The sequence below is a fragment of the Lepus europaeus genome, chromosome 7, assembly GCF_033115175.1.
Source record: "Lepus europaeus isolate LE1 chromosome 7, mLepTim1.pri, whole genome shotgun sequence".
Classification (NCBI taxonomy): domain Eukaryota; kingdom Metazoa; phylum Chordata; class Mammalia; order Lagomorpha; family Leporidae; genus Lepus; species Lepus europaeus.
Window position 1 is genome coordinate 16466276 of NC_084833.1, and position 72089 is coordinate 16538364.

At 37.4% G+C, this 72089-nt stretch overlaps 3 protein-coding genes and 2 pseudogenes across 3 annotated transcripts; all 5 read right to left on the bottom strand.

Moving 5' to 3' along the window:
* Positions 1-6448: 6448 nt before the first annotated feature.
* On the bottom strand, positions 6449-7873 carry LOC133764311 (olfactory receptor 4A15-like). Its single transcript, XM_062197983.1, has 2 exons — positions 6973-7873; positions 6449-6462 (listed from the first exon to the last, which is right to left on the bottom strand). The coding sequence occupies exons 1-2, from the start codon at positions 7871-7873 to the stop codon at positions 6449-6451; spliced, it is 915 nt and encodes a 304-aa protein (XP_062053967.1).
* A 15962-nt stretch (positions 7874-23835) lies between these two features.
* Positions 23836-24823, bottom strand: LOC133764312 (olfactory receptor 4A16-like; annotated as a pseudogene).
* Positions 24824-35326: 10503 nt separating this feature from the next.
* On the bottom strand, positions 35327-36322 carry LOC133763679 (olfactory receptor 4A15-like). The gene has a single exon (XM_062197471.1). The coding sequence runs from the start codon at positions 36278-36280 to the stop codon at positions 35327-35329; it is 954 nt and encodes a 317-aa protein (XP_062053455.1). The 5' UTR covers positions 36281-36322.
* Positions 36323-48368: 12046 nt separating this feature from the next.
* On the bottom strand, positions 48369-56963 carry LOC133764313 (olfactory receptor 4A16-like; annotated as a pseudogene).
* Positions 56964-67940: 10977 nt separating this feature from the next.
* Positions 67941-68936, bottom strand: LOC133763680 (olfactory receptor 4A15-like). Its single transcript, XM_062197472.1, has one exon. The coding sequence runs from the start codon at positions 68892-68894 to the stop codon at positions 67941-67943; it is 954 nt and encodes a 317-aa protein (XP_062053456.1). The 5' UTR covers positions 68895-68936.
* Between the last annotated feature and the right edge of the window lie 3153 nt (positions 68937-72089).

Genomic DNA, 72089 nt, shown 5'->3' on the forward strand with positions numbered 1-72089 from the left:
AGAGGAGAGAGAGAGAGAGCAAGCGAGGGAGAGAACAATCTGGGTGAGTCACCTTTGGCACACCCTTAACCCTGAAGAATCAAACAGAGCTCTCTGGCCACACCCATCACAGCCTCTAAGGATCAATCAAAGCAGACAGCCCACTTAATCTAGAGGAATAATATAACGAGAAAAAAACACCACAGCAAAAACAAAACAAAACAAAAAAAAACAAAGATTATCGCCAATATGGCAAACAACAAACGCAAAAACCAAGGAAACAAGACAAGGAAGACACTATGATGTCCCCAACTGAACAAGACACCCCAATTCAAGATTATGAAGATGAAGAGATAGAGGAAATGCAAGAAGAGGATCTCAAAAAATTGATAAGAACATTAAGAAGTTCTCAAAACAAATTCTTGAACTACAGAAATCCTTAATGGACAAGATAGAAAATCTCTCTCGTGAAAATGAAATATTAAGGAGGAATCAAAATGAAATGAAACAACTTGTAGAACAAGAAACTGTGATATTGACAAGAAATCATAATGAAATGAAGAATTCAATAGATCAAATGACAAACACATTAGAGAGCCTTAAAAACAGAATGGGCGAAGCAGAAGAGAGAATATCAGACTTAGAAGACAGAGCACAGGAAAGTATACAGTCAAACCAAAGAAAAAAAGAGGAAATCAGAAATATAAAAAATATTGTTGGGAATCTACATGATACTATTTAAAAAACCCAACATTAGGTTTCCAGGAGTTCCTGAAGGCAAGGAGAGGGAGAAAGGATTAGAAGGCCTTTTTAGTGAGATACTAGCAGAAAATTTCCCAGGTTTGGAGAAGGACAGAGGCATCCTAGTACAGGAAGCTCATAGAACCCCTAATAAACATGACCAAAAGAGATCCTCACCAAGACACATTGTAATTAAACTCACCACAGTGAAACACAAAGAAAAGATTCTAAAATGTGCAAGAGAGAAATGCCAGATTACTCTCAGAGGATCTCCAATTAGACTCACAGCTGACTTCTCACCAGAAAAACTACAAGCTAGGAGGGAATGGCGAGATATAGCCCAGGTACTAAGAGAGAAAAACTGCCAGCCCAGAATATTATATCCTGCAAAGCTCTCATTTGTGAATGAAGGTGAAAGAAAGACCTTTCACAGCAAACAGAAATTGAAAGAATTTGTCGCCACTCGTCCAGCCCTGCAAAAGATGCTTAAAGATGTGTTACATACAGAAACACAGAAACACGGTCACCAATATGAAAGAAGATAAAGGAAGGAAACCTCACAGCAAAAGATCACAGGAGTCTCAAACCATATATTAGAAAAAATCTTTGGCAAATGACAAGGCAAAGTTACTCCTTCTAATAGTCACATTGAATGTTAATGGCCTGAACTGTCCAGTAAAAAGACACTGACTGGCTGATTGGGTTAAGGAACAAAACCCATCTTTTTGCTGCTTACAAGAAACTCATCTTTCCAACAATGATGCATACAGACTGAAAGTGAAAGGCTGGAAAAATATATACCATGCCAACAGAAATGAAAAAGGAGCAGGCGTAGCCATCTTAATATCGGACAACATAAACTTTACCACAAAAACTGTTAGGAGAGACAAAGAGGGGCAGTATATAAAGATTAAGGGATCCAATCAACGGGAAGATATAACAATTATCAATGTATATGCACCTAATTACAGGGCACCAGTTTATTTGAAAGACTTGTTAAGGGACTTAAAGGGAGACTTAGACCCCAGTACAATAGCATTGGGGGATTTCAATACTCCAATCTCAGAGATATACAGATCAACAGGACAGAAGATCAACAAGGAGACAGTATATTTAAATGACACTATACACCAAATGGATCTAACAGATATCTACAGAACTTTTCATCCTACACAGAAAGCATTTACATTCTTCTCAGCAGTACATGGAACCTTCTCTAGGATTGACCACATACTAGGCCATAAAGCAAGTCTCAGCAAATTCAAAAGAATTAGAATCATACCATGCAGCTTCTCAGACCACAAAGGAATGAAGTTGGAAATTAGCAACTCGGGAATCCCTAGAGTGTGCAAACATATGGAGATTGAACAACATGCTCCTGAATGAACAATGGGTCATAGAAGAAATTAAAAGAGAAATCAAAAATTTTCTGGAAGTTAATGAGGATAACAGCACAACATACCAAAACCTATGGGATACAACAAAAGCAGTGTTAAGAGGAAAGTTTATATCAATAGGTACCTACATCAAGAAATTGGAAAGGCACCAAATAAGTGAGCTTCAATGCATCTCAAGGATCTAGAAAATCGCAACAAACCAAACCCAAATCTAGTAGGAGAAGAGAAATATTTAAAATCAGAGAAGAAATTAACAGGAATCAAAAAAAAAAAACATTACAAAAAAATCAGCCATTCGAGGAGCTAGTTTTCTGAAAAAAAAAAAAAAACAAAATTGACACCCCATTGGCCCAACTAACTAAAAAAAGAAAAGACCCAAATCAATAAAATCAGGGATGAAAAAGGAAACATAACAACAGACACCACAGAAATAAAAAGAATCATCAGAGATTACTACAAGGACTTGTATGCCAGCAAACAGGGAAATCTATTCAGAAATGGACAGATTCCTGGACACATACAACCTTCCCAAATTGAGCCAGGAAGACATAGAAAACCTAAACAGACCCATAACTGAGTCAGAAATTGAAACAGTAATAAAGGTCCTCCCAACAAAGAAAAGCCCAGGACCAGATGTTTTCACCGCTGAATTCTACCAGACATTTAAAGAAGAACTAACTCCGATCCTTCTCAAACTATTCAGAACAATTGAAAAAGAGGGAATCCTCCCAAATTCTTTCTACGAAGCCAGCATCACCTTAATTCCTAAGCTGGAAAAAGATGCAGCATTGAAAGAGAATTACAGACCAATATCCCTGATGAACATAGATGCAAAAATCCTCAATAAAATGCTGGCCAATAGAATGCAACAACACATCAGAAAGATCATCCACCCAGACCAAGTGGGATTTATCCCTGGTATGCAGGGATGGCTCAATGTTCGCAAAACAATCAACGTGATACACCACATTAACAGACTGCAGAAGAAAAACCATATGATTCTCTCAATAGACGTAGAGAAAGTATTTGATAAAATACAACATCCTTTCATGACGAAAACTCTAAGCAAACTGGGTATGAAAGGAACATTCTTCAATACAATCAAAGCAATTTATGAAAAAACCACGGCCAACATCCTATTGAATGGGGAAAAGTTGGAAGCATTTCTGCTGAGATGTGGTACTAGACAGGGATGCCCACTCTCACCATTGCTATTCAATATAGTTCTGGAAGTTTTAGCCAGAGCCATCAGGCAAGGAAAAGAAATTAAAGGGATACAAATTGGGAAGGAAGAACTCAAACTATCCCTCTTTGCAGATGATATGATTCTTTATTTAGGGGACCCAAAGAACTCTACTAAGAGACTACTGGAACTCATCGAAGAGTTTGGCAAAGTAGCAGGATATAAAATCAATGCACAAAAATCAACAGCCTTTGTATACACAGGCAATGCCACGGCTGAGGAAGATCTTCTAAGATCAATCCCATTCACAATAGCTACAAAAATAATCAAATACCTTGGAATACACTTAACCAAGGACATTAAAGATCTCTATGATGAAAATTACAAAACCTTAAAAGAAAGAAATAGAAGAGGATACCAAAAAATGGAGAAATCTCCCATGCTCATGGATTGGAAGAATCAAGGCCAGTCTCTTCAAAAATTGGTGCTGCGACAACTGGATTTCCACATGAAGAAGTATGAAGCAAGATCTCTACTTTATACATTACACAAAAATCTACTAAAAATGGAATAAAGATCTAAATCTATGACCCAATTTCTTCGAATTATTAGAGAACATTGGAGATACCCTGCAATCGAAGGCACAGGCAAAGTGTTCTTCGAAAAGACCCCAGAGGCACAGGTACTCAAAGGCAAAATTAGCAAATGTGATTACAACAAATTGAGAAGTTTCCATACTGCAAAAGAAAACCTCAGGAAAGTAAAGAGGCATTTCACAGAATGGGAGAAATTATTTGAAAACAATGCAACTGATAAAGATTAAGAAACAGAATCTACAAAGAGATCAAGTACTCCACAACAACAAAACAAATAATCAAGTTAAGAGGTTGGCAAAGGCTTCCAGTCAGTGTGGTGTGCTGACCGCAGCGCACCAGCCGCGGCAGCCATTGGAAGGTGAACCAACAGCAAAGGAAGACCTTTCTCTCTGTCTCTCTCTCTCACTGTCCACTCTGCCTGTCAAAAAAAAGAGAGAGAGAGAGAGAGATGATTGGCAAGGGCTTAAACAAACATTTTTCAAAAGAGGAAATTCAAATGGCCAACAGGCACAAGAAAAAGTGCTCAGGATCACCAGCTGTTAGGGCAATACAAATCAAACCACAATGAGGATTCACCTCACCCTGGTTAGAATGCCTTATATACAGAAATCTACCAACAACAGATGCTGTCAAGGATGTGTGGAAAAAGGTACCTTAATGCACTGCTGGTGGAAATGCAACTGATAAAACCACCATGGAAGATAGTATGAGATACCTCTGAAATCTGGATAAAGACTTACAATATGAACCAGCCTTACCACTCTTGGGAATTTACCCTAGGGTAATGAAATCAGTAAATATAAAAGTTGTCTGCACCCCCGTTTTTATGGTAGTTCATTTCACATTAGCTAAGACATGGAATCAACCTAAAGGCCCATCAACTTTAGAGTTGATAAAGAAATTATGGGATATGTACATTATGGAATACTGCACAGTGGTAAAAAATGAAATCCAGTCATTTGCTACAAAATGGGTAAATCTGGAAAACATCATACTTAGTGAAATAAGCCAGCCCCAAAGGGACAAGTACCGTATCTTCTCCCTTGTCTGTGAGAACTATTGGAGTACGTAAAATAAAATCTGCAGAAGTGAAATTCACTTTGAGATGGGATGACTTGAGCTGTCCTTGTCTTCACTATTGTCAAGAAACAGCCTCTTTTCTCTCTCTGCATGTGTGTGTGTGTGTGTTTCATACTATTTGTTGAACTATTTAGAAAACATAGAGTCAGACCTTAAAAACATCCCGATCCGGCTGAAAAGCCCATGAGAGCATTTCAGGCATGAAAAGCCATGGCATGTGGCAAAAAATGTTCTACATGTAGGATCTCTGTGAGTGAGACCCCAGTGGAAAGAATTGGCTATCAAAGAAAGATGTATTTATCTCTAAAGGGAGGAGAGAATTTCCACTTTCCTTTTGCCCTTGTCTACATACAGATAAAGTTGGTGGATTCAAAATTTCCCATATCCTAGGCAGCTCATGTAAGAGCTTCGGGTGATCACTTACATCATACATAAGAATGTTGTTTGTTAACTTAACAACAGGAGTGACTGTGCACTAACTCCGCATGCAGTACTTCTGTCCTTAATGAGTTGTACTATGAGAGTTGACTTTAAAACTTGTTCTCAGGCCGGAGCCACAGCCTAATAGGCCAATCCTCCACCTGCGGCACTGGCACCCCAGATTCTAGGACTGGTTGAGGCACTGGATTCTATCCCAGTTGCTCCTCTTCCAGTCCAGCTCTCTGCTGTGGCCCAGGAGTGCAGTGAAGGATGGCCCACATGCTTGGGCCCTGCACCTGCATGGGAGACCAGGAGAAGCACCTGGCTCCTGGCTTCAGGTCAGCTGGCTGCAGCAAGCTGGCTGTGGCATTCATTGGGGTGTGAACCTATGGAAAAAGGAAGACCTTTCTCTCTCTCTCTCTCTCTCTCTCTCTCTCTCACTGTCCACTCTGCCTGAAAACAAAACAAAACAAAACAAAACAAAAAAACCTTGTTCTCTAAAAAAAAAAAAAAAAAAAAAAAAAAACAATTTTGTGTGTGTTTGTGTGTTTATCTGAAAATTATTGAAATCTTTACTTAGTACAGAGTTGGTCTTCTTTGTACAAACTTAATTGACAATGAATCTTAATGGAGAAATGAACATATAATTTACTAGATTACCTTTTAAAATTGTAAAATTTAAGATATCAATTTCTAGGACTATTTCTAATAGGTTATATTTTTTTCATATGCAGTGGGTCATAGCTCAAAACAGGAATAGATTTTGCACATCCTCACCAATAAAGAGACGATGAAAAGTTTACGGGTGTTGTGGCACAACAGATAAAGCCAAAACTTGCAATACCAGCACCCCATATCAACCATCAGGTGGAGTTGCATCTGCCTTCCTTCCAATTCAGCTCCCTGCTAATGCACTTGGGAAAACAGGGGGAGATGGCCCAAGTATTTAAGTCCTTGCCACCCACATATAATACTGAGATGGAGATCCAGAATCTGACTTCAACCTGGCCAAATCTTTGAGAAATGAGCCAGCAGATGGAAAATCTCTTTTTCTATCTGTCTCTACCTCTCTCTCTCTCTTTCACACTGCCTTTCAAATAAATAAAATAAAACTTTTTGAAAGATAGGTAAATCACTTGGGTTATGAATATCTTAATTAGCTTAATAGATTTTACTATATAATATACATGGATCAAAACATCAAACTGTATCACTTAAGTATTTAAAAGGATTATTTGTCAATTAAAAATAAATTAAAATTTTATAATGAAAGAAATTTAAAGAACTTGTTGAAAATAAACCAATTTTTTTTTAATCAAAGATTTTTAACACTAAAATTGGACTTAGAAGATATTGATTCCAAGAGGTTCTCTTGGGCTCTAAAGAAAATAACATATCCCATTTAGGAAAATATTAATTTATATGGCTGCTTCAGAATATTAGGCTATGTAAAGAAAGGAAATGCTAATACAGCTGTAGTCATGGATAGTGAGTCTTTTTTTGTTTCTGTGCAAGACTGAATATCATGTTCCATGAGTGAAATACAGCCTTCTTCCAGCTGTGGTTGCTTTTTTACTCCAAAGTTTCCTCATAGAATTTTTCATTTCTGCATTCCTCAGAGTATAGATGAAAGGGTTCAACATGGGAGTTATGAAAGTTAAAACCACAGTTATGTATTTATCAATGGGAAGGTTCAAACTGGGCCTAGCATATAGAAAGACACAAGGGACAAAAAATAAAATAACCACGGTGATGTGGGATGCACAGGTGTAGAGAGCTTTGCGTTTCCCTTCCAATCCATGAGTTTTAAGGGAGTGTAATATGATCCCATAGGAAACTAAGAGAATGAAGAAGGTGACAGTGCAAATTGCGCCTCCATTCGCTATCATGCAAAGTCCAATGAGGTAGGTATCAGTGCAGGCAAGTTTCAACAAGGGATACATATCACATATGAAGTTATCAATGACATTGGGGCCACAGTAAGGAAGCTGATAAACAAAGAGAAATTGAACCACTGAGTGGAAGAACCCTACAGTCCAGGCCACAAGCAGCATAAGCACACACACACGCCGATTCATGATGGTCAGGTAGTGAAGAGGTCTGCAGATGGCCACGTATCTGTCATAGGCCATCTCTACCAAAAGAATGACTTCAGCACCTGCAAATAAATGTTCTAGAAAAACCTGGGTCATACATGCCTGGAAGGAAATGGTCTTCTTCTCATAGAACAAGTCTACAATCATTTTGGGAGCAATGGCTGTAGAGTAGACAGTATCAATGAAGGATAAATTAGCCAGGAACAGGTACATGGGGGATCCCAGGGACTGACTGAACAGAATTGTCACCACGATGAGAAGATTCCCCATAACTGTCACAACATAGATGAGTAGAAACATAACAAATAGAACTTTCTGCCCCTCTGGGTTCTGCGTGAGCCCCAGAAGGATAAACTCAGTCACGTTGTTCCTATTTTCCATGTATTGTTCTGAAGGTGTTGAGCTCAGGTATCAAAGCTGCAAACAGAGACAACAATATTAAGCTTGGGAGGATCACAAGCTCTATGTCAAAAATGTAGTGCTTACCCAGTAACATTTCCACTCTGGAGCATCACAGAGAGTAGTTCTTTAGAATATTACAGCTTAGAGTCTCCTCCCATAACCATTCTATTCATTTTCACAGATTTCTTATTTCTATCAAAGTGATGAGACTTTGGTATTCTAGCTGGGAGGTGTAAGTCGGTAGTCTAGATCTGAGAAAAGATCTACACTCATCCAGAAAATAGCCTTCTCATTTTTTTATTTTTTAAATTTTTTACTGGATAGGTAGAGTTATAGACAGTGAGAGATAGAGAGAAAGGTCTTCCTTCCGTTGGTTCACCCCCCAAATGGCTGCTACAGCCAGCATGCTGCGCCGATTTGAAGCCAGGAGCCAGGTGCTTCCTCCTAGTCTCCCATGCGGGTGCAGGGCCCAAGCACTTGGACCATCCTCCACTGCCCTCCCGGGCCACAGTAGAGAGCTGGACGGGAAGAGGAGCAACCGGGACAGAATCTAGCGCCATGACCGGAACTAGAACCCGGGTTGCCAGCGCCACAGACAGAGGAAAAGCAAATGAGCCATGACTCTGGTCGAGTAGCTTTCTCAAATGTCATGATTTCCAATAAAAAAGGATGAAACTAAATATCATTATTTTATGTGGTATAAGCCACACAGAGAATGATAAAAATCACATGTACTTTCTTGTACTCGGATGTCTGAAAAAAAAAAAAGTGAATATTTTAAAATTAAAAATGTGGTTTCTAGATATCTAGAAGGGTTTGGGGGGGATATAAATAGAGATTGAATACCAGATACCAAAATACTATCAAATGGAAACAACTTCTATTGCTCCACAGTACAGTGCAGTAACAACTGATATAAACTGCATAAAAAGATGAAAAATATTTGGTAGGCTCCAAAGAAAAAGAATGCATAAAGGCTAGGGTACTGGTTTACTAGTTTATGCAATATATTTCCATATATTTATGTAAATATGTATATTAAATATATATTAAGGACTGCACTGTAATTCCTAAAATGTACAAGAATAACATGTGGATTAATTTTTAAAAATAAACATTTTAAATGATGGTGATGATGTTGCTGATATTTTTTAGTTCTTTACATATGAACAGCTCTAAGCAAAATCAATGAGCTACATTTTCCAATTTAAAAAAAAATAGAAAGCTCTTTTCTCCAGAATATCTCTTGCCAAGATGGCCTTTTCGGCATCATACATCATTTTGTTTCTTGAACGCTTTTGGGGGCCTTTGGAATCTTCCATGAAAACAACCTGATGGGCAATATCTTTATTTACACAGTAATATAAAGTAATATCTGATATATGGAACAAAAATTATAGGCTAATGTACAGATACTTGCCATTCTGAGATACTTCACTATGAGATCCTAGACTCTAAAAACAACTCAGTCACATCAGTTAAAGAACCAGGCCTGCAGTGAGTGTTCATTAAATGCTCACTAAACTTTATTACATTAAATTCAATTTCAAAGCTCACTGAGAGTAACTGAGAAAATATAACCTACTAAATTATCCTCAGCTGACAGTCAGTATAAGCCTTATCGGTTTTTTGACAGCACACATACACACACACACACACACAAGCAAGCCAACACTGAATCACACCTAGGTTACTAGAGACAAAATGCATAAATCAATGTAGATAAGCATTGCATAGACATTTTTTCCTATTTTTCAAATTTGCTTATAATTGATTATGACTTACCATGGGTTAATTAAGAAGGTGAAATTAAAACTTTTCATAGCAAACAGAAACTGAAAGAATTTGTTGCCACTCATCCTGCCCTGCAAAAGATGCTTAAAGATGTCTTACACACAGAAACACAGAAACATGGTCACCAATATGAAAGAAGGTAAAGGAAGGAAACCTCACAGCAAAAGATCACAGGAAGCTCAATTTCTCTTTGACATAGAATTAAACTCTGATGCTCTGTTAAAGCAATGTGTTAAAGTAATCTATTATGTTCTCTTGATCTCTGTTAAATTCTAATTGTTCAAAAACAGCTGAATTTTTAATTAAGAGCTATGGGTTATTTAAATACGTGCTTTTTTCAAAAATTTGAATAATCACCTTGTAACAATGATCAAATTTGGTCTATGTTATGTCATGATTTTAAGAAATCTTATTTCAACCAGATATTTTGGATTTTGAGCCTTCTTGGCACTCTTGACAGGCATTCAAAAAATCAAAGTTTCAAACAATCTGGTCTCTAAAATTTCCAGTAAATCCTGGACTTTGGTTTTTCCAGTTTGGGCCCAACTGAAAAAATCGAAGGACCTATGTCTCTCATCTTATAGAGACACCAACTAATCAGTCTATTTGGAGTATATTAGAAGGACTGTCAAGATGTGATGTGGTACCAGACTTTAAGTTTCTATAATGGAAAATGCTATTAATACAAATGTTTGAGAATTAAAAAGTCTAATGATCTTGTGGTACTAGACATGATAGTTATCTTAATGAGAAAGCCCCAGAGGCCTAAAGGGTTAAATACTTGTAAAATCCTACAGGTGCTTTCAAAAATACTGTGAAGTAAGCAAGTGCCTCTTGTTGGTTGATGAGTTTATAATTTTAAACATGGCGACTTAAAGTCTTTTGTCATCCACAGTTATATATGATGTGCTGCTCATAAAACTAAAGCGTTGTTGGTTCTGTGTTTAGCTGTCCTCCTATAGGTTCCTATGGGCTTTTTCCAGCCACTTTTATTGTATTCAGTACTTTGGGATGGCTCTATAAACAGATGAAGCCAATAATGTACTAACAGTACCAACTGAGAGAAAGTATGGTTAACTGAGGTTACTAAAAAGAAAAAGCAATTCAAATCAATTGGCAATCTACAAAAAGAGTTAAAGATTTTAAAAGCTATTATTAAAATTGCTATATTGGTCTATTATGCTATATTATATGTGTGTACATATTGTATGTCCACATGGGGAAATTTTATTAAGAGTTTTATTTTAAATGGCTTATAGATAAGATTGTCCATAAATTTAAGCTGCTAAAATCAATCAAAGATACATTTTAATTTGTGGGACCTGAATCTGTGTATCATATGTTTTAGACTTGTTGGTAGAAAGAAACTAAAAACATTTTAGATGGTTGTGCTTAAGTTTACTGGCTAAACAAACTACACCATGTTAGATATTTAAGAGGTGTTTTCAAATACATGATTCTTAAAATTTATAGAAGGCATTGGACCTTCTGGTAAATGTTTTCTTAAGTTGTTATCTAATGGTTGAAACGGTTTGCTAAGTATTCATGTGATATTGCTATTGTCAGCAAGCGATCTAGGACTTGCTCCCTCATTTCTCTATTCTAAGCCCAACTTGTTCTTTCATTTCTCTATTCTCTTCAAGGTAGGAAACTAATTCTATTATGAAGGAATCTGTAGGATGCACAATTCAATCTTTAGACCTTATAAAAGAGATGGCTAACATTTTTCTGCAATAGCATAGCCAAAATAAGAACTCAAATAATAATCTCATAGCTAGATTCACTTCGCCATCAGCGAAGTATACAGTAAGTAGAAAAAACCTCCCTTTCAGACCAAAGGGAAAGAAAGTTTTAAAGTGAGAATATAATTTTCCTCATGGGCATTGTCTACCTTAGAAAAACTACTACAGAACATGCCTGTGACTATAGACTTGTAGTTCAGGCCACCGAAGATTAGAGATGGGAAACGGGCACTCCCTTGACTTGCATCCTCTGGTCAGCTTTAACACAAACCAGGAGGAAAGGAAAGCTCGGCATCAGAAGCAATGGGTGGCAGGCCTATTAATGGCTGATCTGTACAGTGATCTGCCCTCAAGCAGACCCAACAGGCCAGTCCACTGCAGTGGCTTTCAATGTGGTAAGCCTGGGCTTCAGCAGAAGTCAGCTTGTGAAGAGCCCTGGCAGCTCTGCCAAGAGTTGGATCACTGGAAATGGACCTGCCCTGGAGTCGAAGGATGCCCAGGTCAGAGCCACAGATCTTATTGGCTCTAAGCTGAAAAGCCCTTCACTCAGCCCAACTTCCAAAGTGACCACTGCAGCTGAGGGGATGGTCAAGTAGGGTCAGCAACATTGCAGGCAGAACTGTAAATTTCTTGTTAGAGATGCCCCCTGCCTTTACCTGGCCAGCTCTCCTCCCAGGCCAGCCAAGTAATGAAAGTCAACAGAGTGCCTTCCCCTAGGAGGTTCACACCTCCCTTAGGATATACCCCATGTGAAGAGATAGATAGGTCTGGGCCTCTGAATTTACAAGGCCTAAAGCCCACCAGATTATTATCAAGCCGCTTCTGTCAGGTTCTATTTGCCTCTCAATCAGAAAACTTAATTGTAGCTTAGACAGCACCTTTCTTAGCTCCTCTAATAATGACTCTGTCCTTTGTTCTAGGCCCTGTCTAGTGCACTTGGGCCTCATTCCTTTGTAATCATAACCTCTACTCTACCACCAATGGCTCTACTCCCAACATGTGTGTACTGATGGTCCTCTTCCCCACTTAATGCTGTGTAATTGTTCAAACCTGGTAAATGCCACTCTTGGGATCATTGGTTGCTGTCCTCACTCTGTCTTTTGTGACCTTGTCTGAATATGATCAGAGTCGGAAAACTTGGAGGGCTTCCATAGCCTTGGCAACTCATGACGACAGCCTAAGATGGTTACTGGCGCCATAAACTAGAGTGTCAATTTGTTGGGTCAACAACAGGAGCCACTGTGCACTTGCTCCTCATGTGGGATCTCTGTCCTTAATGTGCTGTACATTTTGATTTAATGCTATAACTAGTACTCAAACAGTATGTTTCACTTTGTGTTTCTATGTGGGTGCAAACTGTTGAAATCTTTATACTAAATTGATCTTCTGTATATAAAGAGAATTGAAAATGAATCTTGATGCAAATGGAAGGGGAGAGGGAGCGGGAGGGGGGAGGGTTGCGGGTGGGAGGGAAGTTATGGGGGGGGGAAGCCATTGTAATCCATAAGCTGTACACTGGAAATTTATATTCATTAAATAAAAGTAAAAAAAAAAAAGAATATGAAAAATTAAGACTTTAAGCAGAATTTTCTTATTATAGGAAGAATTCTATACTCACAATCAGAACATTAGTTGACTCAGGCTCAGTCATTGGGAAAATCATGTCCTGCCTTTTATTCCTGATTAGAATTTTTATGATCTTTCCAAATCATGGGCTTCTGAATTGTTATCATTGAAACAAGTTTATCTTAAATAATATAACATTTTGGCTGGTAAATAATTTTTGTATTGGTCAGCCTGATTTAGCATGTGCTGGCAAAAACAAGCAGGTGCAGCCATCGTAATAACAGAGAAAATGGATTTTAACAAAAACCTATTAAAAGAGACAAAGACATTATATAATGATCAAGGGATCAATTCAACAAGAAGATGTGACTATAGTAAATATGTATGAACACAGTACCAGGGGATGGTCACTTAAATCAAATATTAATGGATATAAAGGAGACATAGACACCAATACAATAATAAAGGGAGAAGTCAACAACCCACTTTCATCACTAGAAATATCAACTGGACCAAAAATCAACAAAAAAGCGATAGAGCTAATCTACACTGTGGGCCAAATGCACGTAATTGATATCTACAGAACATTTCATCACACAGCTACAAAAACGCACTCTTTTCATCAGGAGGGGGAGTTTTCTCTAGGATAAACCATATGCTAGATCATAAGGGAAGCCAATTTTTCAAAAAAAAATTGAAATCATGACCTGTATCTTTTCTGACCTCAATGGAATGAAGCTGGAAATAAACAAGTTAAGAAACTCTAGAAAAATATATAAGCACATAGAGACTGAACAACATGCTCCTGAATTAACAGTGTATCATAGAGGAAACCAAAGAAAAATTTTAAAAATTCCAAGAAATGATTGAAGATGAAACACAACATATCTAAATTTATGGGATACAGCAAAAGCTCTTTTAAGCAGGAAGATTATAGCAATTAGTGCCTACATCATGAAATGGGAAAAGCAACAAGTAAAATATTCAAAGGCAAGAATAAACAAACTTATTTTTAGGATAAAATAAAAAAATTAAATTAGAGATGAAATAAATAAAATTTAATTGAAGAAAAACAAAACACCAGTCAAAACTGGCCCAGCTACCCAAAAAAGGGTAGTAAAAAAATTAATAATATCAGTGATGAAAAGGGAGCTGTTCCAATGGATACAATGGAAACAAAACAGAATCATCAGGCATTACTACAGATAGCTATATGCCAATAAATTGAAAAAAATCTACAAGAAATAGATTCTGGACACATAAATTCTACAAAAATGAATGGTAAAAACATAGAAAACCTAAGTAGATCCATACTCAAGACAAAGACTGAATCAGTAATAATGATCCTTACTGAATGGCTTGACTATTGAATTCTACCACAACTTAAAGAGAAATAATTCCACTATTATCAAAAGATTCAAATCAATTGAAAGAGAAGAAATCCTCCCAGATTCCTTGTATGAGGCCAGCATCACTTTAATTCCCAAACTGGAAAAAGAAGTGACAAAGAAACTATAGATCAATTCCCCTGATGAACACTTAAGCAAAAATCATCAATAATGTACTAGCTAACAGAATCCAGCAAAACATCAGAAGGATAATTAAGCCACAGCATGTGGGATTAATCCTTAGTATGCAGAAATGGTTCAACAAATGAATTAATAAATATGTTATGTCACATTACCAAATCCAAGAATATAAAACATAATTATCTCATTAGATGCAGAGAATGTTTTAATATACAAAATCCTTTCATGATGAAATCCTTAAGCAAATTGGGTATGGAAGAAACTTTCCTTAACAAAATCAATGCAATAGGTGACAAACCCACAACCAGTATATATTGAATGGGGAAGACTTGGTAGCATTTCCATTAAGAGCCCAAACCAGACAAGGATTCCCACTTCATCACTGCTATTTAATACAGTCCTGGAAATTTTGGACAGAGCCATTAGGCAAGAAGAGGAAAGCAAAGAGATACAAATTGGAAAGGAAGAAGTCAAGTTATCCCTGTTTGCAGATGACATGGTACTATATACAAGGAAACCAAAAGATTCTACTAGGAGATTATTGGAACTCATAAGTGAGTTTGGTAAAGTAGTCGGTTATAAAGTCAACACTAAAATCAATAGCCTTTTTTGTATCCACAAAGAGTGTCATATCTGAGAAAGAACTTGTAAGATCAGTACCACTCACAATACCAACAAAATGTAAAAATCTTGGAATAAATTTAATCAATAATTTGATTCCAGGCCATAGCAGAGAGCTGGATAGGAAGAGGGGCAGCACCGGACTAGAACAGGTGCCTGTATGGGATACCAGTGCTTCAGGCCAGAGCTTTTACCCACTGCACCACACCACTGGCCCTCCAAATCAATTTCTTTGTAGTAAAGTAAAAATTCTACTTGTAACCTACATGTGGTTGAAAATTCTTTTGGGACAAATGCAGAAAAACAATAATCAGAGAGAGTGAATTACTTTTCTCACAGAGAGTCCTTGTTAGTTTAGTCTTTTTTCCTCTGTAATTTGGCAAGGAAGGCCTAGGATACCTAAGCTAGTGTAGCTTTTGAGAGATCAGGTTCCACATTCTGATTTGGGATTTGTGCCTCAGAGTCCATATTTGTCAACTATGTGACCTTGTACAAATCACTCACCCTCATTTGTATCATTAGATAAGAGCATCTGATACGGAGGGTAGTTTTTAAGAATTAAATTGGTAATGTAATAAAGATCACAGAAAATGATCTGGCCTATAACAAACCCTACATAAATTACAAATACCATTTATCAACTCTACTTTCCCATGTAACCTTAGTGCCAGACGTTTATAATTAGCGTTACATGAATTTCCCCAAATTCCCTCTTCTCTCTAATTATCAAAAGAACACTCCTGCTGGGTTGATGGATTGATAAGATCACAATCACATGTAATTATGCGGGCTATCCTTGCCTTTACCATTCATACTACTGAAGGGAAAACCATTATCCATCTTTCCCCACAACTCAGTCCCTTCCTTGAAATTTATCAGTCAGACTAAAGGTAATCTAAGGGATTTTTTTTTTTTTTTTGTAATTTAGGACGTCAACTGGGCCCAAAATGCGATGTGTCAGTTTCATTCCCTATAATAAGAAAATATCGATGAGTAATTATCTCTAAGCCAGAAATAAATGTTAGCAATTTTTGAGATTCTGCAGCTCGTATAATTTATATACTGTATATACTTGTATAATTTATAACTTTTATTCACAAAGACACTAAACTACCCTTTCTAGTAAGGTATGTATGTACAGGCTAATGAATTTAAGAAACTAAATTTCTCTCAACATAAATTTCCACATTTTGTAATAAGAGGCTATTGGTTTACTTATAAAAATGTTTTTTGGGCATATACACGAAAGATTAGGAGGCAGATATTGGAACACATATTTGTACACTGTTGTTTATGGCAGCACTATTCAAGGTAACCAAAAACTGGAAACCACCAAAAATTTTCAACTAATGAGTGTATAAGTAGGTTGTGGTACATATATAAAGTGGGATATTATTCATCCTTAAAACGGAATAAAATTCTGACATATGCCACAATGTGGATGAATCTAGGAGACATATATAATACATAGGAATTAAATAAGACACACTAAAATGACACTTTTATGACTTCACTTTCATTAGGTGCCTAGAACAGTCACATTCATAGAGACAGACAATACAGCAGTGGTCACAAGGGCTGGGGAAATGGAGAAATTATCATTTAACAGATATAGAGTTCCAGTGTAAGATGATGAAAAAGCTTTAGAGAGGTAGTGATGACAGACATACAGCAATGTACTATGTATACTGATATGTTACAGCAATAAAAAACACAACAGATGTAAAATGTCTACACAGAACCAAAACCTTTAAAAATCATATACAAACTAGCAATTGATAATGAGCTATAGAGATCCTTACTATTGTCTTCATTGGGGGACTGGCGCTGTGGCATAGCATATAAGGCCACTGGCTGCAGTGTTGTCATCCCATAGGATGGCCTGGGTGTTCCAGTTCTGATGCAGCTCTGATCTGGCCTGGGAAAGAAGTAAAGGCTGGACCAAGTCCCTGGGCTCCTGCACCATCTGGGAGACCCAAAGGAAGCTCTGGCTTCTGGCTCCTGCTCCTGGCTTGTGGCTTCAATCGGCCTAGCTCCAGCTGTTGTGGCCATTTGGGGAGTGAACCAGCAGATGGAAGACTTTCTCTCTGCCTCTGCCTCTCTGTAACTCTGCCTTTCAAATAAATAAATAAATCTTTTAAAAATTGTTGGATTTTCTAAATTATATAAAGCAAGCTAGTTGAAACGTTGTACTATACAAATGCTTTGTTGAGTGTGTGTTTATCACAAAATTATCTATCAGAGAATTATGGTCATTATATTTATTATAATGATATTCTGTAAAATGGAGAAAATGCATGTACTACCCTAATCTTAGAGGTTTCGTCATCAAACATACTAAAGCAAATGATAAATTGTGCTTCTTTAAAACATAACTCATTCTAATTAAGCCTACCTTGTCCTATTATAACAGCAGTGGAGAGTTTTTGTAAATATGTTACCTGAAGCTTCTATTTCATTTTTTCCAATCCACACTTATGCATTCTTATCTTAGCTTCCAAAAGTTGGATGAAGAGAAGTCAGAATTGACATCACCAAGATGGACTGCAAAGAAAAGATAAGAGCATATGCAATCTCTGAGGATATAAATGCTTTGTCACACAGGGATACATCACGTTTTGTCAGTGCAGAGTGTAAAGATCCTCTCCAGCTTTCATAAAGATTTCCAGTCTAGACTATGGGATGGCCCATAGCTGCCTTCATGAATGAGCAGTTGATGTGTTTGCAAATCATCAAATTTGAGAGCTGGTATTGATATCATGTATCAAGAATCAAACAGATTAAAATCTTGGCTATTATGATTCCTGAGAAAATTAATTGGATAAAGCTATTATAGTGTTTTTTAGTCAATGGTGTATGGTACTATATAATTTGCTTTGGGGATCTTTTAAAAGCCTACATGACTGATTTAATTTTGTTCATGTCAGGTCAGGTGATGTCTTTGGTTTTATATCTCAACAGTAACATTAATACTCAGAAGAGAATTTTTCTCCCAGATAAGGGACGCTAGGACTGGGCACTTAGCCAACAATGAATAATAAAGTGCTTCACTGAGTTGTTCAAACCGTTAGTCCCCAAGGGTGTTTCTTCCAAAACTGAATTCTCTGAGGAATCATGTCCCAGAGAGCTGAGACAGTCCTAATTATCCTTCTAGTACATTCCATATTTTCAGAGCCTTCTCTAGGACAATCCTTCAGGACAATTAATGAAAAAATTACAATCTAACAACAAAAAGACGGTTGTTTATTAACAGTGAAGACACAAAGATTTAAGAACAGAATTATTTTATTTAATTAATAGGCATATACTTAAATTCTCAAATCCAAGAAAGTGCTAGAATAAAAGAAAAGCCTCAGTTTTTGCATGTGGTCAACTTATTTAATGAGACTGGCACAAGATCATTCTAATCAACATAAAATTTTAATCCAACACAGATATCAAATCAAGTGTAATGCAAATGTTTTATTTAGAAGATAAGAATGTTTGTAGGGGCCAGCACCATGGCTCACTAGGTTAATCCTATGCCTGCAGCACCAGCATTCCATATGGGCACCGGATTTTAGTCCTGGTTGCTCCTCTTCCAGTCCAGCTCTCTGCTGTGGTCAGGGAGGGCAGTGGAGGATGGTCCAAATGCTTGGGGCCCTGAACCTGCATGGGAGACCAGGAAGAAGCACCTGGCTCCTGGCTTCGGATCGGCACAATGCAGGCCATATTGGCCATTTTGAGAGTGAACCAACGGAAGGAAGACCTCTCTCTCTCTCTCTCTCTCTCTCTCTCTCTCTCTCTCTCTCTCTCTGTCAAATTAAAAAATAAGAATATAGGTTTACAAAATAAGAATATAGGTTTACAAAAGAAATGCAAAAACAAGTAACTAGGACCTGTAATATGTAATATATCACAAAAATAATTAAATCCAGAAGTATTTCACACTTGATTTCCAGATGTTTTGTACAGAGCCACTCCTTAAGTTTAAGCCACTCTAAATATCTTCCAAAGAACCATACGATGCAATGCAACAGGTTTTAAAACATGATGCATAGCTAATGCATTCAGCCAAACTAAGACACTAGGGGAACCGTGAACTTTGGATTATCTCTAAACAGAGAAATGAGCATCAAATCCCAACAGAGAATCTCTGCAGCTGATGACTGAAGGTGGAGAGGAGAATGCAGAAGCTTCGAGATACTAGAGCAGGAGGGAGAAGCAGAAAGCCCATGGGGTGGAGCACAGCCAGATCCATGCACAAAACAGTAAATCAGGCTGATTTTAGAGGCATGACAGACAGCTGACAAGTCAGAGCACTGAGTACAGGGACAGAATTAAACTCAAGACTGTGTTCTCATAGAGAGATCACTTCCTAGAGGAGGAAGATGAGTAGAAATGGAAGGTTATCTTGGAAGACTTGATGGTAAAGGAAAGAAGAAAGTAAGAAGAGGTTATTCAAGGTTCTGAAAAATAAAGATACATGATCAACTCTACAGATACTGTTAGCATTCTTTCTTCATTTTGAAAAATCTTTATTGGGAGTACACACTTGGCCTGGTCTTAGAGACTCTTTCCTCCTCTGTCAGAGCAACTGCAGCTAGATCCCATTTCTAGCTCCTGATTATAGGTTCCTGGGGCCAGCAATGATGGTTCAATTATTTGGGTTCTTTGCACTCACATGGGAGAGCTGGATTGTTTCTGCTTCACAGCTCTGGCCATTATGGGCACTTGGGGCATGACCCAGAAGATGGGAGCATATCTCTCTCTCTCTCTCTTTCTCCTCAAAGTATTACTGAAATATTTGGCTATGATTAAAATAACAAAGAATATTTACAAACTAAAAACCTTGATATACCAAAAGCCCTTGACTCACTTCATCTTTCTAGGAGCCTTATTTTGAGATTTCAAAACGAACAGAACACAAAAATCAGTAACGCTCCATACACAGATAGTTACAGCAGGAAGAAATCAGAAAGTGAAAGACAGAACATTTCAACTGAAACCCCTCCAAAAGAATCTGGAATAAATGAAAAATTTTACAAAATGTTGTGGGTTCAGTTGCAGAAGAAATCATTCCTGACAGAGCTCCATAGGTAGATGATTTATTGGTGTGCGTCCTAAAGAGCAACGCATGTGAAAGAGCAGTAGGATTTGCTGTGGACACAGAGAAACTGATGTGAATGCATCAAAAGCTAAAGGAAATTTCTGATGTGGAAATGACCTTAAAGATGTCCAAATCAAGATAAATAGATTTGGACATCTGTGCCTTTAATTCAATTAGTAATTAGAAACAGACAAAAATGTGTCATGTTATACCATACCCACCATTTAAGCTTTACTTTAATTTCATACTAAGGGAATCATCAGGTTTACATCAAGATATGTTCAACAAATCAACCAGGAGATACTCCTCAAAATGTTAGTAATAAAAATTCAATGAAGAAGTTGAAGTACTTTTCCCGGTTAAATAAACTAGAGAGTCATAACAACCTCAATTCAATGCATGATCTTGGATTTGATCTTGGACTACACTCCATCAAATACATATAGAGTCTATTATTTGAGTATGGACATACATGTTGGTAATAATATTGTATGACAGTTATTCAATTTGACAAATCTCTGTTTCTGCATGAAAATGTCTTGTTCCTATAACAGACGTGAAGAAAAAAATAAGACTAAAGTTTCATGTTGTGTGATAGTGCAATACGGACATAAGATTCAAAATGTGAATCAGTGGAACAGAACTGACCCTTAAACATATCTTTTCATTTATTATCAATTCATTTTATTAAATATATTCATTTATTTTAAAGAGTTACAGAGTTAGGGACAGAGAGAGATCTTCCATCCACTGGTTTACTTCCCCGATGACGACAACAGCCAGGCAGGGCTGGGCCAGGCAGAAGCCAGGATGAGAGAGAGAGAGAGAGAGAGAGAGAGAGAGAGAGAGAGAGAGAGATCTTACCTCTACTGGTTCACGTCACAAAGGCCTGCAACAACCAGGGATATATCAGGCCAAAGTCAAGAGATCGAAACTCCATCCCAGAATTCCACTTGTGTTGCAGGAGCTCAATTACTTGACCAATCATCAGCTACCTACCGGAATGTATGTCATCAGGAAATTGGCTCAGGAGCAGAGTAGAGGGGACTTAATCCCAGGATTTCAATATCAGATATGGACATCACAAGCAGTGCAGTGGTTTATCCTGCTGTGCTACAATGCTTGGCCCAAACTAATTTTAAAAATCATAGTAACACAGTGCCTAACGACTTGTCTAAATAGCACTTACCAACAAAGAAAGGAGAGAGAAAGAGAAGGAGAGTGAGAGAGAGAAGAAGAGGAAGAAGGAGGAGGTTGAGGATATATGTATGTATGTATGTATCTATCTATCTATCTATCTATCTATCTATCTATATATCCAGAAAACATGAAATCAGTATGAAGAAAGATACCTGCACATTGTAGATCTGCATCATTCACAATAGCCAAAATATGGAGTCAAACTCAGTGTCCATGAACAGATGAACGGAGGGAGAAAATGTGTAGCATATATTCAGTGGCACGAAATTAGTCTTTTGAACAAGAGTCAGGTGTTTGGACAGCTGGTAAGACAGTCTTTTGGATGCCTGTACCCCATATTGGAGTGCTTGAGTTTGAGTCTCAGGTCCACTTCTATTGCAGTTTCTTGATAATGTGCAGCCTGGGTGGCAGCAGGTGATGGTTCACCTACCTGGAACTCTGCCAGTCGCTCATGGATCTGAGTTGTCTGTGGCTCCTGCCTTTGACCTGGCCAGCTGTTGAAGCAGAGGAAAGAAAATTTTTTGCCTTCTCTATCTCTGGCTCACTATTTCTCTGCCTTTCAAAGAAAATAATTTTTTTTTAATTTTGAATGAGAAAAGGGGGAAACTCATTTGAATATCATCCATAGATGAAGTTCCAGGACATTATGCTAAATGAAATTAGCCTGGCACATAAAAGCAGTTGCCACATGATTTCACTTATATGTGGAATCTAGAATGATAGTCACCAAAGACTGGAAGGAAGTTGTTGGTGAGATGTTGGACAAAAGACACAAAATTTCAGTTAACGAGTAGTTAATTTTAGAAATTTATTATACAACAAGGTGATTTTAGTTAACAACAATGTATTATATTCTTTAAAATAGCTACGAGAGTAGATTGTGATTTTTCAAGAAATAAATTATAACAATGTGAAGTAATAACACATGTAAACTGCCCATTTTAACATTCTAGCATATATACATATTTCAATGTAACATTTTGTACATCATAAATAAATTTTATGTCAATTTATAAATCATATTTAAAGGATTATAAAAATCAAAATTAAAAAAGAAACTCATATCAAGCTAATGAGATAATAGCATAAAAAAACCAATGAAGAAGACTTTCTGATGCACATAAAAAATAAGGAGTTAGCACAGAGGATTTCTAAAGAACTCCAGGAAACTAATAATAATGGTAAGAGGTTGTCCTTAAAAAGTGCCACAAATACATAAATATACATTGCCTAGAATGTTGAAAAAAATGAATATCCAACAAACATTAGAATAAGGTAATGTTCAGTAGCAGTAAGGTTTGCAATTGGAATCACTGAAGAACTCAATGGCTCACATCCATTATATTCACACAAAAATGTCAAACATCTCACAATACCAGACAAAGATGAAGAGTACTGGAACTGTTATATACTACTGAAAGCTTTAGGGAGGAATACAATTATCTATAAAAATAAACATGGCAGTATTCTACTTAACACAAAATAATTTCTTTCAGTCAGAAGCATGAACTTTTACAAAGCATAATTGATGTCTCATATTACAATGAAAGCAATTTAATCTGATCAGTGATGTTCCAAGATGGCTACTGACTAAGAAAACATTTAGCTTTTTCCATAAAATTGCAAAACAACATATTATTTGACAACACTAGCGATTTCAAGTCTACAAGTTGAACATAAGTTTTAGGGAATACACCTGTTATTGAAATTGCAAATGACATTACTCACATCTTCAGCATCAAGGCAAAATAAGATGCTTTACCTATTCTTAAACATTGGCTAGATGTACAGGGCAACTAGTGAGGAAAGTCACAAAAATATGTGTACAACTGGGATTGGTATGGCTTTCCAAAGCAAAGTATCCACCCTGTCATCAGGAAATTGAATCTGTCTTCATCATCAGCCACATCCCATAAAAACGGAAATAGTCACTACCAGTGTCTTTAACCAACCACAGTGTTGTCTGTCACCAAATATCCTGAACTTCAAGTGCGTAATAATTGAATATGGAGGTAATCTTATATAAAAAGCATAACGTAGCTACAGAAAGATACTAAACTGATAGAATATTGAACCTAAAATTTTAAAATCATTGTTTTGGTTCCAAGATATTTCTTAGTCAAATTTCCTTCTCATTCATTTGGGTGATGCTACAGGAAAAAATAAACACTTCTAAATCCCATTTCAATATGTACCAATAAAAATTGTTATAAGATATGCTTAGTTTTTTTTTTAACTTATTATAGAACACCTTGTGCCTTCTATTTGTCCTCTAAAAGTTACCTATGGCAGTGATTCTCATATGAAAGCATAATTTATTCTAATTCTTTGCACAATTTCTATACAGAGAAGCATTCTTAAAACACCCACTGAATTGATTATATCACACATTTTTAGAATTTACTGCCTCTTATTTGCTCTAGAATTAAAAGCAACTGTGTTCAGTGTAGGACACATGTTCTTATTCTACCAAGAGTTAACTTTTTACACCAGAGATTAGCCATAGCATTTTTCATTTCCAAATTCCTCAAGGTATATATTAAAGGATTCAACATGGGAGTCACAATGGTGAAAATCACACTTACGATTTATCATTGGGAAAATTGGAAACAGGTCTGACATAAATGAAAATACAGGGAACGAAAAACAGGACAACCACTCTGATGTGGGAGCTGCAAGTAGACAGGGCCTTGCGCCTTCCTTCCTGGCTGTGAGTTTTAAGAGAGTTTAGGATGATGCCGTAGGATATTAGAAGAAGACTAAAGATAATCATACAGATGGCTCCACCATTGGCAGCCACAGTGAGGCCTATGAAGTAGGTGTTAGTGCACGCAAGTTCCAACAATGGGTACATGTCACAAATGAAGTGGTCAATGACATTGGGGCCACAGAAGGGGAGACTGTACACAAACACAAGTTGAATCACAGAATGTGTAAACCCTCCCAACCAGGCCACCACCAACAGAAGGATGCAAAATCGTCTGTTCATGATGGTCAGATAGTGCAGTGGCTTACAGATGGCCATATGGTGGTCATAGACCATCACCACCAGGAGGAAGACCTCAGCACCACCAAATAAGTGTTCTATAAAGTGCTGGCCCATGCAAGCCGGGAAGGATATCGTCTTCTTATCACAGAGTAGATCTATGATCAACTTGGGAGAAACAGCAGTGGAATAGACAGCATCCATGAGTGACAGATAAGCCAGGAAGGAGTACATTGGGGAGCCCAGAGAAGGGCTGGAAGCAACGGTCATCACAATGAGCAGGTTGCCCACCATCGTCATCATGTAGATGAATAAAAACATGACAAACAGTGCCTTTTGTCCCGTGGGATCCTGAGTGAAACCCAGAAGGATGAATTCTGTGACATTTTTACCATGTCCCATTGGTTCTTCCATAAATGCCTGTTACCAAATAGGTACTCAGAATAATAGGACCTGTAATAATATTGTGGACAGGACTGCAAGGACATTAGGTTGTGGAGCAGGTCTTAATTATATCTTCTACATTGGTTCATACAAAAAATCATTTAATAAGCATCTAGTCAGTTCCTCTTTGAGAGTCCAAGTGGTCTTTGCTTGATAATTCTATAACCTGAGAGGATATTATTTTGGGTTGGAGATAAATCATTCCATTTCTGAGTCTTCTTTCCTTACTTTTATTTATTAAACACGCTCAGTAGAGCATTAAGCCTTTGACTACAAGATAAATTTAAAATAGGTAGAAATAAATAAATGTGTGGAATCAGTGTTGTGTGTTGGTAGTATTTGTGCCCAGTAGCTTCACATTATAATCTGTGCTACATGCATATCTGTCTCAGTCTCCTATTAAGTCTCACTAAAATTCAAGAAATTGAACTTCTAAAACTCAAAAAAACTACAAAATTATTTAGTATATTCTACCTTCAGCAATCACCAAGTCTGACTCTCTGTCAGCTTTTTTTTTTTTTTTTTTGACAGGCAGAGTGGACAGTGAGAGAGAGAGACAGAGAGAAAGGTCTTCCTTTTGCCGTTGGTTCACCCTCCAATGGCCGCCGCGGTAGACACGGTGCAGCCGGTGCACCACGCTGATCTGATGGCAGGAGCCAGGTGCTTATCCTGGTCTCCCATGGGGTGCAGGGCCCAAGGACTTGGGCCATCCTCCACTGCACTCCCTGGCCACAGCAGAGAGCTGGCCTGGAAGAGGGGCAACCGGGACAGGATCGGTGCCCCGACCGGGACTAGAACCCGGTGTGCTGGCGCCGCAAGGCGGAGGATTAGCCTAGTGAGCCGCAGCGCCGGCCTCTGTCAGCTTTTTTAAAAATAGATTTATGTATTTATTTTGAGAGTTGGAGTTACAGAGAGACAGGGAGAGAGAGAAACAAAGAGTGAGCGAACAAGCCATATTCCATCTGCTGGTTCACTCCCCAAATGACCACAGAAGCCCAGGCTGGGCTAACCCAAAGCCAGGAGGCAGGATCTTTTTTCAGGTCTCTTACATGGGTGCAGGGGTCAAAGAATTTAGGCTATCTCCCGCTGTTTTCAAAGGTACATTAGCAGGGAGCTAGATTGGAAGAGGAACAGCCAGGACTCAAACGGCCATTCATATGGGATACCGCCATTGTAGGCACTAGACTAGAATGCCAGCCCTCTGTCAGCTTTTTAAGAAACTATAGTTCTGTCTATCGATCTTTGCTGATACCACAATATCTCTAACACTGAAATACATTATCCTGGTTTCCAGCAAATGGTTTTAACTGAACTGAATTATAATCTCAACTATCACCAAATATAAACTGATTTTTTTTTCAGAACTCTTGTGTTGAGCTTGGAAGTGAGAGAGTAAATAACATACACTGAAAAAGAGGCAGAGAATTGTGGGGTATGGTTATATAAATTACAATGCTGGGGCCAGGGCTGTGGCATAGCAGGTAAAGCCACCACCTGCTGTGCAGACATCCCATAGGGGTGCCAGTTCAAGAACTGGCTGCTTGACTTCCTATCCATCTCTCTGCTATGGCCTGGGAAAGCAATAGAAGATGGCCCAAGTCCTTTGGCTCCTGCACCCATGTGGGAGACCCGGAAGAAGCTCTTGGCTCCTGGCTTCGGATTGGTGCAGTTCCAGCCTTTGCGGCCAATTGAGGAGTGAACTAGCAGATGGAAGAACTCTCTGTCTCTCTCTGGCTCTCCTTCTCTAGCTGTATATCTCTGAGTTTCCTGCATGGGAGACCAGAAGGAAGCACCTGGCTCCTGGCTTCAGATCGGCACAGTTTGCTGGCCACAACGTGCCAGCCGTAGGGGTCACTTGGGAGGTGAACCAATGGAAAAAGGAAGACCTTTCTCTCTGTCTCTCACTCTCACTGTCTAACTCCACCTGTCAAAAGAAAAAAATCAATGCTGGACTTCATCAGAATAAATCTCCTGTTAGCCATTTTACATATTAATATTTTTTGACAGGCAGAGTGGACAGTGAGAGAGAGAGACAGAGAGAAAGGTCTTCCTTTGCCGTTGGTTCACCCTCCAATGGCCACCGCGGGTGGCGCGCTGCGGCCAGCGCACCATGCTGATCCAAAGGCAGGAGCCAGGTGCTTCTCCTGGTCTCCCATGGGGTGCAGGACCACTTGGGCCATTCTCCACTGCGCTCCCTGGACACAGAAAAGAGCTGGCCTGGAAGAGGGGCAACCAGGACAGAATCCGGCGCCCCGTCGGGGACGACAACTCTGTGTGCCGGCACCACTAGGCGGAGGATTAGCCTGTTGAGCCATGGTGCAGGCCCCTATTAATATTTAATAGTAGGATATTTAAACTACAGAGAGACTTGACACTATGAAAACTGAGGCAATTACTATATATAAATGTAGACAACTAATACCTTTTTAGTGTTTTCTTTTTTCTTTTTTTTTTTTGGCAGGCAGAATGGACAGTGAGAGAGAGAGACAGAGAGAAAGGTCTTCCTTTACCATTGGTTCACCCTCCAATGGCCACTGCAGCCGGCGAGCTGCGGCCGGCACACCGCGCTGATCCGAAGCTGGGAGCCAGGTGCTTCTCCTGGTCTCCCACGCGGGTGCAGGGCCCAAGCACTTGGGCCATCTTCCACTGCACTCCCGGGCCACAGCAGAGAGCTGGACTGGAAGAGGGGCAACAGGACAGAATCCGGTGCCCTGACAGGGAATAGAACCTGGTGTGCCGGCATCGCAAGGCGGAGGATTAGCCTATTTAGCCGTGGCGCCAGCCAATTAATACCTTTTTAACAAAATTAACAAAAAGGATATGGTTTTTTGAAAAGGAAATGCACAGAACAGTGGGGTGAATATAGTTAACAAAAATTTATTATATATTATGTGAAGAAATGGAAAAGAGGATTTATATTGCTACAATAATGAAGAAATGATAAACATGGCAATTATAACTATTGTGGTTTGATCAGTATAGGTTATATAAATGTCTTGAAGTATCACACTGTACCTGATAAATTTGTAAAAGTATTACCAGTTAATGAAATCATGAAAAAGTTTATGGACAGTATAAAACACACTGATATTTAAAATCAAAGGGATCACACAAAAAAGACTAGTGTCTGCTAATACTAACTGATAGAACCAAAAAGGGAGAGAATGATCCAACATGGGAAGTGGGATACACAGCAGACTCATAGAATGGCAGATGTCCTAAATAACACTCTGGCCTCATAATCAGCCCTTAAAGCATTCGGATCTGGCTGAAGAGCCCATGAGAGTATTGTAGGCATGGAAAGCCAAGACACCATGGAAAAGAAATAATAAAAAAAAAAAAGACCTAAATGAAAGATCTCTGTGAGTGAGATCCCAGTGGAAAGAACAGGGCCATCAAAGAAGGAGGTACCTTTCTCTGAAGGGAGGAGAGAACTTCCACTTTGACCCTGACCCTGTCGGAATAAGATCGAAGTCGGAGAACCCTAAAGGCTTCCATAGCCTCAGCAACTCATTACTGGAGCCTAGGGAGATTACTGACGCCATAAACAAGAGTGTCAAATTGTTAAGTCAACAACAGGAGTCACTGTGTACTTACATATCATGTGGGATCTGTCCTTAATATGTTGTCCAGTGTGAAGTAATGCTATAACTAGTACTCAAACAGTATTTTTACACCTTGTGTTTCTGTGTGGGTACAAACTGATGAAATCTTTACTTAGTATATACTGAATCGATCTTCTGTATATAAAGATAATTGAAAATGAAAAAAAAACTTGGTGTTAAATTGGAAATTGCATAGAAAATTAATGAATTTTTTAAAAAAATATCATGCAGGATCTCTGTCATTAATGTGCTGTACATTGTTATTTAATGCTATAACTAATACTCCAACAGTATTTTTCACTTTGTGTTGCTATGTGAGGGAAAACTGTTGAAATCTTTACTTAATATATACTAAACTGATCTTCTGTATACAAAGAGAATTGAAAATGAATCTTGATGTGAATGGAAGGGGAGAGGGAGTGGGAAAGGGGAGGGTTGCGGGTGGGAGGGAAGTTATGGTGGGGGGAGCCATTGTAATCCATATGCTGTACTTTGGAAATTTATATTCATTAAATAAAAGTTAAAAAAAAAACAAAATAAAGGGGTGAAACATTTCTGAAACAGTTGAAAAACATTAAGATCTAAATTAATGGAATGCTAAAAGCTTCATTAACAATGCATTTTAAAATACAAAAATTTTATAAATGATAAACAGTATGATGCAGAAAAATAAAACTAAAAAGGAAGTGTTATGAACATATTGCATTTAGGAAAATAAAAAGGCTAAATATCCATTTCTGAAAGTAGTAGTGACCCACAGGATAAGGGCATAAGACCTCCACAGTGCTAAATGAGAATGAGTATCAACACAGAATTATATATCAACTTTAAAATTTAAGAAATGAGGGCAAAATGCAGATATTTTTCTTACAAAATAGAAAAACTTGGAAAATTGTGTGACCCATCAAATTCCACCAGACAGAAATCTAAAGAATGATCTTCAGAAAGAAAGGATAAGTTCTGTAATGGAAAAATTATATGTTGGGAGTAATGAGGACAAATGTAAAGGGGAATTTTGTGTGTCAATCAACCTGAATAACAACTATACACATTAATAAGCAGAAAACAAAGAGGAATGTGGTAAATTTAAATCCACATGCATAATATTTTTTTTCTATTAAACTTTTATTTAATGAATATAAATTTCCAAAGTATAGCTTGTGGGTTACAATGGCTTCCCCCCTCCCATAATTTCCCTCCCGCCCGCAACCCTCCCCTTTCCCGCTCCCTCTCCCCTTCCATTAATGTAAAGATTCATTTTCAATTCTCTTTATATACAGAAGATCAGTTTTGCTTTTTCAAAAGGAGACCTCAATGGTAAAAGCCTTAGGAGATAAATATCTTAGTTGACAACATAAAAACATCAAATTATCTTGGAAAATCTTCATTATCACTGACCAAACAAATACACTTTCTATACTAATATCAGGTAGCAAAAGGAGACCTCAAGAAATGTTTCCAGAGATAAATTTTTTGTAATGCCAAGAGTTCAATAGCCGGAAGATGTTACATAAATTTATATGTAATCAAACCTAGCCTTATCAGATTCTTCTAAAATAGGTTTTAACTAATAAGAGAAATGGACAAATCAGTAATAATCTAGAGAATTTTTGACACACTGATTAGAAGAACTTGCACTTAAAAGCAGTCATAAATGTATTTTAATATGCACATCACTCAGAAACTCCATCTATTAACAGGAAGGAATATTGCATTCAGCAGTAGCAAAATATGCACTCTTAAAGTGAACAGAGAATAGATTTCAAAATCATTGTGATTTCTTCTCAGCAGTGCATGGAACATACCCTAGGATTGGCCATGTATTAGGCCATAAAACAAGTCTCAACAAATTCAAAAAAATCGAAATCATACCAGGAATCTTTACAGACTACAATGCAATGAAGCTGGAAATCAGCAACTCGGGAATCTCTAGAGCATATGCAAACACATGGAGACTGAACAACATGCTCCTGAATGAACAGTTGGTCATGGTAGAAATCAAAAGGGAAATCAAAAACTTTCTGGAAGCAGATGGAGATAACAACACAACATATCAAAACTTGTGGGATACAGCAAAGGCAGTGTTAAGAGGAAAGTTTAGAGCAATAGGTATTCACATCATGAATTTTAAAATGCACCAAATGAATGAGCTATCGATGCATATCAAGGATCTAGAAAAACTGCAGCAAAACAAAACCAAACTAGTAGGAGAAAAGAAATAATTAAAATTAGAGGGGCCGGTGACTTGGCTTACTTAGTTAATCCTCCACCTGCGGTGCTGGCATCCATCCCATATGGGCACCAGGTTCTAGTCCCGATTGCTCATTTCCAGTCCAGCTCTCTGCTGTGGCCCGGGAAGGCAGTGGAGGATGGCCCAAGTGCTTGGGCCCTGCACCCTCATGGGGGACCAGGAAGAAGCACCTGGCTCCTGGCTTCAGATTGAAGCAGCGCTGGCCGTAGCAGCCATTTTGGGGGTGAACCAATGGAAGGAGGACCTTTCTCTCTGCCTCTCTCACTCTGTCATATAAATAAAAGAAACCCACAAAAAATAAAAAATAAAATTAGAAAAGAAAACAACAAAATTGAATAAAAAAACAATACAAAAGATCAACAAAATGAAGAGATTGCTATTTGAAAAAATAAACAAAAATGACATAACATTGACACAACAAATCATAAAAAGAAGAGAGAAGACCAAAATCAATAAAATTAGTGAAGAAATAGGGAACATAACAACAGGCACCACAAAATAAAAAGAGTCATCAGAAATTACTACAAAGAGTTGTATGCCAACAAACTGGGAAATCTAGTAGAAATGGATAGATTGCTGGACACATACAACCTACCTCAATTGAACCATGAAGACACAGAAAACCTAAACAGACCCATAACCAAGACAGAGATTGAATCAGCAATAAAGGCCCTCCCAACAAAGAAAAGCCCAGGTCTAGATGGAATCACTCCTGAATTCTACCAGACATTTAAAGAAGAACTAACTCCAATCCTTCTCAAGCTGTTCAAAACAAATCAAAAGAGAGGGAATCCTCCCAAATTCTTTCTACAAAGCCAGCATCACCTTAATTCCTAAACCTGAAAAAGATGCAGCAGAGAAAGAGAATTACAGACCAATTTCCCTGATGAACATAGACATAAAAATCCTCAATAAAATCCTGGACAATAGAATCCAACAACACATCAGAAAGATCACCCACCCAGACCAAGTGGGATTTACCCCTTGTATGTAGGGATAGTTCAACATTCGCAAATCAATCAATGTGAAACAGTACACTAACAAACTTAAGAACAATAACCATAGGATTATCTCACTAGATGCAGAGAAAGTATTTGATAAAATACAAAACCATTCATGATGAAAACTCTAAGCAAATGGGAGAACTGAAGGAACAGTCCTCAACATAATCAAGGCAATTTATGACAAACCCACGGCCAGCATCCTAGTGAATGGGAAAAATTTGGAAGCATTCTCACTGAGAACTGGTACCAGACAAGGATGCCCATCCTCTCCATTATCTTGGAAGATTTAGCCAGAAACATCGGGCACAAATTAGAAATCAAGGGATTGGAATGGGGATGGAGGAAGTCGCAGTATCCTGATCTGCAGATGACATGATTTAAATATAAGGTCTCAAAAAGACTCCCCCAAGTGACTATCGGAACTCATAGGAAAATTTGGTAAAAGTAGCAGGATATAAAGTCAACACACAAAAGTCAACAGTCTTTGTATAAACACACATTGCCATGTCTGAGAATGAACTTGTAAGATAATCCCATTAACAATAGCTACAAAAAGTCTCTCAAGTACTTCAGAATAAATTTAACCAAGGATGTCAACAATCTCTATGAGAACAATTACAAAATTTTAAAGAAATAAATAGAAGAAAATACAAAAAAAAATAAAAATATTCCATGTTCATGGGTTGGAAGAACCAATATTATCAAAATGTTCATTCTTTTCAAATAATTTACAAGTTCAAAATGATTTCAAAAAATACCAGACATTATTCTCAGATCTAAAAAATATGAAGCAGAAAAACAGGAGACCTCAAACAGATAAAACAATCTTATACAACAAAAACCAGGCCAGAGGCATCCAAAAATCAGATTTCTATTCATACTGCAAGGCAGTTACAATCAAAAAGCTGATATTGGTACAAAAACAGATGAATAGATCAATGGAACTGAATGGAAACACCAGAAATCAGTCAAAGCATCTACAACCAACCTGTATTTGACCAAGGAGCTAAAAACCAATCCCTGGAGCAAGGACAGTCTCTTCAACAATTGGTGCTGCAAAAACTGGATTTCCACATGCAGAAGTATGAAGCAAGACCTCTGCTTTATACCTTACACAAAAATCCACTGAAAATTGATTAAAGATCTAAATCTATGACCCGATTTCTTCAAATTATTAGAGAACACTGGAGATACCCTGCATTCCATGGCACAGGCAAAGAGTTCTTAGAAAAGACCCCAGAGGCACAAAGCCAAAATTAGCAAATGTGATCGCATCAAATTGAGAAGTTTCCTTACTGTAAAGAAACCCTCAGGAAAGTGAAGAGGCAATAGAGAGAATGGGAGAACTTATTTGCAAATAATTCAAGTGATAAAGGATTAATCAACAGAATCTACAAAGAGATCAAGTACTCCACAACAACAAAACAAATAACCAAGTTAAGAGATTGGCAAAGGACTTAAACAGACATTTTTCAAAAGAGGAAATTCAAATGGCCAATAGGCACAAGAAAAAAATGTTCAGGATCACCAGCTGTTAGGGAAATGCAAATCAAAACCACAATGAGGTTTCACATCACCCCAGTTAGAATGGCTTACATACAGAAATCTACCAACAACAGATGCTGTCAAGGATGTGTGGAAAAAGGTACCTTAATGCACTGCTGGTGGAAATGCAACTGACAAAACCACCATGGAAGACAGTATGAGATACCTCTGAAATCTGGATAGAGACCTACAATACGAACCAGCCTTACCACTCTTGGGAATTTACCCTAGGGTAATGAAATCAGTAAATATAAAAGTTGTCTGCACCCACGTTTTTATGGTAGTTCATTTCACATTAGCTAAGACACGGAATCAACCTAAAGGCCCATCAACTTTAGAGTTGATAAAGAAATTATGGGATATGTACATTATGGAATACTACACAGGTGTAAAAAATGAAACCCAGTCATTTGCTACAAAATGCGTAAATCTGGAAAACATCATACTTAGTGAAATAAGCCAGCCCCAAAGGGACAAGTACCGTATCTTCTCCCTTGTCTGTGAGAACTATTGGAGTACATAAAAGAAAATCTGCAGAAGTGAAATTCACACTTTGAGATGGGATGACTTGAGCTGACTTTGTCTTCACTATTGTCAAGAAACAGCCTCTTTGGTGTGTGTGTGTGTGTGTGTGTGTTTCATACTATTTGATGAACTATTTACTTAATATAGAGTCAGCCCTTAACCACCTCCTGATCTGGCTGAAAAGCCTATGAGAGCATTTCAGGCATGAAAAGCCATGACACTTGGCAAAAATTGTTCTACATGAAGGATCTCTGTGATTGAGACAACAAAGGGAAGAACTGGCTATCAAAAGATGTACTTTTCTCTAAAGGGAGGAGAGAATTTCCACTTTCCTTTTGCCCTTGTCTACATACAGATAAAGTTGGTGGATTCAAAATTTCCCATATCCTAGGCAGCTCATGTCAAGAGCCTCGGGAGATCAATGACATGATACATAAGGTGTCGTTTGTTAAATTAACAACAGGGGTCACTGTGCACTAACTCTCCCTGCAGTACCACTATCCTTAATGAGTTGTACTATGAGAGTTAACTTTAAAACTTGTTCTCAGAGTTTTGTGTGTGTATGTGTGTGTTTGAAAATTATTGAAATCTTTACTTAATACGATTTGGTCTTCTGCATGCAACGTTAAATGACAATGAAACTTAATGTAGAATGGAACATATAATTTACCAGAAGATTACCTTTTAAAATTTTAAAATTTAAGATATCAATTTCTAGGACTATTTCTACTAAGTTATATTTATTTCATATGCGAGATGGGCACCATGCCTCAAAACTGGAATAGTTTTGCACATCCTCACCATTAAAAAGAAAATGAAAAGTTTGGGGCTGATATGGCACAACACACAAAGCCAAAACTTGCAATACCAGCACCCCATATCAAGCATCAGGTGGAGTTGCATCTGTTCTCCTTCCAATTCAGATCCCGGCTAATGCGCTTGGGAAAACGGAGGAAGTATTTAAGTCCTTGCCAACCACATATGTGACTGAGATGGAGTTCCAGGCTTCTGATTTCAACATGGCCAAATCTTTGATAAATGAACAAGCAGATGGAAAATCTCTTTTTCTATCTGCCTCTCCCTCTCTCTCTCTTTAACTCTGCCTTTCAAATAAATAAAATAAAAATTTTTGAAAGAAAGGTTAATCACTTGGGTTATGAATAACTTAAGCAGCTTAATTGATTTTTACTATAACATTTACATGGATCAAAACATCACATTGAGTCACTTAAGTGTTTCCAGGATTATTTGCCAAATAAAATTAATTACATGTTTAAAAGAAAGAAACTTAAAGAACTTTTCGAAAATAAACCAAAATTTTTTTCACCAAACATTTTTCACACAAAATTGCACATTGAAGATATTGATCCCATGAAGTTCTCTTGGGCTCTAAATGAAATAACATATCCCATTTAGGAAAACATTAATTTATATGGATGCTTCAGATTATTAGGCTCTGTAAACAAAGGGAATGCTAATACAGCTGTAGTAATGCATAGTGAGTCTTTCTGATTTCTGTGAGGATTGAATATCATGTTCCCTTAGTGAAATACAGCCTGCTTCCAACTGTGGTTACTTTTTTACTCCACAGTTTTCTCATAGCATTTTTCATTTCTGCATTCCTCAGAGTATAGATGAAAGGGTTCAACATGGGAGTTATGAAAGTTAAAACCACAGTTATGTATTTATCAATGGGAAGGTTCAAACTGGGCCTAGCGTATAGGAAGACACAAGGGACAAAGAATAAAATAACCACGGTGATGTGGGATGCACAGGTGTAGAGAGCTTTGCGTTTCCCTTCCAATCCATGAGTTTTAAGGGAGTGTAATATGACCCCATAGGAAACTAAGAGAATGAAGAAGGTGACAGTGCAAATTGCGCCTCCATTAGCTATCATGCAAAGTCCAATGAGGTAGGTATCAGTGCAGGCAAGTTTCAACAAGGGATACATATCACATATGAAGTTATCAATAACATTGGGGCCACAGTAAGGAAGCCGATAAACAAAGAGAAATTGAACCAATGAGTGGAAGAATCCTACAGTCCAGGCCACCAGCAGCATGAGAACACACACACGCCGATTCATGATGGTCAGGTAGTGAAGAGGTCTGCAGATGGCCACGTATCTGTCATAGGCCATCTCCACCAAAAGAATGACTTCAGCACCAGCAAATAAATGATCTAGAAAAACCTGGGTCATACATGCCTGGAAGGAAATGGTCTTCTTCTCATAGAACAAGCCCACAATCATTTTGGGAGCAATGGTTGTAGCGTAGACAGTATCGATAAAGGATAAATTAGCCAGGAACAGGTACATGGGGGATCCCAGGGACTGGCTGAACAGAATTGTCACCACAATGAGAAGATTCCCCATAACTGTCACAGCATAGATGAGTAAAAACATAACAAATAGAACTTTCTGCCCCTCTGGGTTCTGTATGAGCCCCAGAAGGATAAACTCAGTCACGTTGTTCCTATTTTCCATGTATTGTTCTGAAGGTGTTGAGCTCAGGTATCAAAGCCTGCAGACAAAGACAGCAATATCAAGCCTGGGAGGATCACAGGCTATGTCAAAAATGTTGTATCTTACTCAGTAACATTTCCACTCTGGAGCATCATAGAGAGTAGCTCGTTAGATATTAGGGCTTAGAGTCTCCTCTGATAACTACTCTATTCATTTTCACAGATTTCTTATTTCTATTAAAATGGTGAGACTTTGATATTCTAGCTGGGAGGTTTAAGTGGGTTCTCTCAATCTGCAAAAAGACCTACACGAGCCCTCAAAGAAGGAGGTACCTTTCTTTAATGGAGGAGAGAACCTCCACTTTTACTATGACCTTGTCTAAATAAGATCAGAGCTGGAGAACTCAAAAGGCTTCCAAATCCTTTGCAACTCATGACAAGAGCCTCTGGTGATTACTGACGTCATAAATAAGAGTGTGAATTATAAAATCAACAACAGGAATCACTGTGCACTTAACTCCCCATGTAGGATCTCTGTCCTTAATGTGTTGTGCTATGTGAATTGACGGTATAACTAGTACTCAAACAGTACTTTATACTTTGTGTTTCTGTGTGGGTGCAAACTGTTGAAATCTTTACTTAGTATATACTTAACTTATCTTCTGTATATAAAGATAATTGAAAATGAATCTTGATGTGAATGGGATGGGAGAGCGAGCAGAAGGTGGGATGGTTGTGGGTGGAAGGGAGGTTATGGGGGGGAAAAGCCACTGCAATACAAAAGCTACACTTTGAAAATTTATATTTATTAAATAAAGGTTTAAAAAATAGAAAACCATTTTCTCCAGAATATCTCTTGCCAAGATTGCCTTTTTGGCATCATACATCATTTTGTTTTTTTGAAGGCTTTTTTGGGCCTTTGGAATCTTCCATGAAAACAACCTCATGGAAAATAGCTTTATTTTCATAGTTATATAAAATAATATCTGATATATGGAACAAAAATTATAAGCTGATGTACAGATACTTGCCATTCTGAGATACTTTACTACAAGCTCCTAGACTCTAAAAATAACTCAGTCACATCAGTTAAAGAACCAGGCCTATAGTGTGTGTTCATTAAATGCTCACTAAACTTTATTACATTAAATTCAATTTCAAAGCTCACTGAGAGCAACTGAGAAAATATAACCTACTAAATTATTCCCAGCTGACAGTCAGTATAAGCAATATTGTTTTTTTGACAACACACATACACAGACACACACACAAACACAAAAACTTAAACTGAATCACATCTAGGTTACTAGAGACAAAATGCATAAATCAATGTAGATAAGCACTGTGTAGACACTTTTTTATTTTTCTAATTTGCTTATAATTGATTATGACTAACCATGGGTAAAGAATATAAAAAATAAAGACTGTAAGCAGAATTTTCATATTATAGAAAGAATTCTATACTCACAAAAGGAATATTAGTTGACTCAGGCTCAATCATTGGGAAAATAACGTCCTGCCTTTTATTCCTGATTAGAAATTTTATGATCTTTCCAAATCATGGGCTTCTGAATTGTTATCATTAAAATAAGTTCATCCTAAATAATATACGTTTTTGGCTGAGAAATCATGTTTGTATTGCTCAGCCTGATTTAGCATGTGCTAGCCAAAACAAGCAGGTGCAGCCATCTTAATATCAGAGAAAACAGATTTTAACAAAAACCTGTCAAAAGAGACAAAAGCATTATTTAATGATCAAGGGATCAATTCAACAGGAAGATGTGACTAGGGTAAATCTATATGAACACAGTACCAGAGGCTGGTCACTTAAAACAAATATTACTCTGCCTGTCAAAAATAAAAAAAAAAAACAAATATTAATGGATATGAAGGAGACATAGACACCAATTCAATAATAAAGGGAGAATTCAACAACCCACTTTCATCACTGGAAATATTAACTGGACTAAAAACCAACAAAGAAGCAATAGAGCTAATTACACTGTGGACCAAATGCACGTAACTGATATATACAGAACATTTCATCACACAGCTACAAAATACACATTCTTTTCATCTGGAGAGGGAGCTTTATCTAGGATAAACCATATGTTAGGCCATAACGCAAGTCGATTTTTCAAAAAAAAATTTGAAATCATGCCGTGTATCTTTTCTGACCTCAATGGAATAAAGCTGGAAATTCACCAGTTAAAAAATATTATGTAGGATCTCTGTCTTTAATGTGCTGTACACTCTTATTTAATGCTATAACTAGTACTCCAACAGTATTTTTTTTCACCTTGTGTTGCTATATGGGGGCAAACTGTTGAAATCGTTACCTAATATATACTAAACTGATCTTCTGTATATAAAGAGAATTGAAAATGAATCATGATGTGATTGGAAGGGGAGAGGGAGCGGGAAAGGGGAGGGTTGTGGGTGGGAGGGAAGTTTTGGGAGGGGGAAGCCATTGTAACCCATAAGCTGTACTTTGGAAATTTATATTCATTAAATAAAAGTTTAATAAAAAAAAAGTAAACACTGACTTTTAGCCAATTACTTTTGGCATCTATTAAAGTCATTTTTCTTCAATCTGACAATGTAATGAATTAAGTTTTATGCTACATAATTAGGGCATTCTTCCATTACTTCAACCAGATCTCTTGTTCATGAAGTATTTTCTTTGAAATTATAGCTAATTTCAATTTGATCATATTTTATTTATGATTCCAAAAATATATACATAAGTAAAACCAGTTTGAAATATTCTTATTATTATGTGTGCTTTCATTGTCAGGTTTGGTATCAGAGTTGTGCCAGCTTTAAGACACGTGTTGGGAATGTTCCACCTTTTCTTGTTCTAAGAAAGTTTACATAATATGATAATTTTCTGAGATAAATTTCTTTACAGTCTATGTGAATGCAATAAATGTTCATTATTAAAAAAAAACTCTAGAAAAATATACAAACACATAGCATAGAGACTGAACAACATGCTCCTGAATTAACAGTGTATCATAGAGGAAATCAAAGAAAAATTTTAAAAATTCCAAGAAATTAATGAAGTTGACAACACAACATATCTAAATTTATGGGATACAGCAAAAGCTCTTTTAAGCAGGAAGATTATAGCAATTACTGCCTACATCATGAAATTGGAAAAGCACAAAGTAAAATATTCAAAGGCAAGAACAAACTTATTTTTACGATAAAATAAACAATTAAAATTAGAGAAGAAATAAATAAAACGTAATTGAAGAAAAAACAATCAAATCACCAATCAAAATTTGCCCAACTACTCAAAAAAGGTAGAAAACCCAAATTAATAATATCAGAGATGAAAAGGGAGCTCTTACAATGGATAAAATGGAAACAAAAAAGAATCATCAGGCACTACTACAAACAGCTATATGCCAATAAATTTTAAATATCTAGAAGAAATAGATTCTGGACACATAAAATCTACAAAAATGAATGATGAAATAATAGAAAACCTAAGTAGACCAACAACCAAGACAATGACTGAATCAGTAATAAAGATCCTCACAACATAGAAAAGTCCACTACTGAATGGCATGACTATGGAATTCTACCAAAATTTTAAAGAGAAATAATTCCAATTATTTTCAAATGAGTCAAATCAATTGAAAGGGAAGAAATCCTTCCAGATTCGTTCTATGAGGCCAGCATCACTTTAATTCCCAAACCATAAAAAGTTGTGACAAAGAAACCATAGATCAATTTCCCTGATGAAAACATATGCAAAAATCATCAACAATGTACTAGCTAAGAGAATCCAGCAAAACATCAGAAGGATAATTCACCCACAGCATGTGGGATTTACCTCTAGTATGCAGAATTGGCTCAACAAACGAATTAATAAATGTGTTATATCACATTAACAAATTGAAGAATATAAAACATATAATTATCTCAATAGATGCAGAGAATGTGTTTCATAAAATACAAAATGCTTCCATGATGAAATCCTTAAGCAAATTGGGTATGGAAGAAATTTTCCTTAACAAAATGAATGCAATAGGTGACAAACGAACAGCCAACATCATGTTGAATGAGGAAGAGTTGGTAGCATTTCCATTTAAGATCTCAAACCAGGCAAGGAAACCACTTCATCACTGCTATTTAATACAGTCCTGGAAATTTTGGACAGAGCCATTAGGCAAGAAGAGGAAAGCAAAGAGATACAAATTGGAAAGGAAGAAGTCAAGTTATCCCAGTTTGAAGATGACATGATTCTATATATAAGGAAAACAAAAGATTCTAGTAGGAGACTATCGTAACTCATACGTGAGTTTGGAAAAGTAGTAGGCTATAAAATCAGCACATAAAAATCATTAGCCTTTGTTTGTATACACAAGGAGTGCCATGTCTGAGATAGAACTTGTAAGATCAGTACCATTCACAATACCAACAAAGATGTAAATATCTTGGAATAAATTTAATCAAGGAGGTGAAAGATCTCTAAGATGGAAATTACAAAATAATAAAGAAAGAAATATAAGACACCAAAAAATAGAAATAAACTTCTCTTTCATGAGGTGCCTAGAACAGTCACATTCATAGAGACAGAGAATACAGCAGTGGTCACAAAGGGCTGGGGAAATGGAGAAATTATGGTTCAACAGGTATAGAGTTCCAGTTAGAGAAGGATAGTGATGACAGACGTACAGCAATCTGCTATGTATACTGATAGGTTGCTACAATAAAATACTACAGCTATAAAATGTCTACACAGAACCAAAATATTTAAAAACATCTTATACAACCTAACAATTTATGAAGAGCTATGGAAATCCTTACTATTGTCTTCAGTGGGGGGGCTGGCACTGTGGCATAGCATATAAGGCCACTGGCTACATTGCCGGCATCCCATAGGGTGGTCTGGGTGCTCCAATTCTGATCCAGCTCTCTGCTATAGCCAGTGAAAGAAATAAAGGATAGACCAAGTCCATGGGCTCCTGTACCACCTGGGAGACCCAGAGGAAGCTCTGGGCTTCTGGCTTCAATCAGCCTAGCTCCAGCAGTTGCGGCCATTTGGGGAGTGAACCAGCAGATGGAAGACATTCTCTCTGCCTCTGCCTCTTTGTAACTCTGACTTTCAAATAAATAAATAAATCTTTTAAAAATTGTTGGATTTTCTAAATTATATAAAGCAATCTAGTTGCTATGTTATACTATACAAATTCTCTATTGAGTATGTATTTATGACAAAATTTGGAGAAAATTATGGTCATTATATTTATAATAATTATATTCTGTAAAATGGATAAAATGGACATGCTACCCTAATCTTAGAGGTTTCATCATCAAACATGAAAGCAAATAATAAATCGTGCTTCTTTAAAACATAACTCATTCTAATTAAGCCTATCTTGTCCTATTGGAATAGCAGCAGAGAGTTTTTGTAAATGTTTTACCTGAAGTTTCTATTACATCTTTTCCAGTCCAAAATTATGCCTTCTTATCTTAGCTTCCAAAAGTTGAATGAAGAGAAGTCAGAATTGACACCATCAAGGTGGACTGCAAAGAAAAGATAAGAGCATATGCAATCTCTGAGGATATAAATGCTTTGTCACACAGGGATATATCTTGTTTTGTCAGTGCAGAGCGTGAAGATCTTCTCCAACTTTCATAAAGAATTTCAGTCTAGACTATGGGATGACCCATAGCTGGCTTCATGAATGAACAGTTGATGTGTTTGCAAATCATCAAATTTGAGAGCTGCCATTGATAACATGTATCAAGAATCAAACAGATTAAAATATTGGCTATTATGATTCCTGAGAAAATTAATTGAATAAAGCTATTATAGCATTGTTAGTCAATGGTGTATGGTACTAAATAATTGTTTTTGGGATCTTTCAAAAGCCTACATGACTGCTTTAAATTTTTCATGCCAGTGCCAGCACCATGGCTCTTGGTTAATCCTCCGCCTGTGGTGCCTACATCCCATATAGGCACCGGGTTCTGGTCCCAGTTGCTCCTCTTCCACTCCAGCTTTCTGCTGTGGCCCGGGAAGGCAGTGGAGGATGGCTCAATTGCTTGGGCACCTGCACCCGCATGGGAGACCCGGAGGAAGCACCTGGCTCCTGGCTTTGGATCGGCATAGCTCCGGCTGTAGCAGCCATTTGGGGCTGAACCAACAGAAGGAAGACCCTTCTCTCTGTCTCTCTCTCTCACTGTCTATCTGTGCCTGTGAAATAAAAAATATATATGGTTCATGTCTAGTCAGGTAATGGCTTTTTTTATATCTCAACAGTAACATTAATACCCAGAAGAGAATTTTTCTTCCAGATAAGGGATGACTGGGCACTTAGCCAACAATGAATAATAAAGTGCTTCACTGAGTTGTTCAAACCGTTTCTCCTCAAGGCTGCCTCTTCCAAATTAAATTCTCTGAGGAATCATGTCCCAGAGAACTGAGACAGTCCTTATTATCCTTCTAGTACATTCCATATTTTCAGAGCACTCTCCAGGACAATCCTTCAGGACAATTAAATGAAAAAATAATAATCTAACAACAAAAAGACAGTTACATATTAACAGAGACGACACAAAGATTTAAGAACAGAATTAATTGAGTTAACTAATAGACATACAGTTAAGTTCTCAAATCCAAGAAAGTGCTAGAATAAAATAAAAGGCTCAGTTTTTGCATGTAGTCACATATTTAATGAGAATGGCATAGATCATTTCTAATCAACTTATAAAATTTGTAATCCAACTCAGATATCAAATCAAATGTAATTCCAATGCCTTATTTAGAAGAAAAAATATTTGTTTAAAAAAGAAATACAAAAACAAGTAACTAGGACCTGTAATATGTAATAGAAGACAAAAATAATTAAATCCAAAAGTATTTCACACTTGATATTCAGATGTTTTTCCACAGAGCCACCTCTTAAGTGTAAGCCACTCTAAATATCTTCAAAAGAACAATATAATATAATGCAACAGGTTTTAAAACATGATGCATAGCTAATACATTCAGCCAAACCAAGATACTAGGGGAACTGTGAATTTGGATTATCTCTAAACAGAGAAATATCCCAGCAGAGAATCTCTGCAGCTGATGACTGAAAGTGGAGAGGAGAATGCAGCAAATTTGGAGATACTAGAGCAGGAGGGAGAAGCAGAAAGCCCATGGGGTGGAGCACAGCCAGAGCCATGTACAAAACAGTAAATCAGGCTGATTTTAGAGGCATGACAGAAAGATAGCTGACAAGTCAGAGCACTGAATACAGAACAGAATCAAACTCAAGACTGTGTTCTCACAGAGAGATCACTTCCTAGGTGATGAAGGTGAGTAGAAATGGAAGGTTACCTTGGAACTTGATGGTAAATGAAAGAAGAAAAAAGAGGTTAATCAAGGTTCTGAGAAAATAAGGGAGAATGACCAACTCTACAGATACTGTTAGCATTCTTTCTTCATTTTGAAAAATATTGGGAGTACAATAGTCTTAAAGACCACCCCCCTTCTCTGTCAGACCAACTGGATCTGGTTCCCATATCCTGCTCCTAACCCCAGGTTCCTGCCATTGAAGACTCTGGGGAGCAATAATCATGGCTCAATTAATTGGGTTCTTTGCACTCACATGGGAGAGCTGGATTGTTTCTGCTTCACAGCTCTGGCCATTGTGGGCATTTGGGGCATGAACCAGAAGATGGAGCGTGTCTCTCTCCCATTCTCCTCAAATTATTAAATAAATATTTTGCTATCATGAAAATAATAAAGAATATTTACAAACTAAAAACCTTAAGATACCAAAAGCCTTTGACTCACTTTGTCTTCATAAGATACTTACTTTGAACTTTCAAAATGAATAGAATACAAAAATCAGTAACTCTCCGTACATAGATAGCTACTGCAGGAAGAAATCAGAAAGTGAAAGATAAAACATTTCAACTGAAAACCCCTCCAAAAGAATCAAGAAGAAATGAGAAATTTTACAAATTGTTGTGAGTTCAGTTGCAGAAGAAATCATTTCTGACAGAGCTCCATTTGTAGATGATTTATTGGTATGTGTCCTAAAGAGAAACCCATGTAAAAGAGCAGTAGGATTTGCTGTGGACACAGAGAAACTGATGTGAATGCATCAAAAGCTAATAGGAAATTCGGATGTGGAAATGACATCGAAGATGTCCAAATCAAGATCAATGGGCTGAGCATTTCTGCCTTTAATTCAATCAGTAATTAGAGACAGAGAAAGATGAGTTATATTGTACTGTGCTCACTAATTACACATTAACCTAGTTTCATACAAAGAGAATCATCAGGTTTGTATTGACATATGTTCTACAGAGCACCAGGAGATACTCCTCCCAATGTTAATGCAATAAAAAGTCAATAAAGAAGTTGAAGTACTTTTTCAGGTTAAACTAGAGAGACAAAACAACTGTAATTCAATGCATGATCCTGGATTTGACACTGGACTATGCTGCATAGAAACATATATAGAGCACATTATTTGAGTATGGACATACATGTTAGCAATAATATTGTATTAATGATATTTAATTTGATAAATCTCTCCATTTCTGCAAGAAAATGACTTTGTTCCTGTAACAGATATGATAAAAAAAAGGCTAAAAATTCATGTTGTGTAATGCCTAGAATATCCACAGATCGTAATAGTGCAATATTGACATAAGATTCAAAACACAAATCCGTACAACAAAACTGACTCTGAAAACATTCCCTTTCGTTTACTGTCAATTCCTTTTATTAAATTTACTTCTTCATTTGAAAGTGTTACAGAGTTAGAGGGAGACAAAGAGAGATGTTCCATCCACTGGTTTACTTCCCAGATGGCCACAACAGCCAGGCAGGGCTGGACCAGGCAGAAGCCAGGATAAGAGAGAGAGAGAGAGAATCAGAGGAAGAGAGAGAGAGAGAGAGAGAGAGAGAGAGAGAGAGAGAGTCTTGCCTCTGCTGGTTCACTTCACTAAGTCTGCAGCAGCCTGGGCAGGATCAGACCAAAGTCAGGAAACCAGAATTCCACTTATGTTGCAGGAGCTCAATTACTTGAGCAATCATATGCTACCTACTGGAATGTGTATTATCAGGAAATTGGCTCAGAAGCAGAGTAGAGGTGACTTAAGCCCAAGATTTCAATTATAGATATGCAGTGGTTTATCCTGCTGTGTTACAATGCTTGCCCCAAACTAATTTTAAAAACCACACCACAGTAACATAGTACATAAGAACTTGTCTGAATGGCTACTATCAACAGAGAAAAAAGGAGTGGGAGCAAGGAAGGGAGGGAGGGAGGGAGGGAGAGAGAAATAAAAGAAGGAGGAGGAGGAAGGAAGGAAGAGAAGGAGAAGGAGGAGAAGAGGAGGTAGAAGAAGGAGAAAGGACAGAAGGAAGAAAGAGAATGAGTAGTTTTGGAGATGTGAGAAAAGAGAACCTTCGCCTACTGTTGATGGGAATGTTAATTATGGAAATCACTATGGAAACTTCTCAAAAATTAAAACTATGACCCCATATACCTCCCTATGGATATATAGATACATAATCTCCTGATGACATGAAATCAGTATGCAGAAAGATATCTGCACTTCTACAGATCTCCATTATTCACAACAGCCAAAATATGGAGTCAAACTCAGCGTCCACAACAGATGAACGGAGGAAGGAAATGTGTAGCATATATTCAGTGGGATGTTATTTAGTCTTTTAAACAAGAGTCAGGTGTTTGGCACAGCAGTTAAGACAGTCCTCAGGAAGCCTGTACCCTATATTGGAGTGCTTGAGTTTGAGTCTCAGATCCACTTCTATTGCAGTTTCTTGCTAATGTGCAGCCTGGGAGGCAGCAGGTGATGGCTCACATACCTGGAAGCCTGCCAGTCGCTCATGGACCTGAGTTCTTTTTGGCTCCTGCTTTTGGCCTGGCAAGCTGTTGAAGCAGGGCATAGAAAATCCCTCGCCATCTCTCTCTATCTCTAGCTCACTGTTTCTCTGCCTTTCAAATAAAATGAAATTTTTAAAAAAAAAAAAGATCAAGAAAAGGGGAAAACATCTATGGAATATCATCCATAGATGAAGTTAAGGACATTATGTTAAATGAAATAAGCCTTGCACATAAAAACAATTACCACATGATTTCACATATATGTGGAATCTAGAATGGTAGTCACAAGGACTGAAAAGAAGGTGTTGGTGAGATGTTAGACAAAGGACACAAAATTCAGTTAGGAGTAGTAAATTCAAGAAATTTATTATACAACATGGTGATTTTAGTTAATAACAATGTATTATATTCTTTAAAATGGCTATGAGAGTAGATTGTGATTTTTCAATAAATAAATTACAACAATGTGAAGTAATAACACATGTAAACTCATGTAAAATTGACTTGCCTTAACATTCCAGCATATATACATATTTCAATGTAACATTTAGTACATCATACATAGGTACAATTTTATGTGAATTTATTAAACATATTTAAAGGATTGTAAAAATCAAGATTAAAAAAGAAGCTCCTATCAATCTCATGAGATAATATCATAGAAAAAAACACCAATGAAGAAGACTTTCTGATACAAATAAACAATAAAGAGTTTGCACAGAGGATTTCTAAAGGCCTCTAAGAAACTAAAAATAATGGTAACAGATTGTTCTTAAAACCTGCTGCAAATGCATGGATATACACTTCCTAGAATGTTGAAAAAAAAGAATGTCCAGCAAACATATTAGAATAATGTAATGTTCAGTAGCAGAAATGTTTGCAAATGGAATCACTGAAGAACTCAAAGTTTCTCTGCTGTGGCCCGGGAGTGCAGTGGAGGATGGCCCAAGTACTTGGGCCCTGCACCCACATGGGAGACCAGGAGAAGCACCTAGCTCCTGGCTTTGGATCAGCGTGGTGCTCCGGATGCAGCTTGCCGGCTGCAGTGGCCATTGGAGGGTGACCAACGGTAAAGGAAGACCTTTCGCTCTTTCTCTCTCACTGTCCACTCTCCCTGTCAAAAAAAAAAAAATGTCAAACATCTCACAATACTATACAAGGATGAGGAGTGATGGAAATGTGACACAGTACTGGAAGCTTTAGGGGGGGAATGCAATAAACATGTTAACATTCTATTTAAAAACAAAATAATGTCTTTCAGTTAGAAACATGAACTTTAACAAAGCATAATTGATGTCTCATACTACAATAAAAGCAATTTTATCTGATTTGTGATGTTGCAAGATGGCTACTGACTGAGAAAAAATTTCCCTTTTTCCATAAAATTGTTAAACAACATAAAATTTACATAACACTAGTAATTTCAAGTCTGTAACTAAGTTGAACATAAGTTTTAGGGAATACACCTCTTATGAGAAATAACACATGTCTTTACTCACATCTTCAGCATCATGAAGTCAAAATAAGAAGCTTTAATTATTCTTCAAAGATTGGCAAAGATGTACACAGAAACTAGTGAAGAAAATCACAAAAAATATATGTACAACTGGGATTATATGGCTTTCCAAACTAAAGTATCTACACTGTCATCAGGAAATTGAATCTGTCTTCATCATCAGCCACATCCCATCCAAGAGAAATACTCACTAACAATGCATTTAACCAACCACAGTGTTATTTGTCACAAAATATCCTGAACTTAAAGTGCATAATAATTGAACATGGAGGTAATCTTAAATAAAAAGCATAATGCAGCTACAGAAAGATACTGTGCTGATAGAATATTGAGCCTAAAATTTTAAAATCATTGTTGTGGTTCCAGAGATATTTCTTAGTCAAAATTCCATCTCATTAATTTGGGTGATACTATATAGAAAAAAAAAACACTTCTAAATCACATTTCAATATACATCCAAAAAATGAAAAGATATGCTTAGTTTTTTTAACTTTATAATAGAACAAACACCTGTGTGCCTTTTATTTGTACACTAGAATTTATCTATGACATTGATTCTCATATGAAAGGATAATTTATTCTACTTCTTGGTAGAGTTTCTATACAAAGAAGCATCCTTAAAACACCCATAGAATTGATTACATCACACATTTTAGCATTTCCTACCTCTTATTGCTCTAGAATTAAAAGCAAATGTGTTCAGTGTAGGACACATGTTCTTATTCTACCAAGAGTAACTTTTTACACCAGAGATTATCCATAGCATTTTTCATTTCCAAATTCCTCAAGGTATATATTAAAAGATTCAACATGGGAGTCACAGTGATGAAAATCACACTTACGATTTATCAATGGGAAAATTAGAAACAGGTCTGACATAAATGAAAATACAGAGAACGAAAAACAGGACAACCACTGTGATGTGGGAGCTGCAAGTAGACAGGGCCTTGCGCCTTCCTTCCTGGCTGTGAGTTTTAAGAGAGTTTAGGATGATGCTGTAGGATATTAGGAGAAGACTAAAGATAATCATACAGATGGCTCCACCATTGGCAGCCACAGTGAGGCCTATGAAGTAGGTGTCAGTGCATGCAAGTTCCAACAATGGGTACATGTCACAAATGAAGTGGTCAATGACATTGGGGCCACAGAAGGGGAGACTGTACACAAACACAAGTTGAATCACAGAATGCGTAAACCCTCCAACCCAGGCCACCACCAACAGAAGGATGCAACATTGTCTGTTCATGATGGTCAGATAGTGCAGTGGCTTACAGATGGCCACATAGCGGTCATAAGCCATCACCACCAGCAGGAAGACCTCAGCACCACCAAATAAGTGTTCTATAAAGAGCTGGCCCATGCAAGCCGGGAAGGATATCGTCTTCTTATCACAGAGTAGGTCTATGATCAACTTGGGAGAAACAGCAGTGGAATAGAAAGCATCCATGAGTGACAGATAAGCCACGAAGAAGTACATTGGGGAGTGTAGACAGTCTTTAGACAAATCAAGGCTAGTCTTAGCTTGTGGAGTTCTTGGGATAAGAAAGTCACATGCTCCCATCCGGAAGGAGGATGTTAATCAAGAACACTTTGTTAAAATTATCTGTGTTACCAGAGCCCTGATAAGTTGTTTGTGTATGTTGTTACCTTTTGTGCTTCTTTGTGCTTCTTTGCACTGGTTATGTATAAATACCACCAAGACATTGAAATAAACGAGCCTTGATCAGCCTTGTTGTCTTGGCTCCATTCTCTGTGCCCTTGTCCCTCTTTTCATTCCCACTCTCCCTCCTTCAGGTTCCATTCGACTGGTGCATCTGGCCTGCACAAGTGGCGCCCGAACAGGGACCTGAATACGAGGGACAGAAGTAAGGAACCCCACCATAAAGGCTGTAGTGACAACACAGAATAATGAGAAGAAGATGGTAAGTACCCAATACTGCTCGCCTCCATGATAGGTGTGAAAGGGTCAATTATGGGACAAGCACAAGGTAAGCAGGCCGTGATAAAGGCTATAAAGACTCCACTACAGATAGAGAATAGGGTTAAAAAGCAAGCCATAGAACAGTTCATTGATGCTATAGAAGTAGTCAGTCCCCAGTTTGCTAAAGAAGGATTCTTGGGTGAGCAACATTTGGATTTGCTTGGAAAAGATTTAAATGCACATTTAAAGAAACAAAGCAAGCCATGATAAAGGCTGTAAAAACAAGGTAAACAAGCCAGTAAATGCTGTAAAAACTTTATTGTAGACACAGGAAATAGGGTTAAAGAAACAAACTGTAGAACAATTTATCAGTGCTGTTGAAAAAAATTAGTCCTTGGTTTGCTAAAGAAAGTATTGTGAATGAAAGTGTAACTACTTACTCTGGGAGTGGAAAAAATAAATCAGTGTACACTGGACACCCCCCACTCTACATTTAAATATTTCAGTTGAAGTAAATGTTACCTTTGTAAAGTTATTATTACTATGTGAAATGAGGAATTGTGGTGACAAAGTGTCCGGACTACCCATTCTGTTTTTGCATTATGTACTAACTCTACTCTATTACTGATAGGAATGCTTGGACAGATTATGCTTGGTTTGCTTTACAAAAGAATGTAAATCAAAATATGCTGCAAATGGATAAGATTCCAGGAACCTACAAGAATGTAACAATTATAGATAATAAGAGGCTGCTATCATTCTGGCTAAATGGTTACCCACCCACCGTGTTCCATCCACCAAAAAATTTGTTGTCTTATCAAAAAGAGATGTTGTAAATATTTAATGAAACCCAAATCACTAATTTTAGAGTAATGCAAAATGTTAGCACATTTGTTAATTGGACTGTATGCACCTCAACATGTCTGTTTGACAGGTAACAATGCCTCAGATCTCCATGCCATGAGATTGTCTAGCCCATTTTAGGCTGTCTGCAGCAGCTTGAGTTGTATTGGAATGGTGCTGTTTTTTATGTCCCTGACATGGGTGCCCAAGAGGCTAATTCCCCCTCAGATATGTTTCAATTTATCCTTAAAACACCTTAAATATTATTGTTTGATTACTAGATGTATGCTTGTATAAAAAATTTGTATTGTATTCTTATGATGCAATGAGCCCATGTTAATTACACCTACACCTCCATGCAACCCTAGGGCCAAATGTAAGGACAGATTTTTGATATGGAGAGACTTGTATCTAGTTTTGGCTCTGATAAACAAGTAACTTGTCTGCCAGATAACCTTCTCCTGCTCCTTGGTAGCCTGGCCAGTTCCTGGGGAGGAGGATAAAGGAATGTTTTCTGATAAACAGGTGGACATTCTTCGTGTCTCGGCTGTCTGGCCAAGATCTGGGATGGGACGCACTGCTTGCCTAAAATCTTGGCAATGAGCCACCCTTGTCCTTGGGGGCTTTAAGAGGGAGCCGGAGCAAGCCTCTGCTGCTGCTGTTTCATCCCAGGGGAACACGCAGTCAAGCTGAACGTTAAATGTGCCCGTGATGATTACTTATGATGTTTGAGTCTCAGTATGTATCCTTTTCTGGTGCTATGTGAAGATTGTCTAGTGATGCCCACAGTGCTGTAAATTCTACAAAACCTAAGTACAACGCGGATATGGATCAATTGGCTACTGTGGCTGAGGTGTTGTGTGACAGTCCCTTTGATGAGGGATTAGCAAAATGGACTCATTTAAAAACAGAACATTCAGGACCTGCCACTCTGCTTGGTATGTCATTTACAAAAATCAACAAGGAGGGCTATGCCAGATAAATGAGGGTGCTATAAATGTGAGAAGCAGGGATATGTGCGAAAAAATTGCCCAAAAGTTAAAGATCAAAATAAGACCCCTCCTGGGATTTGCCCCCAGTGCAAAAGAGGAAGGCATTGGGCCAATGAATGTCACTCCAAAACTGATTAAAAAGGTAATTAATTAAAAGAACAAAGTTCAAAAGAATTAGAAGCGGGGCCGGCCCCAGGCCCCACCCCAACAAAACCAACAAATTTTGGGGGCCATGACATTTGTTCCTCAACAGAACACCCTAAATCCGTCAATTCCCTCCACAGAGCCACAGAGGGTAGTGCAGGACTGGACCTCAGTGCCATCTCCTATACAGTATTGATCCCTGAGATGGGCCCACAAGCCCTCCCTACTGGGATTTTTGGTCCTTTGCCAACTGGGATTTTTGGTCTCCTACTGGACAGAAGTAGTACAACTCTGAAAGGGTTACAGGTTTTTCCTGGAGTTATAGACGCTGACTTTACTGGTGAAATAAAAATTATGGCTCAAGCCAATAATGTAACTTTAACTCCACAACAATGCATTGCTCAATTGATTCTGCTCCCCTTCTCTTCAATTGGTAAGTCTTTTTTAAATAAAAGAGGAAATAAAGGTTTTGGATCTTCTGATGCTTATTGGATATAACCCATAACTAAGAACCGACCCAAATTTTCCTTAAAATTAAATAAGTTACTCAATGGTCTTTTAGATACTGGAGCTGATGTCTCCATTATTTCAGCAGCAAACTGGCCCACAAATTGTAAAAAGGAAATTACCATGACTCAATTAGGAGGTATTAGTCAGAGTCACGGACTACAACAAAGTTCAGAGTTGTTACAATGGAAAGATAAAACAGGCAATACAGACACATTTCAATCATATATTCTAGGAGGACTGCCCATTAGCCTTTGGGGGTGAGATGTTTTAACACAAATGGGGGCTTTAATGTATAGTCCAGATGAAGCTGAAACCGCTAATATGCTTCAATAGGGTCACTTGCCCGGTAAAGGTTTGGGCAAGCAACAAGGCATTACATCTCCAATTACTTTAACTGTTAATCATGACCGGGAGGGCTTCGGTTTCCCTTGATGGCCGCTGATCAATCTGTGCCTCATGCAGAAAAAATAAAATGGAAATCAGATGATCCCATGTCAGGGGGATCAGTGGCCTTTACTGCAGGAAAAGATAAAAACTACACAGATATTAGTGGAAGAACAATTAATAGCAGGGTATATAGTTTCCTCTAATTCTCCTTGGAATAGTCCTATTTTTGTTATCAAAAAGAAATCTGGGAGATGGCGGTTGCTTCAGAACCTTAGGACGGTTAATGCTACTATGGAAATGATGGGGGCTTTGCAACCAGGTCTACCGTTGCCTACTGCAATTTCAAAAAAATCTTACATCACAGTAATAGATTTGAAAGATTGTTTTTATACTATACCGTTACATCCAGAAGATTGTCCCCGATTTGCTTTTAGTGTTCCATCAGTAAATTTTAAAGAACCTATGCAAAGATGCCAATGGAGGGTCTTACCTCAAGGAATGGCTAATAGCCCTACTTTGTGCCAACAATTCATTGATGCTGCTCTTCAAAATATTCACAAAATATATCGCAATTTATATATTAAACACTATATGTATGATATTTTGATAGCTGGACCCGAGGAATTTTTGGTGATGCAATGTCTGACAGTAATGAAAGAGCATTTATCTGCTTTTGGTCTTATCATAGCCCTGAGAAAATGCAACTTCAATACCCTTATCAATATCTAGGCTTCCAATTGTACCCACAAAAAATACTTCCACAGGAAGTCACCTACCAATTGGATTCTTTACAGACTTTAAGTAATTTTCAAAAATTTCTAGGGGATATTCATTGGCTTCGTCCACATCTCCACCTCACAACAGGAGACCTTAAACCTTTATTCGATATCCTAAAGGGAGATAGTTCCCTAACCTCCCAACGAGTGCTTACTCCCTCAGCACGGCTGGCCTTGGAAAAGGTACAACAAGCCTTATTTTAGAGCTTTGTTTCTTACATTGATCATAATCAACTTTTTTTTTTTTTTGACAGGCAGAGTGGACAGTGAGAGAGAGAGACAGAGAGAAAGGTCTTCCTTTGCCGTTGGTTCACCCTCCAATGGCCGCCGCGGCTAGCGCGCTGCGGCCGGCGCACCGCACTGATCCGATGGCAGGAACCAGGTGCTTCTCCTGGTCTCCCATGGGGTGCAGGGCCCAAGCACTTGGGCCATCCTCCACTGCACTCCCTGGCCACAGCAGAGAGCTGGCCTGGAAGAGGGGCAACCAGAACAGAATCCGGTGCCCCGACCGGGACTAGAACCCGGTGTGCCGACGCCGTAATATAATCAACTTTTAATTCCTATTATTTTGATCACAGATTATTTACCCACTGCTCTGTTGTGGCAAGAGGCCCCTTTACTTTGGATATATTTACAAGCTACCCCTAAAAAGAATGTTGTACCATATTATAATGCAATAGCTGAGTTTATAGCTAAAGGGAGACTAGAATGTAGAAAGATATTTGGAATAGAGCTGACATGTATATGTCAACCATATACTAACAAATAGCTAATATGGCTCCTGTCTTTTAGTTTAGACTGGCCTCTTGCATTAGCTTCTTTTACAGGACAAGTTCATAGTAACTATCCAGCAGATAAAGTGATACAATTTTTATGACATCACCCCTGTGAATTCCCACGAAATACAAGCTTTCAACCCTTAGAGAATGCTGGCTTGATATTTATAGATGGTTTCAACACTGGTCAAGCTTCTGTAATTTGTGACGGTCACCATACAGTTATTAACACCCCTTTTTCATCTGCACAGCTAGTTGAATTAGCTGCTGTTGCACTTGCATTGCAGTTTATTTTGGATGTAGCAGTAAACATATACACTGATAGTAAATATGTGTTCCTATTGGTGCCTCATTAGAAACTTGTTCATTTTTTCCTGAATCCTCTGCTGCTTCTCTTTTGTTTTCTCGCATTTGCACTGTCATTTGACAGCGTACATGACCTTTCTGTATAGGTCATATTCGAGCACATTCCAATCTTCCTGGACCTTTGGTAGAGGGTAATCATTTGGCAGATTCTGCTCTGCGTATATATTTTATTGATACAAAAGATCACACTTTACATCATTTAAATGCTCATACTTTACATTTAAAACATAATATTCTTTAATGTGCTGTACATTGTGATTTAATGCTATAACTAGTACTCCAACAGTATTTTTCACTTTGTGTTGCTATGTGAGGGCAAACTGTTGAAATCTTTACTTGATATATACTAAACTGATCTTCTGTATATAAAGAGAATTGAAAATGGATCTTGATGTGAATGGAAGGGGAGAGGGAGCGGGAAAGGGGAGGGTTGCGGGTGGGAGGGAAGTTATGGGGGGGGGGAAGCCATTGTAATCCATAAGCTGTACTTTGAAAATTTATATTCATTAAATAAAAGTTTTAAAAAATCATAATATTACTTGAGAACAAGCTCAACAAATTGTAAAATTCTGTTCTACTTGTTCCATCCAGTTACCAGTACCTCACTTTGGAATTAGTCTTCATGGTTTATTCCCCAATCAACTGTGGCAAATGGATATTACCCACTTCATGGAATTTGGTAAACAAAAATATATACATGTGTCTATTGATACCTGTTCTGGATTTATTTTTGCTTCCTTACATATAGGTGAAGCTACAAAACATGTTATTGCCCATTGCTTACAAACTTTTGCTTCCCTAGGAATTCCAGAGGAGATTAAAATGGATAATGGACCTGCTTACATTACTGCCTCTCTTAAAACTTTTAGTTTAACTTTTTTTTATATTGCATGTTACTGACATTCCTTATAATCCTCAGGGTCAAGGCATTGTTAAAAGTGCACATAATACCTTATCACAATGTTTATATAAAATAAAAAGGGGGAGTTTGGAGTGTCTGCTCATTCTCCCAGCAAATGACTCTCACATGCTTTATTGATTTTAAATTTTTTCACGTTGGATAAAGATGGTCGTTCTGCAGCTGATCAACACTGGCATCCAAAAACAGCTACAAAAAGAGCAATGCTAAAATGGAGGGATCATATCACCAATCAATGGAATGGACCTGATCCAGTACTGGTATGGGACGTGGGCTCCTAAGGGATGGGTATTTTTATGTAACCAATTTGCTTTTACATCATTAGTCCCTGATGATTTTTGCAACTGCATGTTGGGCCATGTGGCCCCGATGCTAACATTTGTATTTCTGAAGACAGGACAGCGACACTCATTACATGAGAACTGTGATGATAATGTCATCCTAATTGGAGACCTGCCTTTACCATGGCTATATAGCTAGTGGGAGTTCCTGGATTGGCTTATGGAAATAACTGTGGACTGCAATGGCTTGCATGTCTGGTGACCAAAACAATCAATCTTACTGCTATGGCGCTATCCAAAACAGCCAAAGAATTGGATCAAGTTCACTCAGAAGTACTTTTAAATCATGCAGCTATCGATTATTTGCTGTTAAAAGATCATATAAGCTGTAAATCTGTACCAGGGGGATGTTGTTTTAACATTACTAACAATATGCCATATATAGAGTCTGTTATTGACAAACTATAAAGTGAAATGCAACACGTGTTTATTACTAACCCCCTAACATTTAGAGGGTTTCAATGGATCCATTGGTTATTAATGTTGACTGGACTGCAATTGCTTTTCCTACTTTGTATGAGATGTTTTCCATGTGTTCTGCAATTTATGCTGACTTCACTACAGTCTGTATGAACCGAGATTCATTATGTAAAGCTTCGTACCAAACCTCCTTTATAGTCAAAATAATTGATATTTGGCTGTATATTTCATCTCTCGCCTAATGTTAAACTGGAATGGTCCTCAGAGATGGGTAAGACACTGAGCATCCTGTACCAACCTAAGACAGGGCTCTAGGCTAAGCTGCCAGAGTTACCAATGATGGGGAAGGACAGAGATGACTGAGGGCAACCTAAGACAGAGGCCATTCTCAATAAAATTAAAAAAGGGGGATGTAGGCAGCCTTTAGATAAATCAAGGCCAGTCTTAGTTTGTGGAGTTCTTGGGATAAGAAAGTCACATACTCCCATCCTGAAGGAGGATGTTAATCAAGAACACTTTGTTAAAATTATCTGTGTTGCCAGAGCCCTGATAAGTTGCTTGTGTATGTTGTTATCTTTTGTGCTTCTTTGTGCTTCTTTGTGCTGGTTATGTATAAATACCACTGAGACATTGGAATAAACGAGCCTTGATCAGCCTTGTTGTCTTGGCTCCATTCTCTGTGCCCTTGTCCCTCTTTTCATTCCCACTCTCCCTCCTTCAGGTTCCATTCGACTGGTCCCTCTGGCCCACAGAGGGGAGCCCAGAGAAGGGCTGGAAACAACGGTCATCACAATGAGCAGGTTGCCCACCATCATCAAGACATAGATGATTAAAACACGACAAACAGTGCCTTTTGTCCCGCGGGATTCTGAGTGAAGCCCAGAAGGATAAACTCTGTGACATTGCTTCCATGTCCCATTGATTCTTCTACAAAGGCTCATTTCCAAAGTGGATGCTCAGAAGAATAGGACCTGTAAACATATTGTGGACAGGATTGTGAGGACATTAGGCTGTGGAGCAGGTCTTCATTGTATCTTCTACATTGGTTTACACACAGGAAACATTTAATAAGCATCAGTTAAGTTCCTCTTTTAGAGTTCAAGTGGTCCTTGCTTGATAATTCTGTAATCCTTGCAATCATGTGGGATACCCAGAAAAAGCTCCTGGCTCCTGGCTTTGGATCGGTGCAGCTCTGGCCTTTGCAGCCAATTGGGGAGTGAACCAGCAGTTAGAAGACCTCTCTCTCTCTCTCTCTCTCTCTCTCTCTCTCTCTGCGTCTCCTTCTCTTGCTGTATAACTTTGACTTACAAGTAAATAAATAAATTATTTTGGATTGGAGGTAAATGATTCCATTTCTGAGTCTGTTTTCCTACTGTTTATTTGTTGAACTCTTACTCAGTGGAGCATTAAGCCTTTGTGACTCCTGTTGCCAGGAATTGGGTGGCATGTGAGTGCAGGGGCCAAGCATTTGACCATCTTCCACTGCTTTCCCATGCCCATCAGCAGGGAGCTGCATCACAAGTAAAGCAGCCAGGACTTCAACCAGCACCCATAAAGGATGCCAGAACCACAGGCAGTGCTTAACCTGCTAAGCCACAGCACCAGTCCCTAAGACACATTTAATTTAATTATAGTTTTAAAAAGACATGAGACAGAATTGGTTAGCCTAAATGTTTGAATAGATATGGGTGAAACTTTCTGAAACAGTTTAAAAACATTAAACTATAAATTAGTTAAACAGATATGAGGCAGCATAGTAAAACTAAAAAAAGGAACTCTTATGAACATATTGCATTTAGGAAAATTAAAAGGCAAAAATCCATTTCTGAAAGTAGTAGTGACACACAGAAGATAAGGGAATAAGACCTTCACAGTGCTAAATGAGAGTGAATATCAACACAGAATTATGTATCAACTTAAATTTAAGAAATGAGGGCAAAATGCAGATATTTTTCTTACTAAATGGGAAAACTGTGTTACCCATCAAATTCCACCAGACAGAAATCTAAAGAATGATCTTCAGGAAGAAGAGGAAAGCTCTGTAATGGAAAAAGGACATGCTGGGAGTAATGAGGCTAATGTAAAGGGGAATTTAGGGTGTCAGTCAACCTGAATAAAAACTCTACTTTAATAAACAAGAAAAGAGGAAGGTGGTGAAATTAACTTCACTTGCATAATACTTAAAAAAAAAAAACTGAGCAACTTTTTGTTTTTTCAGAAGCAGAGCTCAATGGTAAAAGCCTTAGGAGAGAAATATCTTAGTTGACAACATAAGAACATAGAAATATCTTGGAAAAATCTTCATAAACACTGACCAAATGAATATACTTTCTATGCTAATATTAGGAAGCAAAAAGGAGATCTCAAGAAAAGAAATGATTGCAAAGATATTTTTTTTGTTTTATTTTTCAACTTTTCTTTAAGAAATATAAATTTCCAAAGTGCAACTTTTGAATTATAGCAGCTTTTCCCCCATAACCTCCCTCTGACCCGCAACTCTGATCTTATTTAGACAAGGCCATAGTCAATGTGGAAGTTCTCTCCTCCCTTCAGAGAAAGGTACCTCCTTCTCTGAGGGCCCATTCTTTCTACTGGGATCTCACTCACAGAGATCTTTCATTTAGCTTATGTTTTTGTTTTTGTTTTTTTGTTTTTTGTTTTTTTGTTGTTGTTTGGTTGGTTGGTTGGTTGGTTGTTTTTTACAGAGTGTCTTGGCTTCCCATGCCCAAAATACTCTCATGGGCTCTTCAGCCAGATCCAAATGCCATAAGCGCTGATTCTGAGGCCAGAGTGCTATTTAGGACATCTGCCATTCTATGAGTCTGCTGTGTCTCCCACTTCCCATGTTGGATCTTTCTCTCCCTTTTTGGTTCTATCAGTTAGTATATGCAGACCCTAGTCTTGTTTGTGTGATCCCTTCGACTCTTAGACCTATCAGTGTGATCAATCGTGAACTGAAATTGATCACTTGGACTAGTGAGATGGCATTGGTATACACAATCTTGATGGGATTTTATTGGAATCCCCTGGCACATTTCTAACTCCACCATTTGGGGAAAGTCCGATTGAACATATTTATTGAATAGACTGTCCTCGCTCCAGGAGTTAGTTTTAGATCCTTGATCAAATATAAGTTGGCTATAGATGTTTGGATTGATTTTTGATGTTTCTATTCTCTTCTATTGTTCTATCCATCTGTTTCTGTACCAGTACCATGCTGTTTTGATAACAACTGCCCTGTAGTATGTCCTGAAATCTGGTATTGTGAATCCTCTGGCTTTTTTGTTGTTGTTATTCAGGATTGCTTTAGCTATTTGAGATCTCCTGTGCCTCCATATGAATTTCAGCATCATTTTTGCCAGATCTGAGAAGAATGCCTTTGGTATTTTGATTGGTATTGCATTGAATCTATAAATTGCTTTTGGGAGAATAGACATATTGATGATATTTATACTTCCAATCCATGATCATGGAAAATTTTTCCCTTTTTTGGTATCCTCTTCTATTTCTTTTTTAAGATTTTGTAATTCTCATCATAGAAATATTTGACATCATTTTTTAAGTTTATTCCAAAGTATTTGACTGTTTTTTAGCTATTGTGAATGGGATTGATCTTAGAAGTTCTTCTTCAGCTGTGGCCGCACCTCTGCATACAAAGCCTGGTGATTTTTGTGCATCGATTTTTATATTTTGCTAATTTTCCTAACTCCGATAGTCTCTTAGTAGAGTTCTTCGGATCCCCTAAATAAAGAATCATATCATCTGCAAAGAGGGATAGTTTGAGTTCTTCCTTCCCAATTTGTATCCCTTTAATTTCTTTTCCTTGCCTGATGGCTCTGGCTAAAACTTCCAGAACTATACTGAATAACAATGGTGAGAGTGGGCATCCCTGTCTGATACCAGACCTCAGTGGAAATGCTTCCTAATTTTCCCTATTCAATAGGATGCTAAATTTCATAAATTGCTTTGATTGTATTGAGGAGTGTTCCTTCTATACCCAGTTTGCTTAGAGTTTTCATCAAGAATGGTGTTGTATTTTATCAAATGCTTTCTCTGCGTCAATTGGGGTAATCATATGGTTTTTCTTCGGCAGTTTTTTTTTTTTTAATATGGTACCTCACATTGATTTGTGAATGCTAATCCATCCCTGCATACCAGGGATAAATCCCACTTGGTCTGGGTGGATGATCTTTCTGATGTGTTGTTGCATTCTATTGGCCAGGATTTTATTGCAGATTTTTGCATCTATGTTCATCAGAGAAATTGAACTGTAATTCTCTTTCTCTGCTGCATCTTTTTCAGGTTTAAGAATTAAGGTGTTGCTGGCATCTTAGAAACAATTTGGGAGGATTCCCTCTCTTTCAATTGTTCTGAATAATATGAGAAGAATTGGAGTTCTTCTTTAAATTTCTGGTAGAATTCAGCAGTGAATCTATCCAGTCCTTGGCTTTTCTAAGTTGAAAGGACCTCTATTACTGATTCAATTATGACTCAGTAATGGGTCTGTTTAGGTTTTATGTCTTCCTGGTTCAATTTAGGTAGGTTGTATGTGTCCAAGAATCTCCATTTCTGATAGATTTCCTTGTTTTCTGGCATAAAACTCTTTGTAGTAATTTCTGATGCTTCTTTTTATTTCTGTGGTTTCTGTAGTTACATTCCCTTTTTGATTTGGGTCTTTTCTTTTTTTAGTTAGTTGGGAAAATGTTGTGTCAATTTTGTTAATTTTTCAAAAAAACAGCTCCTTGTTTGGCTGATCTTTTGTAATTTTTTTATTCAATTCTGTTGATTTCTTCTCTAATTTTAATTATTTCTCTTCTCCTACTAGATTTGGGTCTGGTTTGCTACAGTTTTTCTAGATCCTTGAGATGCATTGAAAGCTCACTTATTTGGTACCTTTCCAATTTCTTATGTAGGCACCTATTGCAATTAACTTTCCTCTTAACACTGCTTTTGCTCTATCCAATATGTTGTGATATGTTGTGTTGTTATCCTCATTTACTTCCAGAAAGTTTTTGATTAATCTTTTGATTTCTTCTATGACCCACTATTCATTCAGGAACATGTTGTTCAGTCTCCATGTGTTTGCCTATGCACACCCTTAACCCTGAAGAACTGAACAGAGCTCTCCGGCCACACCTACCACAATCCTCTAGAGATTCAGCAAAAGGAGGTAGTCAATTTAATCTAGAGTCATAGTATAATGATAAAAGCCACCACAGCAGAAAAAAAAAAAAGAAGAAAAAGAAGAAACCAAAGAATATCTCTACAATGGCAAACAAGAAACACAAAAACTGAGGAAACAAGAACAATGAATACATCATGATGCTCCCAAAAGAAGATGGCACTCCAATACAAGATTAAGAAGATGATGAAATAGAAAAAATGCAAGAAATGGAACTCAAAAATTTATGATAAAAACTTTTAGAGGTTACCAAAAACAAATACATGAACTACAGAAACCCATAGAGGACTGGACAGAAAAACTCTCTCATGAAAATAAAAGCTTAAGGAAGAATCAAAATGAAATGAGTAATTTAGTAGAACATGAAATTGAGATGCTGAAGAGAAATCAAAATGAAATGAAGAATTCAATAGAACTAATAAAAAATACACCTGAGAGCATTAAAAACAGAATCAGTGAGGTAGAAGAGACAATATTGGACTTAGAAAACAGAACACAGGAAAGTATATAGTCAAACCAAAGAAAAGAAGAAGAAACTAGAAATCTAAAAAAATATTGTTGGGAATCTGCAGGATACTATTTAAAAACCTAATATTCAGTTCTAGAAGTTCCTGAAGGCATGGAGAGAGAGAAAGGAATAGAACACCTTTTTAGTGAGATGCTAGCAGAAAACTTCCCCGGTTTGGATAAAGAAAGAGACTTCCAAGTACAGGAAGCACATAGAACTCGTGAGCAACATGACCAGAAGAGATCCTCACCACAGCACACTCTAATCAAAATCACCACAGTAAAATATAAAGAAAATATTCTAAAATGTGCAAGAGAAAAACGTCAGATTACTCTCAGAGGATCTCCAATTAGACTCACAGCAGACTTCTCATCAGAAACCCTACAGACTAGGAGTGAATGGCGAGATATAGCCCAAGAACTAAGAGAAAAAACACTGCCATCCTAGAATATTATATGCAGCAAAGCTCTCATTTGTGAATGAAGGTGAAATAAAGACCTTTCATAGCAAACAAAAATTGAAAGAATTTGTCGCCACTCGTCTAGCCCTGCAAAAGATGCTTAAAGATGTGTTACACACAGAAACACACAAACAGGGCAATCAATGAGAAAGAAGGTTAAAGAAGAAAATCTCTCAGTAAAAGATCACAGGAAGTTCAAAGCATAGATTAGAAATATCTTTGGAAAAATGGCAGGGCAAAGTTAGTACTTATCAATAGTCACATTGAATGTAAAAGGCCTCAGCTTTCCAATTAAAAGACAAAGACTGGCTGAATGGATTAAAAAACAAGACCCATCTATTTGCTGCTTACAAGAAACACATCTTTCCAACAAAGATGCATGCAGACTAAAAGTGAAAGTTGGAAAAAGATATTCCTTGCCAACAGAAACCAAAAAAGAGCTGGCATAGCCATCTTTCATTTTCATTTTTTTTTTAATTTGACAGATAGTGAGAGAGAGAGACAGAGAAAGGTCTTCCTTACTTTTGTTCACCCCCCAAATGGTCGCTACTTCCGGAACTATGCCGATTCGAAACCAGGAGCCATGTTCTTCCTCCTGGTCTCCTATCCAGGTACAAGGGTCCAAGCACTTGGGCCATCCTCCACTGCTTTCCCAGGCCACAGCAGAGAGCTGGACTGGAAGAGGAGCAAGGGGATTAGAACCTGGCTCCATATGGTATGCCAGCGCCTCAGGCGCAGGATTAACCAAGTGAACCACGGCACCAGCCCCGCATGGCCATCTTAATATCAGACAAAATTTCACACAAAAACTGTTGAGAGAAGCAAAGAGGAGCACTATATAATGATTAAGGGATCAATTCAATAGGAAGATTTAATTATTATAAACGTATGTGCACCTAACTACAAGGAATCAGGTTTATTAAAAGATATATTAAGGGACTTAAAGTGAGACTTAGACTCCAATAAAATAGTATTGGGGGACTTCAATACTCCACTTTCAGAAATAGACAGATCAACTGGACAGAAGATAAACAAGGAAACAGCAGATTTAATCAACACCATACCCTCAATGGATCTAACAGATATCTACAGAACTTTTTAACCTATACTTGAAGAATACACATTCTTCTCAGCAGTACATGGGACCTACTCTAGGATCGACCACACACTAGGCCATAAAGCAAGTCTCAGCAAATTAAAAAAAAAAATCAAAATCATACCATGCATCTTCTCAGACCACAATGGAATAAAGCTGGAAATCAGCATGTCAGGAATCTCTAGAGCACATACAAACACATGGAGACTGAATAACATGCTCCTGAATGAACAGTGAGTCTTAGAATAAATCAAAAGGAAAATCAAAAACTTTCTGGAAGTAAATCAGGATAACAACACAACATATCAAAACTTATCATATGCAAAAGCAGTGTTAAGAGGAAAGTTTATAGCAATAGGTACCTACATAAAGAAATTGGAAAGAAACAAAAAAAAAAAAAAAATGAGCTTTCAATGCACCTCAAGGATCTAGAAAATCTACAACAAACCAAACCCAAAACTAGTGGGAGAAAAGAAATAATTAAAATTAGAAAATAAATCAACAAATTTGATCCAAAAAATACAGAGGACCAGCAAAATGAAGAGAAAGTTTTTTTGAAAAAATAAACAAAAATGAAACAACATTTGCAGAACTAACCAAAAAAAGGATAGAGAAGACCAAAATCAATGAAATTAGATAAGAAAAAGGGAATGTGACAATAGACACCAGAGGATATAAAGTCAAAACACAAAAGTCTGGTGGCTTAACAGGCTAATCCTCCGCCTTGCAGCACTGGCACACCTGGTTCTAGTCACGGTTGGGGCACCGGATTCTATCCCGGTTGACCCTCTTCCAGGCCAGCTCTCTGCTATGGCCTGGGAAGGCAGTGGAGGATGGCTCAAGTGCTTGGGCCCTGCACCCGCATGGGAGACCAGGAGAAGCACCTGGCTCCTGGCTTCAGATCAGCGAGATACGCCGGCCACAGCAGCCATTGGAGGGTGAACCAACGGCAAAGGAAGACCTTTCTCTGTCTCTCTCACTATCCACTCTGCCGGTCAAAAAAAAAAAAAAAAAACACAAAAGTCAACAGTCTTTATATAGGCAGACATGTCTGAAAATGAACTTCTAAGATCAATACCATTCACAATAGCTACCAAAAAACTCAAGTACTTCAGAATAAATTTAACCAAGGATGTCAACAAGCTCTATGAGGAGAATTACAAAATTTTAAAGAAAGAAATAGAAGAAGATACAAAAAAATTGAAAAATATTCTATGTTCATGGGTTGCAAGAACTAACATCATCAAAATATCCATTCTCCTAAAACAATTTACAGATTCAATGTGATACTCACCAAAATGCCAGAAATTCTTTTCAGAAATAGAAAAAAAAATGAAGCAGAAACACAGGAGACCACAAATAGCTAAAACAATCTTGTACAAAAAAAAAAAAAAAAAAAAAAAAAAAAACAAAGTCAGAGGCATCACAACACCAGATTTCTAGTGATACTGCAAGGCAATTATAAATAAAAAAGCTGATATTGGAAAAAAAACAGATGAATACACCAATGGAACAAAATTGAAACACCAGAAATCAATTGAAGCATCTACAATCAACTTATATTTGACCAAGGAGCTAAAACCAATCCCTGGAGCAAGGACAGTCCCTTCAAAAATAGGTGCTATGAAAACCAGATTTCCACATGCAGAAGTATGATGCAGGACCTCTACTTTGCACCTTACACAAAATCCACTAAAAATGGATTAAAGATCTAAATCTATGACACAATATATTCAAATTATTAGAGAACATTGGGGATGCCCTGCAATCCATGGCACAGGCAAAGAGTTCTTGGAAAAGACCCCAGAGGCACAGGTAGTCAAGCGAACATAAACAAATGTGATTACATCAAATTGAGAAGTTTCTGTACTGCAAAAAAAAAAAAAAAAAAAAAAAAACCTCAGGGAAAGTGAAGAGGCAATAGAGAGAATAGGAGAAATTATTTGCAAATAATTCAAGTGATAAAGGATTAATAAACAGAATCCTCAAATAGGACAAGAAACTCCACAACAAGAAAACAAATAGCCAAGCTAAGAGATTGGCAAAGGACTTAAACAGACATTTTTCAAAAGAGGAAATTCAAATGGCCAACAGACACAAGGAAAAATCCTCAGGATCACCAGTTGTCAGGGAAATGCAAATCAAAACCATAATGAGGTTTCACCTCAGCCCAGTTAAAATGGCTTACATACAGAAATCAACAAACAACAGATGATGTCAGAGGATGTGGGGAAAAGATATCTTAATCCCCAGCTTGTGGAAATGCAAACTGATAGAGCAACCATGGAAGGCAGCATGAAGATACCTCAGAAATCTTGATAGAGACCTACAATATGAACCAGCCGTACCACTCCTGGCAACTTACCCAAGGGTAATGGTATCAGTAAATATAAAGTTGTCTGCACCCCCGTTTTTATTGTAGTTCATTTCACAATAGCTGAGACATCGAATCAACCTAAAGACCTATCAACCAAAGACTGAATAAAGAAATTATTGGATATATACACTAGGATTACTACACAATGGTTAAAAAAATGAAATCCTGTCATTTGCTACAAAATGGATTAATCTGGAAAACATCATACTTAGTGAAATAAGCCAATCCCAAAGGGACAAATACCATATTTGCTCCCTGGTCTGTGAGAATTATTAGAGCACCTAAAAAAAATCTGTAGAAGTGAATTCACACCTTTAGAAGGGATGACTTGAGCTGTGCTTGTCTTCACTGTTGTTGAGGAACACCTTCTCTTTGTGTGTGTTTCTGTTTGTGTGTATGTGTGTGTGTTTGTTTTCTTCATACTATTTGTTGACTCTTTCCTTAACATAGAGTCAGCTCTTAAACACATCGTGATTTGCCTGAAAAGCCCATGAGGGTATTTCAGGCATGAAAAGCTATGACACTTGGCAAAAAAAAGTTGTACATGAAGGATCTATGTGAGTGAGACTCCAGTGGAAAGAATTCGCTATCAAATAGGATGTACTTTTCTCTGAAGAGAGGAGAGAATATCCACTTTGCTTATGCCCTTGTCTGTATACAAAGTTGGTGGATTCAAAAAGTTCCCAGGCCTAGGCAGCTCATGCAAGAGCCTCAGGTGATCACTGACATCATACATAAGAGTGCTGATTGGTAAATTGACAACGGGAGTCACTGTGCACTAACACTCCATGCAGTAGTCTGTTCTTAATGAGTTGTACTATGAGAATTAACTTTAAAACTTGTTCTCAGTTTTGTACGTGTGTGTGTGTGTGTGTTTGAAAATTATTGAAATCTTTACTTAGTATGGAGTTAATCTTCTGTGCACAAAGTTAATTGACACTGAATCTTAATGGAGAATGGTACTGGGAATGGAAGAGGGAGGAGGAGGAGGGGTGAGAGTATTAGTGGGAGGGCAGATATGATGGAAAGAATAACTATATTCCTAAAGCTGTGTTTATGATATTAGTATTTCTTTAAAAATTAATTAATTAACTAAAAAAACCCTGTCCCCAGATAGTGTAATTGAACATAAGAATGTTCAGAAGCTACACTGTGATCTAAATGACTTACATAAATATTCCAACTATTGGAGTAGGACAATTGATCTAGATATATAGCATAAGGTCAAACAAATTGTAGGTCCATAATTTGGTCAGCATATACAAAATCAATCATATTCTATGTGGTAAAGAACTCCGCTGAATATGAAGTTGGAAAATTCACTTCCTACAGAGTTATCCTCAGCTATAACAAATGCAATGAAATTGTAAATCAATTAATTTGATCAAGTCATATATATATTACCACAAGATAAGCTTTCAAAATTTTAATATTTAAGATATCAATCTTTGGTCAAGTTCTATTAGGTAACATTTTGTTCATATGTGAGATGGGTACCATGGCTCAAAACAGGAAGAGATTTTTCACATTCTCACCATTAAAGTGATAATGAAAAGTTTGGGGCTGGTGATGAGCACAGCAGACAAAGCCAAAACTTGAAATACAGCACCCATATCAATGCATCAGTTGGAGACGCATCTGCCCTCCTTCCAATTCAGCTCACTGCAAATGCACGTGGGAAAACAGGGGGAGATGGCCCAGGTATTTAAGTCCCTGTCACCCACACAAGAGACTGAGATGGAGTTCCAGGCTTCTGACTTCAGCCTGGCCCAGTTATTTGCTAAATGAACCAGCAGATGGAAAATCTATTTTTCTATCTGTTTATCCCTCTCTCTCTTTCACACTGCCTTTCAAATAAATAAAATAAAACTTTTTGAAAGACAGGTAAATCACTTTGGTTATGAATATCTTAATTAGCTTAATTGATTTTTACTATAATATATACATGGATCAAAACATCAAATTGAATCACTTAAGTATTTAAGGATTACTTGTCAATTAAAAATAAATTAAAATTTTATAAAGAAAGAAACTAAAGAACTTTTCGAAAATAAACCAAAAGTTTTTTCACCATTTTTCACACAAAATTGCACATAGAAGATATTGATCCCATGTGGTTCTCTTGGGCTCTCAAGGAAATAACATATCCCATTTAGAGAAACATTAGTTTATATGGCTGCTTCAGAATATTAGGCTCTGTAAACAAAGGGAATGCTAATACAGCTGTAGTCATGCATAGAGAGTCTTTTTTTGTTTCTGTACAAGACTGAATATCATATTCCCTTAGTGAAATACAGCCTGCTACCCACTGTGGTTACTTTTTTACTCCACAGTTTCCTCATAGCATTTTTCATTTCTGCATTCCTCAGAGTATAGATGAAAGGGTTCAACATGGGAGTTAGGAAAGTTAAAACCACAGATACGTATTTATCAATGGGAAGGTTCAAACTGGGCCTAGCATATAGAAAGATACAAGGGACAAAAAATAAAATAACCACGGTGATGTGGGATGCACAGGTGTAGAGAGCTTTGCGTTTCCCTTCCAATCCATGAGTTTTAAGGGAGTGTAATATGACCCCATAGGAAACTAAGAGAATGAAGAAGGTGACAGTGCAAATTGCGCCTCCATTAGCTATCATACAAAGTCCAATGAGGTAGGTATCAGTGCAGGCAAGTTTCAACAAGGGATACATATCACATGCAAAGTGTTCAATGACATTGGGGCCACAGTAAGGAAGCTGATAAACAAAGAGAAATTGAACCAATGAGTGGAAGAATCCTACAGTCCAGGCCACCAGCAGCATGAGAACACACACACGCCGATTCATGATGGTCAGGTAGTGAAGAGGTCTGCAGATGGCCACGTATCTGTCATAGGCCATCTCCACCAAAAGAATGACTTCAGCACCAGCAAATAAATGATCTAGAAAAACCTGGGTCATACATGCCTGGAAGGAAATGGTCTTCTTCTCATAGAACAAGTCGACAATCATTTTGGGAGCAATGGCTGTAGAGTAGACAGTATCCATAAAGGATAAATTAGCCAGGAACAGGTACATGGGGGATCCCAGGGACTGGCTGAACAGAATTGTCACCACGATGAGAAGATTCCCCATAACTGTCACAACATAGATGAGTAGAAACATAACAAATAGAACTTTCTGCCCCTCCGGGTTCTGTGTGAGCCCCAGAAGGATAAACTCAGTCACATTGTTCCTATTTTCCATGTATTGTTCTGAAGGTGTTGAGTTCAGGTATCAAAGCCTGCAAACAAAGACAGCAATATCAAGCCTGGGAGGATCACAGGCTATGTCAAAAATGTAGTGCCTTACTCAGTAACATTTCCACTCTGGAGCAACACAGAGTAGCTCATTAGATAGTAGAGCTTAGGGTCTCCTCCCATAACTACTCTATTCAGTTTTACAGGTTTATTTTTTCTATGAAAATGATAAGACTTTGATTTCTAACTGGGAGGTGTAAGTGGGTTGCTTAGATCTGAGAAAGGGTCTACACTCATCAGTAAAGTAGCTTTCTCAAATGTCAGAATTTCCAGCAAAATAAGATGAAACCAAATATCATTATTTTATGTGTTATAAGCCAGACACAGGATGACAAATATCACACGTACTTTCTTCTATTTGGATGTCTGAAAAAAAAATGATTGTTTTGAAATTAGAATGGTGGTTTCTAGAGATCTAGAAGGGTTTTGTGGGAGGGATAAATAGAGATTGAATACCAGGTACCAAAATACCATCAGATAGAAAGAACTTCTATTGTTCCACAGTACGGTAGAGTAACAACTGATATATACTGCATGAAAAGCTGAAATAGAGGATTTGGTAGGCTCCAAACAAAAAGAAAACATAAAGGCTAGGTGACTGGCTTACTAGTTTATGCAATGTATTTGCATATATATAAATATGTATATTAATTATTTATTAAGGACTGCACTATACTCCATAAAATGTACAACAATAACATGTTGAATAATTTTTAAAAAATAAACAGTTTAAATGATGCTGATGATGTTGCTGATATTTTTTGTTCTTTTCATATGAACAGCTCTAAGCAAAATCAATGAACTACATTTTCCTACTTAAAAAAATAGAAAGCTATTTTCTCCAGAATATCTCTTGCCAAGATGGCCTTTTTGGCTTCATATATCATTTTGTTTCTTGGAGGTTTTTTTGAGCATTTGGAATCTTCCATGAAAACAACCTCATGGACAACATCTTTATTTACATAGTTATATAACATAATATCTGATACAAGGAACAAAAATTATAGGCTAATGTACAGATATTTGCCATTCTGAGTTACTTTACCATGAGCTCCTAGACTCTAAAAATAACTCAGTCACAGCAATTAAAGAACCAGGCTTGCAATGAATGTTCCTTAAATGCTGACTAAACTTTATTATATTAAATTCAATTTCAAAGCTCATCCGAGAGCAACTGAGTAAATACAACCTACTAAATTATCACCAGCTGACAGTCGGTATAAGCCTTATTGGTTTTTTGACAACAAACATACATACACACACACACACAAAGACAAAAACTTAAACTGAATGACACCTAGGTTATTAGAGACAAAATGCATAAATCAATGTAGATAAGCATTGTGTGGATATTTTTTCTATTTTTCAAATTTGCTTAAAATTGATTATGACTAACCATGGATACATTAAGAAAATAAAAGTAGAGACTTTAAGCAGAATTATTATATTATAGAAAGAATTCTATACTCACAATCAGAACATTAGTTGACTTAGGATCAGTCATTGGGAAAATCATGTCCTGCCTTTTATTCCTTATTAAAAATTTTATGATCTTTCCAAATCATTGGCTTCTGAATTGTTATAATTGAAACAAGTTTAATATAACATTTTGGCTGAGAAATAATTTTTGTATTGATCAGCCTGATTTTGCATGTGCCAGCAAAAACAAGCAGGTGCAGCCCTCCTAATATCAGAGAAAACAGATTTTAACATAAAACCTGTTAAAAGTGACAAAGACATTATTTAATGATCAAGAGATCAATTCAACAGGAAGATGTGACTATGGTAAATCTATATGAACCAGTACCAGGGGCTGGCCATTTAAAACAAATATTAATGGATATGAATGAGACATAGACACCAATTCAATAATAAAGGGAGATTTCAACACCCCACTTTCATCACTGCAAATATCAACTAGACAAAAAAATCAACAAAGAAGAATAGAGCTAATCTACACTGTGGGCCAAATGCATATAATTGATATCTACAGAACATTTCCTCACACAGCTACAAAATACACATTCTTTTCATCAGTAAAGGGAGCTTTCTCTAGGATAAACCAAATGCTAGGCCATAAGGCAAGTAATTTTTAAAAAAAAAAATTGAGATCATACTGTGTATCTTTTTTGACCTCAATGGAATGAAGCTGGAAATTAATCTGTTAAGAAACTCTAGAAAAATATACTAACACATAGAGACTGAACAACATGCTCCTGTATGAACAAAATGAACAAAATCTACAAAATGAATGATGAAAACATAGAAAACCTAAATATACCCATAACCAAGAAAAAGACTGAATCATTAATAATGATAATTACTAAATGGCTTGACTGTTGAATTCTACCAAAACTTTAAAGAGAAATAATACCAATTATTCTCAAACGATTCAAATCAATTGAAAGGGAAGAAATCCTCCCAGATTCCTTCTATGAAGCCAGCATCACTTTAATTCCCAAACCAAAAAAAAAAAAAAAAAAAAGATGTGACAAAGAAACTTTAGATCAATTTCCCTGATGAACACATATGCAAAAATCATCAACAATTATTTATCCTTGGTTGGGATTTATCGTTAGTTTGCAGAATTGGCTCAACAAAAGAATTAATAAATGTGTTATATCACATTAACAAATTGACTACTATAAAACATATAATTATCTCAATAGATGCATAGAATGTGCTTCATAATATACAAAATCCTTTCATGATGAAATCCTTAAGCAAATTGGGTATGGAAGAAACTTTCCTTAACAAAATTAATGCAATATATGACAAACCCACAGCCAGCATATATTGAATGGGGAAGAGTTGGTAGCATTTCCATTAAGATCTCAAACCAGGCAAGGATTCCCATTCATCACTGCTATTTAATACAGTCCTGAAAATTTTGGACAGAGCCATTAGGCAAGAAGAGGAAAGCAAAGAGATACAATTTGGAAAGGAAGAAGTCAAGTTATTTCTGTTTGCAGATGACATGATTCTATATATAAGGAAACCAAAAGATTCTACTAGGAGATTATTGGAACTCTTAAGTGAGTTTGGTAAAGTAGTAGGTTATAAAATCAACACACAAAAATCAATAGCCATTTTTGTATACACAAGGAGTGCCATGTCTGAGATAGAACTTATAAGATCACTA

Excerpts from the sequence above, each read along its gene's own strand:
- LOC133763680 (XM_062197472.1), bottom strand. The coding sequence starts at position 68,894 with ATGGAAAATAGGAACAATGTGACTGAGTTTATCCTTCTGGGGCTCACA.
- LOC133763679 (XM_062197471.1), bottom strand. The coding sequence starts at position 36,280 with ATGGAAAATAGGAACAACGTGACTGAGTTTATCCTTCTGGGGCTCATA.
- LOC133764311 (XM_062197983.1), bottom strand. The coding sequence starts at position 7,873 with ATGGAAAATAGGAACAACGTGACTGAGTTTATCCTTCTGGGGCTCACG.